At 44.8% G+C, this 72,089-nt stretch overlaps 1 protein-coding gene across 1 annotated transcript; it reads left to right on the top strand.

The window, feature by feature from the left end:
* The first annotated feature begins 27,460 nt into the window (after nt 1-27,460).
* LG05H7orf78 (linkage group 05 C7orf78 homolog) lies at nt 27,461-71,820 on the top strand. The gene is made up of 6 exons (XM_073632652.1): nt 27,461-27,664; nt 39,915-40,371; nt 52,745-52,829; nt 65,998-66,140; nt 67,658-67,735; nt 71,220-71,820. The coding sequence occupies exons 2-6, from the start codon at nt 39,925-39,927 to the stop codon at nt 71,271-71,273; spliced, it is 807 nt and encodes a 268-aa protein (XP_073488753.1). The 5' UTR covers nt 27,461-27,664; nt 39,915-39,924; the 3' UTR covers nt 71,274-71,820.
* The last annotated feature ends 269 nt before the right edge of the window (nt 71,821-72,089 follow it).

Below are 72,089 nucleotides of genomic sequence, written 5' to 3'. Positions count from 1 at the left end.
GTCCGTCTTTCTTTCACCTTGCAGGGGTGCCCTAAAATGCTTGTAAACCTCAGACATGAAATATGAACAAAGCATATCCCTATATAGTGTGTACTTGTCTCAATGCAGAGCACTACGTGTCATTTTAGTCTGCTGCCTCATTATTCTTCTATCAGCATGAATCACTTCTGATGCATTTTCCTTACACCAAGAGAAAAATGGCGACAGGGGAGAGCACAACCTGTGATTGAGAGCCTCAGTCCTCTTCTTGTGAGCTGTGTTGAGGGGGTGTGTTCCTTCCCTCCAATCAGCTTTCAGAGGTCTGCTCACTGATGCAACTCCAGCTCCGCATCCCCTGCTTTTTAGAGCTGAGAGATCCTGTGTAAATTCAGTATTTTGCATGGCTGTGGAGAAGAGAAAGCTGCAGATAAACAGGTACAATGTATGTAGGAGGATTTGTTTAATCTCTGTGTATCACCTGGGTCCAGTCACTTCACTGAGTATATGTAGGGGTTTACAACCACTTTTAATCACTGTCAAAGCGAAGTATTTATGAGAGCTGGTTTACCTAAGGGAAATTCCAAAAACAAGGCCTGCTGGGGGTACTTTAAGACTGTGGTTGGGAACCACTGCACTGGAGGATGAGAAGCAGGGTCTGGCAGAAGCCATTGCTATTATCCTTAATAGATTAAATAGATTAAAGCCTATCTCTGGGTTAAACAAAAAAACTCCCCTTTCAGTGGGACTCCCTCCACACTGCAAGGGTTAAATGCTTGTTAACCGGTTCCCGACCGGCGCACGCCGATGTACGTTGGCAGAATGGCACGGCTGGGCAAAATGGCGTACCCGTACGTCCCTTTTGTATTTGCTGCCGTGCCATTGCGTGCGCACGCCGGCCTGGAACTCCGTGAGTCGGGTCGCGGGTCCTGCAGACTCAATCGCCGCAGGGATACCCGCGATCGCCTCACGGAGAGGACGAACGGGGAGATGCTAATGTAAACAGCATCTCCCCGTTCTGCCTAGTGACAGTGTCACTGATCTCTGTTCCCTGCCATCGGGAGCAGAGATCAGTGACGTGTCACAGCTAGCCCATCCCCCCTACAGTTAGAATCACTCCCTTGTACTGACTTAACCCCTCCCCGCCCCCTAGTGGTTAACTCCTTTACTGCCAGTGTCATTTACACAGGAATCAGTGCATTTTTATAGCACTGATCGCTGTATAAATGACAATGGTCCCAAAAATGTGTCAAAAATGTCCGATGTGTCCCCCATAATGTCGCAGTCACAATAAAAAATCGCCGCCATTACTAGTAAAAAAAATAATAATAAAAATGCCATAAAACTATCCTCTATTTTGTAAATGCTATAACTTTTGCGCAAACCAATCAATAAACACTTATTGCAATTTTTTTTTTTACCAAAAATATGTAGAAGAATACGTATCCGCCTAAACTGAGGAAAAAAATGTTTTTTTAAATATTTTTTGGGGATATTTATTATAGCAAAAAGTAAAAATAATGCGTTTTTTTTTCAAAATTGTCGCAATTTTTATGTTTATAGCGCAAAAAATAAAAACCGCAGAGGTGATCAAATACCACCAAAAGAAAGCTCTAATTATGGGGAAAAAAAGGATGTCAATTTTGTTTAGGAGCCACGTCGCACGACCGCGCAATTGTCAGTTAAACAACGCAGTGCCGAATTGCAAAAAACGCACTGGTCAGGAAGAGGGTAAATTCTTCCGGGGCTGAAGTGGTTAATGTCTAGGGCAGTGATGGCGAACCTTGGCACCCCAGATGTTTTGGAACTACATTTCCCATGCTGCTCAACTACACTGAAGAGTGCATGAGCATCATGGGAAATGTAGTTCCAAAACATCTGGGGTGCCAAGGTTCGCCATCACTGGTCTAGGTAAACAGGTAAAAGCATATGTTTACCTGTTCCCTGACTCCAGCAGAAGGTGGTGCTCAAATCTTCCCCAATATGCTCCGTTCTGTGTGCAATCCCTCGGCATCCCATGAATATTGGCCTTGCACTGTACTGTTTTTTTTGTATATATCCTGAATCCGGCTTTGATAAAGCTTTTTGAAGATAAAAATCATTTGACGGAAGTGTGGCTACTGTATTTGCATTTGGATTGTCTATGCTGGTGGAGGATGGATCCAGTTTGGTTGTGGCACCCACAAGTGGTGGAGGTGAGGCATACGGTCACCTAGAACGACATCATGCACACCAAGGTTTAAATTAGCTTTTGCAACCCTGTTCTGTAGTGTCATGGAGGTCAATGAGTGGAACCACTGTGTACAGTGGGGGACACAGGAGAAGGAGATGCGCTGCACAAACTGTTGGTGCTATATAAATCCTGTATGTAGCACCCTGATGTTTAGGCAGGGTTGCTAGTAAATTAATTTTTCAAGTGATAGTTGCTTTGGCCAATTGCAAGGAGATCAATTGACTTTGCCCTAATTCTGGAATTGCTGCACTTCTCTCTTTTGTCACTAGGTGGCCGGGCATCTGGTGACATAAGATAAGGGCATTACAAGGACAGATTAAGAGTGAATGGGGTAGCTCAGCCAATGGGCAGGGATTTTCCTGGGTCCCTTGGCCTGCTGGGAGAACCTATTAATTTGGGTGGAGTCAGGTGATCGCCATTCTGTGCCACCTGGACGGCTGTCTGGGTGGATGTGTGTCGTGTTGCCCTGGGCTGCTAGGCCAGAGACCTAAGGCCTATCCCGGGGACATCTGGCTCCTAGGCTGTCTGAGGGCCTATCCAGAAGCAGGAGAGCAACGCAGGGTTGGGATTACGGCTTGCAGTCCAACCATAAGTGACGGTTCTGCCGGCTGGAGGACCTGTCGTGGTGGAAGGTAGAGGGGAAGCTGTTGTCACTAAGGGACCAACCACCTTGTTACCGGGGGCCACTGTGAGTAGCTGAAGCAAGTACTAGAGCAGTGTTCTCACAACCGGAGATGGTAAAGAATTGGGAAACTTCAGCAAGTGCCAAGCCAGGCCCCCAGCCAGTTGAGGTGACGCTTGCAGAGCATTATTGTGTGCCAAGCCAGGGACCAAGCAGGCCAGCGGGATGACACTTGAGGAATATCTGTGAGTGCCAAGCTAGGGACCCAGCAGGGATGCTGGGGTGATGCTTGAGGAAGACATTAAGTGAGAAGATTGGAAGAGCTCAGGGGATCCAGTGGCAGTGGATCAGCAAGTCTAGGGAAAGACTGGAAGCTCAGTTGAGTTAAGTTCTACAATAGGAGATTGTAGAGAAGAAGTGGAGGAGTTTGTTGCAACCTTTGTTAGAAACTGTTACAAGATTGTTGCCATAGGAGACAGCGGTCCTACTCATGCAGATGTGGTGTCTAGCTGGATGCCTTTCCCTGCGTGGATGTCTACCTATAGAAGTCTCGGAGTCTGCCAATTAAAATTGCAACTACTAAAGGATGTCCTGCTGGCCCCAACCCTCTCTCCCACAGTTCTGTTTAAGAGAAAATAAATCTCTTTGCATTCAAGAAGTGTCTGGCGCCCATCAATCTACCTTGCATTACACCCACCATGCCTTTTAACCCATTCTACACAGAAGGATGTCAGCTGTCCCTAACTCTGGAGGTCACCATTAGTCCTCTGGGGGCCCGGGACCTCGCTACATGTATAATAATAATAATAATAATACACATGACTTGTTATTCTTTATGTACATAGGGGAAGCCATATTTAGTCAATGCACAAGTAATCTATTCTTCCTCTTGATCCTCTTGTCTTACTGTTGAAGAACAATAGAATCTCTCGATTCCTTAATAATTAAAAACATTCATATTGTACCTGGTAGCCAGTGACTAAGCCATCATTGCTTGGGCCAGCCATTCTCAACCAGGATTTTGTGGAACCCTAGGGTCTCTCCAGAGGTTGCTGAAGGTTCCTTGAGCTGTGACGAATTAACTGATTATCTGAAGGACCTGCATAATTCTAGGGCCAACATTTGGCAGAACCAATGGCATGGCACCAATGAGTTTTTTCAGTTGACAGGTAGCATTGTGACCACCAATGTAACATTGGCATTCTTCCCTCTGACTACCTATGTACAGTATGTGGAATATTTGTCACTTACCCCCCGACTCATTTGTTGTACTTGGGGTTAGGTTATCCCAGACCATAAAAATATTGCAAGGGTTCCTTTGGAGATATAGGGTTGAGAAAGGCTGGCTTAGGTTGTAAGTGGCTTACTGGAGCTCAGGAGCAGACTCCAAAATATGATATTACTTGGTGATGCCGACACCGGCTTGTAGACGCATTGGTGTGATCTTTAGAAACAGGCTCACTTTTCCTTTATGCCATCCATCAGCCAGACAAGGGACATTGTATTACAACTTATTAGTGCTCCATACAATATCTGCCACTTGGGAGGTTTCTTGGTTATATTAATTTCCTGCACAGTAGACATAGTTCTCCTGGGTTTCCTGTTCTACAATGAAACTGATAGTATCTGTGGTGCCCTGTGACTCTGACAGGAAGGAGATCACGGAATATTAGATACATCCAGGTTGTTAAACCCAGACGGCCAATGCCTTTAAATGAGAGCCACCACTGGGAACTAAGAAGTTTTCTAAAAATTGTTGCTATCTCAATCAAACACTTTTTGCCGACAGAATTGGACAGGAAAAAAACTTGCAAATCATAAAAATGTGTTCCATTTTTTAGTAAAATCCAACTCTACATTAAAATTATATTAATTTAAATTGAATGACTTTTTACCGCTTGACGCCCAACCACCGCAGTTATACTCTGCAGGTTGGCTCGGCTGCGTGAATCGCGTAGGTGTACGTACGCGGCTTTCTGTGCAGATTGGCCAGCAGGGGGGGTTACCAGTGGGTCCGGCAGACTTTACATCACTATTCGCCGGCACTGCACCGACACTCCCACATTTACAGCCTGCCACCTCAGGGGGGTGCAGCTCATCACCTGCGGATGTGTGTGCGGTGGTTGCGGCCTGTTACCTTTGGGGGGGGGGTGGTCATAGCTCCCAGCTGTCCCTGATTTCGAGGGACTGTCCCTGATTTGGAGCAATGTCCATCTGTCCCTCTTTCCTCCTCATTTGTCCCTCATTTTGGTCTGATCTATAAAGATGTATATAAAATGCACTTTTTATATATCAAAAAGTGTTTTCCAGCGCTAAACCTTTCATCCAATTTCTAAATTGCTATATTTGTAAATTCCAAAAGCCAATATAAAGGAATAGTAGTGGTAAAAAAGCACTTGTCGGTTTAACCAATCTTGTTTTTTTGTACAATTATCCTTTAAGGGGGCATGGCAGGGGGTGTGCCCTATGTCTGCATACTTTTGCATACTTTTGCTGATAGGTGTCCCTCATTCACATCTCAAAAAGTTGGGAGGTATGGTGGTGGTGCAGCCTGGATTTCACTAGTGCTATGAGATTCCGTTCCCGGCCCGGCTCTCCTCCCTCCCCTTCTTCTTCTTCTTCTTCTTCATGACCACAGAGAGAGGGAAGGGAGTAGAGGTGCCAGGATAAGGGGAGCAGGCTCCCTCTGGTGGTTGGTGGGTGACATTGCAGGTTGTGCCAACTTGCTCTGCCTGCCGCCAACCCCCCGCTGCTCCTAGCAGGCCACGAACTGGCACCGGTCCGTGCCCCGGGGGTTGGGGACCCCTGAACTACCCCATTTGCTGCCACTGTACCGAGGCACATGTCTGTACTAACTGCAACAGCAACAACGTACAATCCCCTTTTCTGACGCTAAACCTAAGTGCACTACTTCCACCTTCATCCCATTCAACAAGCTGGGACACCTTTGCCACATATATATATAAAAGGCAATTGACAATAAATATTTGCTTCGATTTTCTCCACTTAAAACAGAACTCCAGGAAAACAGCCAAGTACGCAGATCAAATACTTATATCTAAACTATTTTAAAAAACTTCAGCTGAACCAGAACTTTTTCAGAAGGTCATCTCTAGCTGAAATAAAGCAGACCCCATACTTTCCTCAATAACACATTTAAACAATATCTAGATATAATAGAATATATTTATGATACCAGGGGTAGAGGTTCAGAAAAGCCACCATTGAGGGCTGACTACAACCTGCCCCAACTGCTTGCCACCTTTCCATTGAACTTCATAGATTTCTTATGGGGGCTTCTCTGAGAATAAATTCCCACCTACTAAGTAGGCTTCAAGGATTACTATGGCTGCATGGAATTTCTTTATAAGGGAACTGTACAGTTCACAGCCTGAAAGGTTAGGAGTCCAGATCTTATTTGTTTGCCTGTCTCCTCCAAACACTCTACTGGTTTCCAATGAGATGTTTATCATTCTCATTCTTATGTTTTTTGTTGCTTTTCCATTGGTTTACTATGCTCCAGTGAAGTTCCTTCTTTTTGCTAATTGCTAACTCATGCTCGGTTGTGGAAAAGTTAACGGCATCACTTCACTAAACTCTGAGATATTTTATTGTGGTTGATATTTTATCAGACTATACTTCATCAGTGATCACATCTGCAAAGGCACCTTCAAATTTCATGCAACCATTATTCATTGTTCCTTCCCACGAGACTGAGGTTTATTGTTTTTAGGAGGCCAATCATATGTACTGCAGTGCTCATGTGCTAACAAGGAGCATACTGATAGGAGAAGAGAGCATAGTGACAGAGAGATGAGTTTATCAGTCTGCTGCTTCTCCTTTCACTGTCCAGTCACAGTCTCAGCGAGGGACAAGCAGGGTCGCTGATAAGAGAGGTAGCACCTGTCCTCCTGTACAGGGCCCTGGCCCCATAAGTTTACCAGGGGGCCCCAGATAGACATGTCCGGTTCGTTTAGTTCCGGATCGAAACGGATACACTTTTTGTTATTTGGAAACTCAGATGTATCCGAATTTCCAAATGGCAATAGTAATGAATTTAAAGTGGGGTTCCACCCAAAAAAAAACTACATAAAAAATTCTAAAAAAAAATACAAAAAAAAATTTGGATATATATTTTTTTTTTACTCACCTCTAAATGCCTGTTGCTAGGGGGTTCCTCGTAGTCTGCCTCTTCCAGTGCCTGGGCTGGTGACATCACTTCCCCCTCGGCACAGGAAGGGCTCAGCTCTGCTCCCTCCCTCCTGTCAATCATCTGGGACCCATTACAGGTCCCAGGTGACTGAGCGGCCAATCACGGCGCTCGGCGCCGCTTGCGCATGCGCAGTGGGTGCCAGGCTGTGAAGCCACAGCCCGGCGCCCACAGTTGCAATGCCGGTGCCGCCGAACGGAGGGGGAGATGAGCGGGGCTTCGATCCCCCGCATCGCTGGACCCAGGGACAGGTAAGTGTCCAATTAAAAGTCAGCAGCTGCAGTATTTGTAGCTGCTGACTTTTAATTTTTTTTTTTTTTGACTGGAACTCCTCTTTAAATGAATCTGAAATAATGAAATGGAATGGGCTTTATAACCAGTTCCCTACTGGGCCAATTCTGGCATTCCTCTCCTTCCTTCCTGTAAAAATCATAATTTTTTTACTTAGAAACCCCAAACATTATATGTAATTTTTTTAGCAGAGTTATAGCATCAAAAGTTATAGCATCTACAAAATAGAGGATAGACTTATGGCATTTTTATTATTATTTTTTTTTAATTAGTATTGGCGCTGATCTGCGATTTTTATCGTGACTGCGACATTATGGCGGACAGATCAGACACTTTTGACACTATCTTGGAACCCTTGGCATTTATACAGCGATCAGTGCTATAAAAAATGCACTGATGACTGTGTAAATGTCACTGGCAGGGAAGGGGTTAAACACTAGGGGGCGATCAAGGGGTTAACTGTGTTCCCTCAGTGTGTTCTAACTATAGGGGGGATGGGCTCACTAGAACATGACAGAGATCACTGTTCCCGAAACAGTCCCTATGATGGCTTTACATTGCAGGGGATCGCAGGCTGAAAAAAAAAAAAAGAATCCTGGATGATGCCTGCAGCTGTAGGTATCTTCACTCAAAGTCCAGGACCTCATATAATGACCTATGGGAGGTTAATGATTAATGGCACCTCAAATGCGGTGCATTTTTGCCACGATTCTTGTGCGATTTATCGCAGCAAACCGCATTGCTCAATAGACTTGTGCACAACGGGAAATTTCGTTTAGTTTCAGTTCATTGTCATTCGTAAAATACATAATTTTGTTCGTTATGTTGCGTTAATTCGTCTTCGGATAATTTGTTATTATTCGTAGAGTGTCGATATTCGTTATACTGAATCTCAAATCATGTCGAATTCATTCATTATATCCGCTATAATTTCTTTCATATTAGTTGAAATTCGATATTTATGTATGTATATATATTCGTGATAATGATTCGTAGTTTGGAAAGTTGTTTGTTTATTGAATCCATTAACACACACAATGACAATATCTCTTCTCCTCTGCTCAAATACAATACAACACCCTTCTCACTCAGTTCTCAGGAATGCACTTTGCCAGTAATCCAACCTCCAGCACAAAATGAATCAGCTGATTGGACTGTATGATTTACTTTGAGTTGACCTTTTGTTCCATTAGATCTTTAATGAATTACCGAATCATGTCTAATTCATTCGTTATATTCGCTATAATTTCTTTCTTATTAGTTGAAATTCGTTATTTTTTTATTCGGACATTTGGATGCATCCGACAGTCCGAAAGATGCAAAATTCGGCTGAATTTCGATTTGTTACAAAACTGATTGCACATGTCTATTGCGCAAAGCTTGTTGCACAAAAAGGAACGGGAGCAATAAAAATGAATGGCACCCAAACGTGTGTGGTGCGCTTAACCAGAATTGCAGTGTGATTCTGCCAGCGATCCCAAATCACCAGATTTGAACAGGGCCTAAGTGTTACTGAACTTCAGCAGTTCAGGCCTCCTGCCCTTCTAGCAGAGCTGTGCTATGTGGCAGAGCAGTGTAAATCTCAGGACTGGATAGACAGAAATGCAAATCCTTTGGCAGGTAAAACAGCTTCCATATGCGTATTTTATCAGGTTGCTTAGCTGTATGCCCGGAGTTCAACTATAACATTAGCTAATAACAGTACATTGGACGTAACTCACAATGCAGATTTTAAAGTGCTCTGGTTACACTTATTGGCCGAGGATCCTCACAACTCCAATGAGACTGAAATCCTCTTATGCTTTGTTTTACATGGATGACATCCAGATGTAAGTTATGTTTCCCAAACTGCTCTCCGCGTGAATTTAAATAAAATCCATACAGGTGTAGGCAGTCTGCATGCAGTCCCGATTCCCACAGCTATCCAATGTATTAAAAAACATCGTCTATATAACTTCCACAATGTGGAGACTGGCTGGAGCTGTGCTGTGCGCTGATCAGGCGGGGAGGGCCGTATATTCTGCTCTCCAGAGTCAGATTCAAATTAAACAAAGAATAGACAAACAGCCACAGCTAGTACATGTTCAGTACGGTTTAGCCCGTTGAATTAAGGTTGCGATTATGTCAATGTTTAATCAAAAAACTCCAGAATATTGCCGTCATGTTGCCTAAAACTGAAGTTGAAGGTCACTGCTCTTATGTATTCTCCTTAATTTTACTGGAGAGATATTAATAACAGTTATTTATTTATGGTTTTATATTTATACATTGAACATTTATTCTTTTTATTAGTAGCAATTAGAACTGTTTTTTTTTGTAAAGCCCAACCAAAACTTCAGTTGAATGCTCCATTCACATCGAAGCATTTGGTAAATGCGCACAAAATCCGATTTTGATGCCTTTTTGCCACCATTTTCTTTATTATGCTTTTTTTTGTGGAAAATTTGTTGTTAGGGAAGATTAAAAAAACACAAAACGCAAATCATGGCAAAATTACGGCAAAACTATAGTAAAAACACGCTACATGCTTTTCTGCAGCTTCTCCAATGATGTCTATTGAACCAAAAAAAAGCAAAAAAAAAAGCACAATTTTGCATTAAAAAAAGTCCCTGACCTTTTCCAAAAAACGCAGAGGCACAAAAATGCATTGATGTGAACGTGTTGTCTATTGAACCAAAAAAAAGCAAAAAAAAAAGCACAATTTTGCATTAAAAAAAGTCCCTGACCTTTTCCAAAAAACGCAGAGGCACAAAAATGCATTGATGTGAACGTGTTCCATAGGGAACCCATGTTAAAAATAAGGTTCTGCGTTTCTGCAAAAAGCATGAAAAAATGCATTGGTGTGTAATGGAGCCTAAATCAGCTAAATACATTTCAGGTGCATCAAAACAGAAGGCATGTAAAGTCCTGCAGTTTTTTTCCTCTAATGATTAACTACAGCCTGAGTAGAAAAGCCTGTCCCCTGCCACCATGCTGCAGTGTGGGATCCTTGATCTCTCTAAAGAAGCAGTGGTCACTCTGCAGAGGTCCGGCACCCTCTAAGGCTGTGGCAGCCTTAAAAAAAAAAAATGAACTGTTCAATGTTACACACCATTTGTTTTGATGCACCTAGAATATATTTAGCTGGTTTAATCTGAAGGTTCCATTGGGCTTTAAAAAGCTCAAATGGTAAATGGATATTTTATCAACTGGGCAAAACCTTGCTAGATGTGTTGGCCAACCCTGATGATATTGGATATTAAAAACATACCTAAACCCCAAAGCAAAAAAGTATTATATGGCATCTTACCAGTTGCTCTGTCACACCTATATGTACTTTTTTCCTGTTTTATTGATTGAGCTGTTTCAGGTTATTATTCTTCTGATGTATGTTGACATCTAGTGGTGCTTTTAGGCCACTACAACGTGCTTACTTATGCTAATTGGTATCACTCTCTGTCCTCCCCGCCTGCTTACTGCTAGTTAGTTCAGACCTTCCAGTTTCTTCTATGCTCTTGGCTTAGGAAAGTTATTGTTCTACTATATTTCTAAATACTTGGAAAACCATCCTTTGTACAGCACTTATCTGAAGTAAAATTTTGCTGGATATAAATTTTGTGTCTCTTTTTTTTAATTCTTTTTATTATCAATTTTTAGACATAGTAAAAAAAAAAATAACATTGGCGAAGGGGCTAAAATTGGCAGTCCACAAACATCTTCCAATATAGTGCAGGCTACAGAACATACCAAAAAAAAAAAGTTTAAACAACAAATCAAGCTACCGCTACTCATGTGTTTGTGTGTGTGTGTGTCTCATAGAACATTTTTAAGGAGATAATCTAGATAACATAGCGTCCCCAGAGCCGAGGCCGAGGGTAAGCCAAACCCCCCCACTGTACCAATGACATGACACCAGAAACTTTATCACTCAATTTAAAGGCCACCTACATATGAACGGGTGCCTCAAAGGGGCAGCAGCCCCTAAGGCAGGGAACCTCCCCAACAGGGCAAGAACAGGACTGCTCCATTATTTAAGTTCCCCCTGAACATAAATATTCCTTTTCTTTCTGCATAGAATAAAATTTCCCCTGAAGAAGACCACAATTATAAGGGTCGAAACGCGTATGGTTTTTATGTGGAAGATTATATACAATTTATATACAATTACATACAATTTTTTGCAGTAAAATGCAATTAAATGCAAAATACTATACGTAGTTCCATCTTGATCGGTGGTTTTGTTATTTTTATGTGAATGCCAGAGCTCAAATTTTTTACAACTCTCATGTAATTGTCAAATTGCTTTTTGATACAATAAAGAATTTTGATCAATGACGTTTGAATAATTTCTTGGCTGCTAAAACACCCCATGAGGGAATTTTTCTATTATATAAATGTTTCGGGGTGTGCAGCACTACTAGCTCACACATATGTGTTTTTCTATTCTACATATTAATCGTGTACACACACACAGAGCAAACAGCATTAATGACTTATGGGGTCAAGGCAGGGGCCTGGAGCTACAGCTGCAATAGACCCTATATTAATCCGGCCCTGCCAATGATAATACCCAGCATCCTATACTAGGAGCGTGCTACATCTATAAACCCTCAACATCACCTTTAAGCCTGAAAAATTAAAACTAATGCAGCTACCACATCTAAGGACTGGTAAGCTACAATATATCAAATCATTGCTCTTGGCTTTAGATGAACAAGTTGACAAAACCAAGCAGTAATGCCACTGCAATAGAAGAGCTCTTCCTCTCTGATAGTCCATGTCTCCTACCTTACTTCTGTTCCACATTTCAGCATCCATAAGGCACTTCAGCATTCAACACTTCAGAATTTTCCTAATCCACACTTAATGGTTCCATCCTCTGACCCCTGCGTCACTGCAGAGTCTTGTATTTATGTAAGGGTACCATGATAGAACCACAGTGAATGGTGGACCATGGAGGGGACATGCATTTGACACTCCTGGAAACGTTCAAGTACCGAAGAGGCTTTTATAGGCTGCAGAGCTGAAATTTAGGGAAGACAAGAGACATGGGATGCCAGAGGGCTGAGTATAAAAGCTTTTCTTTTTGATTTTTTTTTCAACCTAACAGGTTGCTTTATCCAAAACAACCACAAACGACCCTCCAATTACTACTTCATAGATGGACAACTTATTAAAATTATTTCACAATGGCTTGTTCCAGACAGATCCAACTCGGCTTGGGCCACTGAGGCTGCGGTATTGGGATCAGCAGAGGCGTTGTCAAATATCCTTTTACGGGGCCCCAAAGCCCCATACGACCTAACCCCTTCCATGCGTACTACCCTTAGGGCCTGGAGGGAAGGTCTGATCTGTGAAAAATATCCTCTGACCGGTGTATCACCTGAATGCTCCGCTCTGGAACAACCCCAACCTGCAGCATTTTCTTGAGTTCCCTGACCCTGTGATATGGACCAGGTATCACATCAAGGTTCTCTCAGACATCACATCAGACCTAACATTATTCTCCTTTGATCACTTAATGTCTCATCACAACGCCCCACTCTAGCACAAATTCAGATACCTACAGTTGTTCCATGCTTTTAGGGCTCAGTTCCCGCCAGGTGAAAGGCAGATGGTGCAATCTGACCTGGAGCAGATTTTGCTTGTACTGAAAAACCCACCTCAGTGCTATATGCTCACCTCCTTCTGGTCTCTTCTCCTGAGCTATCCAGACTCCGTCAGCAATGGGGCCTGGATGTTCCGGAGTTGGACTCTGAGGACTGGGAGGATGTGTGGGACTTCCCATTTAAAATACTGGTTTCCTTGAGAGATCGTCTTGTTCAATACAAGATTGTCCATAGGGCATATCTTACTCCCGCTCGGGTGCACAAGATGAGGTCTTCTCTCTCACCGGAGTGTTGGCGGTGTGATCATGCCCCTGCGGACTATATCCACATTTTCTGGTCCTGCCCGGTAATTACAGGTTTCTGGTCACAAATTCTTTCAGAGGTGAACGAGCTGCTAGGTATCACTATTGATCCCTCTCCAAAAATATGTCTGCTGGGGCTGGTGGAGGACTTGGTGCCAAGAGTGGCAGAGAGAACCCTGTTGGGTCTCCTGCTGTTCTATGCTAGGAAGTCCATTGTCCTAGACTGGAAGCGAAAGACTCCTCCCTCTATAGGATCATGGAAATCACTTGTTAACATGGTGATAGCCCTTTACAGGGACACTTATACACACAGAGGGTGTCCGAAAAGCATGACAGAGTCTGGAGTAAGTGGTTAGCGGAGCCCTCCACTGCTGTAACAAACTAAGGGGCCTCACTGTTATATAACAGCTTTTCCTAATGTCCTAATAGACTAATCAGAGTTGTGAGAGCTATTCTGGGTGTGCCAGCTATATGTTAGCCCTCCCTTGGAGCAGGAGCCATGACAACTTGTTGCTGTTGGACAGAGCTTTGAACGAGAGAATCTGGATGCCGCACACCGGATAAAGTTGAAAAAATGCCTTTATCATAAAAACTGGATCACCAAAAATACAGGACAATCTGGCAGGATATACATGCTCAGCTGACGCGTTTCGCACTCATGATGAGCGCTTACTCATAGCTACATTAAAACTTGTTGCTGTTGTTACGTCTATGGTAGTCATAGATGACTTGATCTTCCTGGATAATGTATACAACACTTTATGACCCCTGCATGGGTCTATTCCATTCTGAAGGCCTGGTGTGGGCTAAGCTGCTGTACGTATGTATTGTTTTGTGTTTGTCAAGAACATAAAAAAGTTTAAAAAAAAAAAACATTATTTCACAACAAATAGGCTTTTTTTGTGGGCAGCAGAAGGTATGAACGGCCTTCACCCAGCTTTATCCATTATATTTTTATTTTATACCTTGGAAAATTATTATTTCATTGCATATACTTTTCATCATACTCATAATAATAAAGTAGCATGTGTTTCTTTTTTTACAATTTATATAATCAAAGTTGGATGTTACAGAGAAACAACCACATCAATAACTGTCCCAGCAATGCTTACAGTCTAATATCTCCATAATCATACAGACTCGTATATACCCTCTAGGGATAATTTGGGTGGAAGCTGATTAACTTGCTGGTATATTTTTGGATTTTTCCCAGAGGAAACCCACACAAACACAAGAACAGATGGTGGTCGATCATGCTGTAAAAAGAATTGGTAATGTGAAAATTTGGGGGGCAAAAGAAATGTCCTGATGCTTTATCTATTCCTAGAAAGAACAAAAGTATCTCTTGTAGCAAACTTTTTTTTTTATGACAACACCAACTATCACCAACAGGTGGCACTGCAGGGCTTAATCCACTTTGCCTCTCACACCTCTTCACCCTCTATGGACCAGAGCAATTTTTACATTTCTGCTATGGACCTGTTTATTTGCCAAAACCTTTGTCATTACTAAAGATAACAAGGTAACACATATATTGTAGGACAAACAAGGCTTTCTTTTCATGATATTGTCTTGCAAGAAGGATTTTTGTAATCCTTAGACAATACAACACAACAAAACTAAACAAAATGCACTTTTTTGAGTAGTGTTAGTTTAAAAATAAATAGTTACTGCATATAAAATGTGTGCATTTTATTCTGTAAGTTGTCCTGTTTAACCTCCTCCCGCCCGCCCTATAGCCGAACGACAGCTAAAGCAGGGGCCTTAATTGCCGGGAGGCTGTCACATGACGTCCTCCTGTGCATGAGCTGCCTGCGCGCCCCCTGTGATCACCAAGTCTATGAGATCCCGGCTCCTTACCACGTGATTAGCTGTCAGCTAATGACAGCTGATCACGTGATGTAAACAGAAGATCGGTAATCGCAGAAGCCGATCACCGGCTTCTGTCAGAGGGACATCGGTTCCTCACACAGAAAGCCGTGGCTGCCTCATCTGTGCCCAGCAGGGCCACCTGCCTGTGCCACCTATCAGTACCCACCAGTGCCACTTACCAGTGCACACAGTGCCACCTACCTTTGCCCAACAGTGCCACCTATCAATGCCCACCAGTGCTGCCCATCAGTGCCTCATCATCAGTGCCACCAACCAGTGCTGTCTATCAGTGTCACCTTCAAGTGCCTACCAGTGCCCATCAGTGCCACCCATCGGCGATCATCAGTGCCCATACGTGCCACCTATCAGTGCCACCCATAAGTGCCCTTCAGTACCACCCATTCGTACCAACCATCAGTGCCACTCATCAGTGCCACCTATCAGTGCCCATCAGTGCTGCCTCATCAGTGCCCATCAGTGCTGCCTATCAGTTCAGCCTATCAGTGCCCATCAGTGCAGCCTCATCAGCACACATCAATGAAGAAGAAAAATTACCTGTTTTCAAAATTTTATAACAAACTATGTTTTTTTTTCAGATTTTTCAGTCTTTTTTTTTTTTTGCAAAAAAATAAGAAACCAAACAGTGATTAAATACCACCAAAAGAAAGCTCTATTTGTGTGAAAAAAATGATAAAAATATAATTTGGGTTACAGCGTTACATGACTGCACAATTATCATTCAAAGTGTGACAGCGCTGAAATCTGAAAATTGGTCTGGGCAGGAAGGGGGTTTAAGTGCCCGGTAAGCAAGTGGTTAAAATTACACAAAAAATATAATCCTGATGCAAAGCATTTCAAAGTTATTTACAAATGGAATAAAGTGTTTTTTTTTTTTTTTACATTTACACTTTTTAAAATGCGATGCATACTAGCACATTATGCCTTTACATTGCAGGTCAGCAAAAGGGGGGGGGGGGAGGAGAGTTTCCTTCCTCCTTAACAGACAAAAACAAAAAAAGGTTTAAATATTAATAGTCAATAAAACAGAAACAAACAAAAGGCAGGAAAATAATAGTTGAAGAGAAAAGGAGACTAAGGAGTTAATTAGGACAGATTAAACATTTTATTAACATTAAAAATAAATAATTAAAAATGTTTTCTTTTTTTTTTTTTACTTGTCAGGTTGCTTTAACTGATAACATCTACAGTACTAAGTTCATCCCTTAGATCTGCAGGTGAATGAACAGAAAGATACAAAACTAACAATTTGTAACATTGTATCTTTGTATATTTGTAGTCTGGAGCTGTGTTGTTTACAAACACAGTCAGACCACTTTTTTTGAAAGCTACAACTGCCAACTTCTTCTCTGAGTATATTGTAATGCTGGCTTTGATTACTCACAGCCGGCAATCACTGCATACTGGGGGGGGGGGGCAGAGAGGTTAGACATGCTACACACATCCTGTGTACAATGTTGACTTTTTTTGGGGTGTGTGTAGCACCCAAAGTCTGAAACTGGTTTAAAAGGACTGTCAAAATATGATCAGGCCATTGTAAACATTGCTCTGTGTACAATCAGTCTGTTTCTGCACGATAACTGCAGACCAAGACTGAGAACAAGAAAACATTTGTTTCATAAGGCCATTTGTTTCAATATGATTTAATATTTTCAGGGCCTGTTTTAAAAAAAATATAATTTAGTTTTTTTGCAATGGTACATCTTTCCCTAGCTCTCTATGCTCTTTTTTTAACAATAGCTTGCCTATTAGTAGTGAAAATGGGCAGAAAAAATAAGATTTGCCTCATATAGACTTCAGTGGGGTTCGGTGCTAAGTTTGGGATTTGTGGAATTTACACTGACTTCGCCAAGCCTCCTGTCTGTGAACAAAACCCAGCCAGGTTTGCCCATCTCTAAAAAAAAAAAAAAAAAAAAGAAGATACAGTATCTGGGATTCTTCTAGGCTTGATGGATTAGGTAGAGATGTTCCACAAACGTTGTCCAGCAGCTACAGCTGTCGAAGTGGTCTGTAGGGTGACCTCAAAACTTTCTTCATGGGATAAATATGTATGGCACACAAAAAAGGCACAATGCAAATAATCATGTTTAGCGATCTGGTGGTGGGCATAAATCAGCCTTTCTCAACCTTTTTTTTACCCCAGAGGGAACCTTAAAATAATTCTCTGGTCTCAGGGGGACCCCTACTAAAACCAATTCATTAGGGGTCAATTGGAGAAATTCCCACCACACTCTCCACCCTTAAATTGGTGGCCAGTGGGAAATATTCCCCCGTTACAGTTGTGGTCAGAATTCCACCCTTAGAGAAAGCTATATGGATCATTGGTGTCATGCTGCCTGCTCTGCCAAGTGGCATTGCCCCCAGAACTATGCAGGCACCATCAGACGGGAGGTCAATCATCTATAGTTCAAGGAACCCTTAGCAACCTCTGGAGGAGCCCTAAGGTTCCACAGAACCCTGGTTGAGAATGGCTTGTGTAGATGCCTGAAGACAGCCCAATAATTCTTGTATATTTGGCCACCCTCTATTGCAGGTGGCAGTCTTTAATTACTCTTCTGGCTCCAACATTTGTCATTATTGTGGGAAATAAGTCAATTGTAAGAAAGCAGGATAATTATCTCTCAAGGGGAGAATGACAAAAGAAAGCTTCCTTAGCCATCAATAAAATGTAAAGAATTTTAAACAGTTCCTTTCTCTTTCTCTTGCATACATGAAGGATGTATTGGATCTGCGTTATACAACAACACAACATCTGAGCACCCCTCTACTTCCTCGATAGGTACCCCCACCTTGGATAAGCCACAGCAGGTCCACACGCACATAAAAAGAAATGGAGTTTAGCGAAGGAACTTAGATCTGACACATATATATTTTTTTAAATATCTGTTACTAGAGACAGATGTGTCTTCAAAGGGTTCACCTAACACCGCTTTGGCATCGGTACAACCTTGGAGTCGGGGGCCTCTGTGGGTGTGTCTGGATACATGTATTGGGTGATAACGTGTTATTGGCTCAGCTGAAAAGAGATTGAATATTAATGTAACAGTACACACTTGTTTAGTGCCTGTGACTTTAAGGGCTTGGAGATTTGTCTATGGAACTTTATTCGGCTAAGACCTAGTATATCAACTCACATCTAACACAACTGTAATGTTATCTAAAAAAAACAATATATGTAAGTGTAGTGCTACAATAAATGCACCTTCCTCCTTCCTCACACATTACTATTTGTGCAAAATATTTAAAACCATGTGGGTAAATCAATCCATAAAACTAAAATCGAAATTTATCCATTCCATCTTTCCAATATCTTAAAGGGCCATAGAATGGATTAAGGTGAAAAACCTCCTGTCATGCAGCAGCCCCCCCGAGCCCCCCTTTTACTTAGCTGAGCCCCGTAATTCCCGCAACGGGATTGAGCACACCAGCTCCGGCCAGTGTCTCGTGTCCTGATTGGATAGATTGATAGCAGCACAGCCATTGGCTCCTGCTGCTGTCAATCAAATCCAATGATGGGGGCGCCGCGTGGCGGAGCTGAGCCCTGCTGCCTGTGTCAATAGACACAGCAGTAGGACTCGGGAGTGCGCCCGCATGGGTGACCCGAATATAATAAGGCTTACCTATAGACAGGGCTGGTGCTACCACTAGGCAAACTAGGCAGCCGCCCAGGGCGCACTGCTGCCTAGGGTGCCCGGCTACTGGTGTTCCTACTCTCTTCTCTGTGCAGCAAGCAACTAAGTCTCAGCATCAGCAGGTAGCTGCCGCTCCATTTACACATAGGGGTTGATTTACTAAAGGCAAAAAGACTGTACACTTTGGAAAGTGCAGTTGCACACGGCAAGAGCAGTTGCTCCAGAGTTTAGTAAATGAGCAGAAGCTCTGCTGACTTTCATCAACCAATCATGTGCAAGCAAAAAGGCTGTTTTTTTTTTATTTTCCTTGCATGTGATTGGGTATTCTTTGCAAAGAGAAGCTTTACCTCATTTACTAAGCTCTGGAGCAACTGCACTTGCAGAGTGCAATTGAACTTTCCAAGGTGCACAGTCTTTTAGCCTTTGGTAAATCAACCCCATAGTGTCAGAGGCACAGCGGCGATGGAGGACTGTGTCTGTGTCCCGACTCCCGAATGAATGGAAGCAAGCAAACATTCATTGATGGGCATTGGTAGGCAGCATTGATGGGCGCTGGTAGGCTGCATTGATGCGCGCTGGTGAGGCTGTATTTTATGGGCACTGGTAGGCTCCATTGATGGGCACTGGTAGGCTGCATTGATGGGCGCTGGTGAGGCTGTATTTGATGGGCGCTGGTGAGGCTGCATTGATGGGCGCTGGTGAGGCTGCATTGATGGGCACTGGTAGGCAGCATTGATGGGCACTGGTGAGGCTGCATTGATGGGCATTGGTAGGCTGCATTGATGGGCACTGGTGAGGCTGTATTTGATGGGCGCTGGTAAGGCTGCATTGATGGGCGCTGGTGAGGCTGCATTGATGGGCACTGGTAGGCAGCATTGATGGGCACTGGTGAGGCTGCATTGATGGGCATTGGTAGGCTGCATTGATGGGCACTGGTGAGGCTGTATTTGTTGGGCGCTGGTGAGGCTGCACTGATGGGCGCTGGTAGGCTGCATTGATGGGCACTGGTGAGGCTGCATTTGATGGGTGCTGGTGAGGCTGTATTTAAAGGGGTGCTGGTGAGGCTGCATTTGATGGGCGCTTCATTAAGTGGAGTATACATGGGCAGGGCAAAGGGGGTAGAGTCCGGGGTGGAGCCAAGGGGGAGGGGTGACAAAATGAGGTTTCGCCTAGGTTGTCAAAAATCCTTGCGCCAGCCCTGCCTATAGGTACTGTAAATATGTTCTAAATGTGCACTGTTGAGGATATATTTACTGTAGATGCAGCCGGTGATGTCACCGGAGCTTGCTCTCTGAAGGAAAGGTCACCCCTTTCCAGCCAGAGTCATTAGTACAGTGACAGTGAATATTTTTAGCACTGATCACTGTATTAGTGTCACTGGTCCCCAAAAAGTGTCAAAAGTGTCAGTTAGCGTCCGCCGCAATATTGCAGTCCCGCTATAAGTTGCTGATCGCCGCCATTACTCGTAAAAAATAAATAAATAAAAGTATCCCATAGTTTGTAGACACGATAACTTTTGTGCAAACCAATCAATATACGCTTATTGGGAATTCTTTTACCAAAAATATGTAGCAGAATACATGTTGGCCCGAATTAATGATGAAATTTGATTTATTTTCAAATTTTTTATTGGATATGTTTTATAGCAGAAAGTAAAAAATATATATTTTTTCAAAATTTACAATATTTTTTTTTTTTGTTGTTTATAGTGCAAAAAATAAACACAGGTGATCAAATACCACCAAAAGAAAGCTCTACAGTATTTTTTTTTTGGGTACAGCGTCGCACGACCGCGCAATTGTCAGTTAAAGTAATGCAGTGCCGTATCGCAAAAAATGGCCTGGTCATGAAGGGGGCAAATCTTCCGGAGGTCAAGTGGTCAAGGGGGCATGGCAGGTGGGTGTGTCCTATTCTTTCATACTTTTGCTACTAGGTGTCCCTCGTTCCCATCTCAAAAAGTTGGATGGCATGTACGTTAATGTGCGTTGACTTAAGGCAGTCCATTAAAGAATGGAATGACAATGCACAAAAAATGGTGCAAATACCATTTCTGGCAGCACACCACACCCCACTGCACTGCAATAGTGCGTTGCTGTGCTTAATGCTGCAAGGCATGTCCATTGGCAAGGTGTATTGGGGTGCCATTCAGAAGGAATGGCATGGCATTGCACCAATGCATGTAACGTGCTTTGCTGTGAGTTGTGGTAACATGCAGATTACTGCAATGCAGTAAGAGTGTCCTCACACCTGTATTGCAGAGATGGGAGGAGGGAGGAGGACTTTGCATGCACCGAATCCCTTTGCAAACCCAGATATTACCTTGTGAAGTAGCTGTGACATCATCACTGTGCTGTACATGTGCAGAGATCAGACCTGCGGGAGGGGCCCAGCAGCTCCACTCACTACAGGTTGCCTGCAGAAAACTATAGGAAGGGGCGTAGACAAGGCCAGCCACCCTGCACAAGTAGAGAGAGCAGCAGTGACAGGTGGGAGGGTCCCAGCAGCTCCACCCACTACAGGTTGCCTGCAGAAAACTACAGGAGGGGGCGGAGACAAGGCCAGCCACTCTGCACAAGGAGAGAGAGCAGCAGTGACAGGTGGGAGGGGCCCAGCAGCTCCACCCACTACAGGTTGCCTGCAGAAAACTACAGGAGGGGGTGAAGACAAGACCAGTCACCCTGCACAAGGAGAGAGAGGAGCAGTGATTGGTCTTTATTACAGGAAGCTCCTACACAGAGGGAAAGTCTCACACTGGATTACTACACAGATCTGGAAGAAATACACAAAACGCACCGAGATTCAAGAAAGAATACACATGATGAATGGATTTAGGTCTGGTTCTCACCATAGAAATGCAGTCTGGGTTTCTGCATGCACGTTTCTAATGTGTTTTGCTGTGTTCCGGAGCGTTTTTGATGCGTTTTCAATGTGTTTTCCCCCTCTTTTTCTTTACCAAGTTTCCTGTTTTTTTTTTTTCTGTAATGCATTTTAAATGTATTTATATACCTTCTGGTGCATTTCCTGATGCACTTTCAATGTTTTCCTGGGCTTTTTTTTTTCTTTGTGCTGTCATGCGTTTTTTTTCCATTAAAATGCGTTCCAGTACATTTTTGATGCATTTTGCCTCATTCCAGTACAGGTCTGTGCAGAAAAAAAATGCAGCATGTTCTATTTTTTTTTTTTTTGTCTACACTGGAACGCACTGCAACTGAACACACTGGTGTAAACTAGGCCATTGGAACCCATATAATCTACTGTCCATGCGTTTTTGACGCAGAAAAAACAGCACTGGACTGCATCTGGAGTGAATCAGCCCCCTAGGCTCTTTTCACCCTTCTGTGACTTCTGATCCGACTTGTGAGACCCCCCAAGTCACAGGCAGGATTGCCTACCTCCCGCTGCATTTTTTTACTGACAAAACATGGAAGATTTACTGACAATGCACTTTTTTTTTTTTTTACTGACAACCTTAAAAAAATGACAGAACCCAGAAAAGGTTCCTGCACTACTTTGGTCCGACTTTTGATGAAACTTTAGTCCAGAGAATGTAAAGTCAGATCAAAGTTGCACCAAAAGTTGCATCAACGTTGCTCTCCAAAGTTGCAGTGGGAATTGCGTGACTTTGGAGACACAGTAATGTGAAAGGAGCTCAAAGTCGCGTACAGACGATCGAATTTTCCAACGGGAAATGTTGTTGGATTTTCCGCAAGACAAATGTTGGATGGCAGGTTTTAAAATTTTCCGCGGACAAATGTCTGTTGTTGGATTTTCCGAGCGTGTGTACACAAGTCCGTCGGACAAAAGTCCAAAGTACAAACACGCAGGCTCGGAAGCAAGGATGACCCGGAAGCGGTTGGTCTTGTAAACTAGCGTTCGTAATGGAGATATAACATTCGTGACGCGGCAAATTAGGAAATCTCCAAATGCAGCGCACAATTCTCTTCTTCTTTAATGGGATAATAATGAAGCTGCTTTGCTGGTGATACTGATGGAGTTATTGCAAACAAATTTTTAAAGGCTTTTTTTTTTCTAGTGATATCAAGAATAATATTATTATGTTTTTTGTTTTTTTAATTTTGGGCAAGTTACCACAACACCATTATCTCGTAGTTTTTGAAGATCAAAGATACAACTATGTTGGTGTCCCTTGTCAATTTTACATTGTATTTTTTAAAATGTAACTGCCGACTCCCAAACTGTCATTTGAAGTAAAACACATAGCCAAGTATTATTCTACACAATTTTTTTATTGTGCATTAAAAAAGAAAACAAATAAAATTAGACATGTTATCTGCCAATAGAACTTAACCAAAAAGTGCATTCTATGCATCCAAAAATATAGAAAATATACCAAATCAAATCATTATTATTCAACCAAAAAAATAATGTCAAAGCGATAACTCCAAGGCCAATAATAAATAACACGTTATCTCCTCCGATTCCGCAACATGTCTGGTTGACGAACGGCCGTTCAGAAATGAACTGAAAAGCACGTAATGAAAACCGCAAAATGAAAAGAGCGAATCAACATTTACCAAACTTCTACTAACACGAAATTAGCAGAAGGAGCCCAAAGGGTGGCGCTAAAGAGCTGAAAAAACACGTAGTACGTCACTTCGTTCGTGATTGTTGGCCAACAATCGTGTGCTGTGTGTATGCAAGACAAGTTTGGGCCAACAACCTTCAGACAAAAGTCCACGGTTTTGTTGGCCAACAATCCGATTGTGTGTACGAGGCTTTAGACCACATTTGCTAATCCCAGAGTTCATTGTTTAAATTGCTTTAGTCGAATTGTACATTACCATTTCATTGTTGGCATTAGTCTGCCATCTGGTGGCCATTTCCAGCAATCACAGGCGTAATTCCTGCAACTGCTCAGCACTGACAGTAATCCTCCTATGGAGAGCTGAGCGTTTCCAGACACACATTGTAAACATTAGATACATTGAGAAATATATTAAAGGGTTGTTTGTTGGGTGGGGGGGGCTGGTCCTGATCGATGGACAGCGGGTCGCTCTGATTACAAACATGGCCGGAAAGCCAATGAAAGGCTTTTCTGCTATTTTATCCATTGACCCGCCATGGGTTAGACACGCGTTTCACAATCCTGGGGAAGATTACAGACATCAGTTCATAGACCATTCTCTTTGCAGATGGTGCATAGAGCTGGGGGTGCAGCTGGGAGCATGCTGCAAGTGTTTATACAACCTTCCCCATATGGTGCTGTCATATATACAGAGTTCACAGGACACACAACATACGTCTTCTATACCGAACTATCCCAACACAGATTTATTGAACACGAAGCGGAACTACAGCAGGGCTGAAAAATTAAAGCGGATGTAAAGCTCAGACATGAAATATGAACAAAGCATATCCCACTATAGTGTGTACTTCTCTCAGTCCAGAGAACTAAGTGTAATTTCTATCTGCTGCTTAATTGTTTTGCTATCAGCGTGAGTCGTGTTTCACATGTTTTCCTGACACCAAGAGAAAAATGGTGACAGGGAGGGATCTCCAGCATACAGCCTGTGATTGACAGCCTCAGTTCTGTTCCTGTGTGGAGGATGGTGTGTCCTTTCCCTCCAATCAGCTCTCAGAGCTCTCCTCACTGAGCTCTGCAGAGTGTAACTTCTGATCTCCGCCCCCTTTTTTCTGAATGCTTAGACAAGCCTATAAATTCAGCACTTTGAACAGATGTTTAGAAGACTGCAGATAAACAGGTACAACTTATGTAGGAGGAGTTGTGTATCACCTGAGGATGGTCCCTTCACTGGCTATTTTTAAAGTGTTACTAAATTCAGGAGCCTGAATTCACTATATCTGATCTTCCACGGTACATAGAAATGTAATTATTTTAGAAAATATAAACTGCTAAATACCTTTTCTCATCAGCGGTATATAGCAGTCTTGTGACTTCTATCAGTGTCTGGCTAGAGCTTGTAGAAGGAGTTTTCATTCTCCTCTGCCTGTCCTATGATGCCGCATGACCCCTGGCCCCAGTGGCGACCCGTTCATTAGAGGCTCACGGGCGCTGCCCCCCTATCCACGTGACGCCACCCCTTATATGTATAATGGATAGATTCATGCATAGCATGAATCTATCCAAGGCCGCCTTTCAAATACCTTTCCAAACCCAGATATTACCTTGTGAAAGAGCCGTGACATAATCACTATGCTGTGCATGTGCATATGCAGAGAGCAGAGATGTTGGAGGAGCCCAGAAGGCTTCCCCCCCCACTACAGGCTGCCTGCAGAAAATGACAGGAGGGGACGGAGACAAGACCAGTCCCCCTGCACAAGGAGAGAGAGCAGCAGTGATTGGTCTTTATTACTGGAAGCTCCTGCACAGAGGGAAAGTCTCACACTGGATTACAGATCTGGAAGAAATACACAAAGCACACTGAGATTCAAGAAAAATACACAGAAAAAATAAATTAATTTAGACAATGTTTACTTATCCTGGCGTACAGTTTTAACTGCTCCCTGAACCCCCCCCCGGAGGCACGCAGTGTTCAGTGGTGCTTTGTGTCCCTTGGACATAGCGCATCACGGATCACGGTAAAGGCCAGTGATGGTGAACCTTGGCACCCCAGTTGTTTCCGAACTACATTTCCCATGATGCTCATGCACTCTGCAGTGTAGTTGAGCAGCATGGGAAATGTAGTTCCAAAACATCTGGGGTGCCAAGGTTCACCATCGCTGGCCTATGACATAGGCTCTTTACCATGTAATAAGCTGTGGCCAATCACAGCTGATCACAGAGTATACAGGAAATGTCTGGTTATTGGCATTCCTCTCCGCACACTGGCAGCGATGATGATCAGTGCAGCCCCTTCGCAGGGCTGGTGCAAGGAGTTTTGACACCCTAGGCGAAACCTCATTTTGGCACCTCCCCCTTGGCTCCACCCCTGACTCCACCCCCTTTGCCCTGCCCATGTATACCCCAGCTTTTTAATGAAGTGCCCATCAAATGCAACCTCACCAGCGCCCATCAAATGCAGCCTCACCAGCGCCTATCAAATGCAGCCTCACCAGCACCCATCAATGCAGCCTACCAGTGACCATCAAATGCAGCCTCACCAGTGACCATCAAATGCAGCCTCACCAGTGACCATCAAATGCAGCCTCACCAGTGACCATCAAATGCAGCCTCACCAGCGCCGATCAATGCAGCTTACCAGTGCCCATCAAATGCAGCCTCACCAGCGCCCATCAAATGCAACCTCACCAGCACTGATCAATGCAGCCTCACCAGTGCCCATCAATGAATGTTTGCTTGCTTCCATTCATTGGGGAGTCGGGACACAGACACTGTCTTCTGCTGCCGCTGTGCTTCTGACACTATGTGTGGCTGCCCGCTGATGCTGAGACTTAGTTGCTTGCTGCAGAGAGAAGAGAGCAGGAACACCAGTTCCGGGGCGCCCTAGGCAGCAGTGCGCCCTAGGCGGCTGCCTAGTTTGCCTAGTGGTAGCACCGGCCCTGCCCTTCAGTTCCCACCAGTGCTGCCAATTGGTGCCCATCAGTGCTGTCTATCCATGCCGTCTATCAGTGCCCATAGATGCTGCCTATTAGTGTCCATCAGTGCTGCATATTAGTGCCTCCTCATCAGTGCCCATCAGTGTCGCCTCATCAGGGTCGGAGGTTCACCTTCCAGCGGGACAACGACCCTAAACATACAGCCAGAGCTACAATGGAATGGTTTAGATCAAAGCATATTCATGTGTTAGAATGGTCCAGTCAAAGTCCAGACCTAAATCCAATTGAGAATCTGTGGCAAGACTTGAAAATTGCTGTTCACAGACGTTCTCCATCCAATCTGACAGAGCTTGAGATATTTTGCAAAGAAGAATGGGCAAAAATGTCCCTCTCTAGATGTGCAAAGCTGGTAGAGACATCCATAGCTCCCAACTGTCCCTGATTTTTGAGCAATGTCCCTCTGTCCCTCATTCCTCCTCATTTGTCCCTCATTTTGGCCTGATCTATATAGATGTATATAAAATGCACTTATTATCTTTCAAAAAAGTGTTTCCCAGTTCTGAATCTTTCATCTGATTTCTAAATTGCTGCATTTGTAAATGGCAAAAGCCAATATAAAGGAATAGTAGTAGTAAAAATAGCACCCGCGAGTTTAACTTATTTTGTATATTTCTCCTTTAAGGGGGCGTGGCAGGGGGTGTGTCCTATGCCTACATACTTTTGCTAATTCCCATCTCAAAATTTGGGAGATAGAGACATCCCCAAAAGACTTGCAGCTGTAATTGCAGTGAAAGGGGTTCTACAAAGTATTGACTCAGGGGGGCTGAATACAAATGTACCCCCCACACTTTTCACATATTTATTTGTAAAAAATTCTGAAAACCATTTATCATTTTCCTTCCACTTCACAATTATGTGCCACTTTGTGTTGGTCTATCACATAAAATCCGAATAAAATACATTTACGTTTTTGGTTGTAACATGACAAAATGTGGAAAATTTCAAGGGGTATGAATACTTTTTCAAGGCGCTGTATATCTTTACATCCTGCAGCCATTTTCCAGCAGCTTTGCCTTCTGTACATAGAGGTGGCCTTTTATGGTAGATTATATAGAAGGTTCCTCCAGTCCTGTCCGGACATGCTGATCCTGATCAGGCACTTCACATTCTATCTAGAACAATAGTAGTTACATAGTTGCTAAGTGCCGGTCAATGCTCTTTTCACAAGTCACCCAGCAATGGCTCTTCCAGTTTTTTGTCAATGAAGGAAGGGAGAAGTTCTTATTATTCCGTCTCCTGGTAACTCAAGTTTGGTGCAGAGCTCCGGTGGTGTCTCCGGGGCGGCTGACAGCAGATCAGAATTCTATGTGTACCTGACTGCAGCTGCTCTGGAGCCTAAATGAAGCCCAGATACCGATAAATAATTCATTTACCCCGGGAGGTAAGAGATTTCTCCACTTATTTACTATGATGTGAATAGCAAACGGGTTGAACTCAATACATTTCACACTAAGACTGTAACAGAATTCAGTAATGAAATGAACAATCCTAAAATATAATACATTTAATTTTCATGAGATGAACTGAATTGATCAAACATTTGAAGGATTATTTAAGCGTTATTAAACCCAAAAGCGAACCAATTCCTAGATGTGATGTCTGCTTTAGTTTTCTTTATTTAGCTCTCAGTCACATTAGAACGATTTTACAGGTCAAATCGCATGACAAGTTGCACCCTTTTGCCGGCAATCGGTGTGACGCCAACTTTGCGGCGTCGCACCGATTTGAAAAAGTAGTTCCTGCATTACTTTTTGCCGATTTCAGGTGCGACTTGCATAGACATTTGTGCATGAAGCTGCACGGATATACGGCTTTGAAATGGTGCAATTTCAGATGAAGTCGCTCGACTCCAAAGCCGCATTCAATGTAAACGACGAGTTAGTCTGTCTTTCCCTTTTTTTTCAACCTGGTGATCCAGCCAATAGGGTCTGTTTTTTTTTTTTTAAACAGAATAAGCTCTCTTGCAGATGTAGCAGTTAAAGGGATGAGACAAACCATTTACCACTGACAGGGGTGCTTACAATGATCGGTATTTATTTATTTATATCTGTCTGTTGTTTTTCAAAAGCACACGCTCTCCAGCAGAATGTATCAGTTTTCATGGATGAGACAAACCATTCAACCAGGGGCGTAACTACCACCATAGCGACCCATGCGGGCGCTATGGGGCCCGCAGCTGAGTGGGGCCCAGTGAGGATAAGACTACCGCCGGCACAGTCTCCCAGCCAGGGGAAGAGAGAGGAAAGGAAGAGGCGAGCTGTCCGTATCAGCAGAGAGCTGAATTGCCCGATGTAATAGCTTTCATTAGAACTTCCAGTGTTCCCGGGGCTCACGTCACATAGCTCCACCTGTTGGCTTGGTGCCTTTGATAGACAGAACGCCAAACCAATGCGGGACATGTGACATCATCAAAGGCGTCGGGCCAAGAGGTGGGGCTATGTGACGATGAGCCCCGGGAAGACAGGAAATTCAAATGAAAGCTATTACAGCGGGCAATCCCGCTCTCTGCTGATCCGGGTGGCTTGCCTCTTCCTCTGCATAGGTGGGGCTGTATGGGGCACAGGCAGACTAGGCTGTATTGGGCACAGGCCACGCTGTATTGGGCACAGGTCACGCTGTATGTGGCACAAGTCACACTGCATTGACACTAGGGCAGCTGTGGGGGGGGCTGTTTGCAGGGGGGCCCCATACAACATTTTGCTATGGGGCCCTGCTATTTCTAGTTACGCCCCTGCATTCAATGCTGACAGGGGTGCTTACAATGATCATCTTTTATTTAAACATGTATAAAACTGCTGCAACTCCCTCTAAAGTGTGAGCTAGTTTGGCTACAACCTGTTAGTGTATCTAAATTTGCTAGTCCATCTAACACCCCCCCATCATTACTGCCCATTAATGCCCATCAATGACCCCGCCCCCCTCTGACGCACGGGGACTTCCCAATGGCTTCCCCGTGGCATCAGAGGGGGGCGGGGCCACCTGTTTACGATGTAAACGGGTGGTCCCGCCCCCCTCTGACGCCGCAGAGAAGCCATTGGGAAGTCCCCGTGCATCAGAGGGGGCGGGGTCACCCGGGTACGTCACCATGTGGCCCAGCCCTCAGTTATAAAAGAACTGTCACCTGAGAGGACGGTCATTACGGCGGCTACCTCCCATGGAGGCGGATCGGTGGCGGCGCACGGGGGGTTTTTTTCGGTCCGGCGGAGCGAGAGAAGATGAATGGACTTCGTGGGACATTTTTATTTTTTTATTTTTTAATAAAGGACTTGTCCCAAGATGTGTCTTGTGGTTTTTTAACATTCTGACACTTTTTTTGTGAAATGGTAGGGGTACAATGTACTCGTTACCACTTCAAACAGGGGGGGCGGGATCTGGGGTCCCGTTGTTAAAGGGGGCTTCCAGATTCCGATAAGCCCCCCAACCACAGACCCCCACAACCACCGGGCAAGGGTTGTGGGGATGAGGCCCTTGTCTTCATCAACATGGGGACAAGGTGCTTTGGGGGGCTACCCTCCCCAAGTTGAGGGCATGTGGCCTGGTACAGTTCAGGAGGGGGGCGCCCCCCCCCCCCTTTTCCTGCGGCCTTCTAGGTTGCGTGCTCGGATAAGGGTCTGGAATGGATTTTTGGGGGGACCCCCACGCCATTTTTTTTTATTTTGGCGCGGGGTTCCCCTTAAAATCCATACCAGACCTGAAGGGCCTGGTATGGAATTTGGGGGGACCCCATGCAATTTTCTTTTTAATTTTGGGTCGGGGTTCCCCTTAATATTCATACCAGACCCAAAGGGCCTAGTATGGATTTCTGGGGGGACCCCCATGCCGTTTTTTTCAATGACTTTTATCTGTATTGCCAAGAACTGACAATTCATTATAGCCGCAAGTAGTTTTAAATGACTTTTTTCCTTTAGAAATGTCATTTTGTGCAGGGACTGTTCTAAACACGGGAAAAAGGCACCACTTTACAGGCATTCTATAGACACCCCCAGGTACAAAATTTAAAGGAATATTTCACTTTTATTGTTTCACTTTAAGCATGATTAAAATAACTGCTCCCGAAAAAATGGCTGTTTTTAAAACTTTTTTTTGCATTGATACATGTCTCCTGGGGCAGGACCCGGCTCCCCAAACCCTTTTTATGAAAATAACTTGCATATTAACCCTTAAAATGAGCACTTTTGATTTTTGATGTTCATGTCCCATAGACTTTAACGGTGTTCGCGTGTTCAAACAAATTATTTGCCTGTTCGCATGTTCTGCTGCGAACCGAACCGGGGGGTGTTCGGCTCATCCCTACCCCTCATCAGTGCCCATAAGTGCTGCCTCATCAGTGCCCATCAGTGCAGCCTATTAGTGTCCATCAGTGCCACCTCATCAGTGTACACCAAAGAAGGAGAAAAATTACTTACCTGTATTTACAAAATTTACTTACAGAAAAACTTTTTTTTTTTTCAACATTTTCGGGCTTTTTTTTTTTTTTGTAAAAAATAAAAAACCCAGCAGTGATTAAATACCACCAAAAGAAATCTCTATTTGTGTGGAGAAAATGATAAAAATTTCACATGGTTACAGTGTAGCATGACCGCGCAATTGTCATTCAAAGTGTGACAGCACTGAAAGCTGAAAATTGGCCTGGGCAGTAGGGATGAGCCGAACACCCCCCGGTTCGGTTCGCACCAGAACCCGCGAACGGACCGAAAGTTTGCACGAACGTTAGAACCCCATTGACGTCTATGGGACTCGAACGTTCGAAATCAAAAGTGCTCATTTTAAAGGCTAATTTGCATGGTATCCTACCCCAGGGGACATGTATCAATGCAAAAAAAACTTTTAAAAACGGCCGTTTTTTCGGGAGCAGTGATTTTAATGATGCTTAAAGTAAAAAAAAAAAAGTGAAATATTCCTTTAAATATCGTACCTGGGGGGTGTCTATAGTATGCCTGTAAAGTGACGCGTGTTTCCCATGTTTAGAACAGTCCCTGCACCAAATGTCATTTTTAAAGGAAAAAATCTCATTTAAAACTGCTTGCGGGTTTAATGTAATGTCAGGTCCTGGCAATATGGATGAAAATCAGTGAGACAAACGGCATGGGTACCCCCCAGTCCATTACCAGGCCCTTTGGGTCTTGTATGGATATTAAGGGGAACCCCGCACCCAAATTAAAATAAGGAAAGGTGTGGGGCCACCAGGCCCTATATACTCTGAACAGCAGTATACAGGCGGTGCAAACAAGACAGGGACTGTAGGTTTGTTGTTAAGTAGAATCTGTTTGTAATTTTGAACATTTTTAACGTGTTTAGCTCCAGCCAAAAAATCTTTTCTAAGCTTTTTGGAAAACATAGGGAAGGGTTATCACCCCTGTGACATTTGTTTTGCTGTCTTTCCTCCTCTTCAGAAGATTTCACCTCACTTTTTTGTCCCAATGAAAAATGTTTTTTGAAAATTTGGGTTTTTTTGTGGAACAAGGTTTGGAAAGCATCAGTGGAAAGGAGAAATTGTTTTCCCATATTAACTCTTACAGGAGAGAATTTCCCTTCCTAGGGGTAAATTTCATCTCACTTCCTGTTGTCTCCTTCCGTTTGCAAATAGGAGTCGTTTGTAAGTTAGATGTTTGAAAGTAGGGTCCTGCCCTATATACTCAGCAGAAATTTGGGCCTTAGGTGTTGCTGTGGCCACAACACTGTAAGCCCTCACAGGGCCCTGCTGTGAAATATTAGATCAAGAATTGTAATTACATGCCCCTGTTGAACAGGAGCTGAAAAATTAGGCCTTAGGCACTGGTGCTGGTGCCACAACACTGCAACCCCTCACAGACACTCTAGTTGGAACGCAGGAACGAGCCCTGCTGCAAATTATTGCTTCAAAAATTGTAATTACACGCCCCTGTTAGACAGGGGCAGAAAAATTGGGCCTTAGGCACTGGTGCTGGTGCCACAACACTGCAACCCCTCACAGACACTCTAGTTGGAACGCAGGAAGGAGCCCTGCTGCAAAGTATTGCATCAAAAATTGTAATTACACGCCCCTGTTAGACAGGGGCAGAAAAATTGGGCCTTAGGCACTGGTGCTGGTGCCACAACACTGCAACCCCTCACAGACACTCCAGTTGGAACGCAGGAACGAGCCCTGCTGCAAAGTATTACATCAAAAATTGTAATTACACGCCCCTGTTAAACAGGGGCTGAAAAATTGTGCCTTAGGCACTGGTGGTGGCGCCCAGAACCAAAAATGTTCTTACAAGCTATCAGCGTGATGATTGAGGAGGAAGAGGATAATTACTCAGGGATAGTCACTCAGCATCAGCATAGGCAGTCTTTGAAGGGATCTGAGATTTCAAAAAAAATTATTCGGTTACATCAGCATCAGGTGCTTGGTAGCTGGTGGTGATCCAAGACTCATTCATTTTTATGAAGGTCAGCCGATCGACCGAGTCGGTGGACAGACGCACCCTGTGATCGGTTACCACGCCTCCAGCAGCACTGAATGTGCGTTCCGAAAGAACGCTGGATGCAGGACAGGCCAGTAGCTCAATTGCATACTGTGCAAGCTCTGGCCAGTGATCCATCCTCAAGACCCAGTAACCCAGAGGATTTTCGGTGGGAAAGGTGTCCAAGTCTGATCTTGCCCCTAGGTATTCCTGCACCATGTAAAACAGACGCTGGCGATGGTTGCTGGAACCGATCATACCTTGGGGCTGCGGACCAAAAAATTGTCTGAACGCATCGGTCAGACGGCCACCTTCTCCACCACTCCTTCTTTGACTGACCGAAGCCTCAGCAACACGTTGTCCAGAAACAGGAGTTTGTAACCTCCCAGTCTCTGGGAACGCGTTGCACAGACCTTTCTGCAAGGCCTCCCGAAGATGTTTCATCCTCTGCTCCCTCTGCGATGGCAAGATAAGGTCCGCAACCTTACCCTTGTAACGTGGATCAAGGAGGGTTGCCAGCCAGTATTGGTCCTTCTCCTTGATACCACGAATACGAGGATCCTTACGCAGGCTTTGCAGGATCAGGGAGGCCATGCAGCGTAGGTTTGCTGAGGCATTCGGTCCGGAGTCCTCTGGGTCACTAAGAACGACATGGTCCGCAGCCACCTCCTCCCAGCCACGTACAAGTCCATGTGTTTCTTGGGACTGATCCCTTAAAGACTGCTGCTGATGCTGAGTGCCAGGCTCCACCTCCATACTGACACAATCTTCCTCCTCCTCCTCTTCCTCCTCGTCCTCTTCCTGTGTGATCGGCGGGCACGCAGGAACACTGTCTGGATAAAGGGGGCCTTGAGAGCTAAGGAAGTCCTCCTCTTCCTGCCTCTGTTCTGCCTCAAGTGCCCTGTCCATTATTCCACGCAGCGTGTGCTCCAACAGGTGGACAAGGGGGACAGTGTCACTGATGCATGCACTGTCACTGCTCACCATCCTCGTGGCCTCCTCGAATGGTGACAGGATAGTGCATGCATCCCTGATCATGGCCCACTGGCGTGGGGAAAAAAACCAAGCTCCCCTGACCCTGTCCTGGTGCCATAGTCGCACAGGTACTCATTGATGGCCCTCTGCTGCGTGTGCAGCCGCTGCAGCATGGCCAACGTTGAGTTCCACCTGGTGGGCATGTCACAGATTAGGCGGTTCTTGGGCAGGTTAAACTCCTTTTGGAGGTCCGTCAGCCGAGCACTGGCATTATATGACCGGCGGAAATGCACACAGACTTTCCTGGCCTGCCTCAGGACATCCTGTAAGCCCAGGTACCTGCCCAAGAACCGCTGCACCACCAAGTTAAGGACGTGAGCCAAACAAGGCACATGGGTCATTTGTCCCTGTCGGAGGGCAGAGAGGAGGTTGGTGCCATTGTCGCAAACCACCATTCCTGCCTTAAGTTGGCGTGGCGTCAACCACCTCTGAACCTGCCCCTGCAGAGCTGACAGAACCTCTGCCCCAGTGTGGCTCCTGTCCCCCAAGCACACCAGCTCAAGCACCGCATGGCATCTTTTGGCCTGCGTACTTGCGTAGCCCCTTGAACGCCTACGGAGCACCGCTGGTTCCGAGGAAGAGGCCATGGAGGAAGAAGAAGAGGAGGGGGTGGAGGAGAGAGGTGTGTCACAATCATTAGCATTTTGGAGGCGTGGTGGCGGAACAACCTCCAACACTACTGCACCTTGTCCTGCATCCTTCCCAGCTGCCAGCAGAGTCACCCAATGCGCCGTGAAACTTAGGTAACGTCCCTGTCCATGCCTGCTGGACCATGAGTCAGCGGTAATATGCACCTTACCGCTGACCGCCCTGTCCAGCGAGGCATGGACATTGCCTTCCACATGCCGGTAGAGAGCCGGAATCGCCTTCCGTGAGAAAAAGTGGCGTTTGGGTACCTGCCACTGAGGAACCGCACATTCCACAAACTCACGGAAGGGGGCAGAGTCTACCAACTGAAAAGGCAGCAGTTGAAGTGCTAGCAATTTTGCCAAGCTAGCATTCAACCGCTGGGCATGTGGATGGCTGGGAGCAAACTTCTTTCGGCGGTGCAGCAGCTGGGGCAGGGAAATTTGCCTGGTACAATCTGACGTCGGTGTACCAAAAGCAGATTGCCCACAAGTACTTGGCTGTGACACACCTAATTCTACACCTTCATTCCTCTCACTGCAGGTCTCAGAGAGGACTGAAGGTCTAGTGGGGTTGGAAATCTCAGCTGATGAGGAACAAGGAGAGATCCTCTTTGTTCTTTGGTGTGGGTCTTTTAGATACGCTTGCCAACGAACTGCATGGCAGGTCAACATATGTCTGGTCAAGCATGTGGTACCCAAGCGGGAGATGTTTTGGCCACGCGAGATACGCTTGAGACATATGTTGCAAATAGCAGCGGTGCGATCTGATGCACTCGTCTCAAAAAAGGCCCACACCAAAGAACTTTTTGAATAACGCGCAGAGACTGCAGCGCCCTGCACATGTGGAGCTTTGGGGTGTGATGCAGTCAATGTGCTGCCCTTAGGCTGGCCCCTGGAGGGCATCCTGCCTCGTTGGTGATGTGCCGCTGCCTCCTCCTCCTCCTCCTCCTCCTCTCTCCTATCAGGCACCCACGTTGAGTCAGTGACCTCATCATCCCCTCCCTCCTCATCACTGGAGCAAACCTGGCAGTATGCTGCAGCAGGGGGAGCATGACTGCCAGATTGCTGTCCTTCTTGGGCACCCCCTCTGTCCATGCTCATGTTACTGCCTTCATCGAGCTCAGTATCGTCATCAGAGCCTTCCAAACGCTGGGCATCCTCCTGGAGCATGTACCCAACACTGTGGTCAAACAGTTCGAGGGAATCCTCATGAGGACATGGTGGAGCTAGGGAAGGAGTCACTGATGACATTGAGCTGAGGGAAGAGGCCGCTGCTTTGCCAGACAAAGCACCCTGGGCATGGGTGAGAGAGGATGAGGAGGATGAGGACGGCTTGGTCATCCACTCGACCAAGTCTTCCGCATGTTGCGGCTCAACACGGCCAGCTGCCGAAAAAAAGGCCAAGCGTGTCCCATGGCCACGTGCTGATGAGGATGCACCGTCTCCACGACCAGCACTAGACACAGAGCCTGCTTGCCCTCTCTTATTGGCTTGTGACTGTCTGCCTCTCCTTCTTGGCCTTCCAGACATACTAATGGCCTGTAGCTGCACTAAGCTGGGATAGAACACCTGTAATTTTCTTCAAGTAGCTTTATATACTGTAACCAGACAAGCCTGCCTGTCAGTAGGAAGATAACAGGAACGGATCTAGCTGAACACTGTGAGCAGGATGCACTGCACTAAATGTAAATAGCAGGAACGGATCTAGCTGAACACTGTGAGCAGGACGCACTGCACTAAATGTAAATAGTCTAGAAGATAACAGGAACGGCTCTAGCTGAACACTGTGAGCAGGACGCACTGCACTAAATGTAAATAGCAGGAACGGCTCTAGCTGAACACTGTGAGCAGGACGCACTGCACTAAATGTAAATAGCAGGAACGGATCTAGCTGAACACTGTGAGCAGGACGCACTGCACTAAATGTAAATAGTCTAGAAGATAACAGGAACGGATCTAGCTGAACACTGTGAGCAGGACGCACTGTACTAAATGTAAATAGCAGGAACGGATCTAGCTGAACACTGTGAGCAGGACGCACTGCACTAAATGTAAATAGCAGGAACGGATCTAGCTGAACACTGTGAGCAGGACGCACTGCACTAAATGTAAATAACAGGAACGGATCTAGCTGAACACTGTGAGCAGGACGCACTGCACTAAATGTAAATAGCAGGAACGGATCTAGCTGAACACTGTGAGCAGGACGCACTGCACTAAATGTAAATTGCAGGAATGGATCTAGCTGAACACTGTGAGCAGGACGCACTGCACTAAATGTAAATAGTCTAGAAGCTAACAGGAACGGATCTAGCTGAACACTGTGAGCAGGACGCACTGCACTAAATGTAAATAGCAGGAACGGATCTAGCTGAACACTGTGAGCAGGACGCACTGCATTAAATGTAAATAGTCTAGATAGAAGATAACAGGAACGGATCTAGCTAAACTGAATACAGTGTATATATATATATATGCAACACCTGGGATGCATATATATACACAATACACTGTAAGTGCAGCTAACTGACTGACTGTTCTGCCTAATCTATCTAACTCAAATCAAATGACACTGTCTGTGTCTCTCTCTCTCTATCTCTCAGCACACCGGAACACACACTACACAGGGCCGCCGTGCAGGCGGCCTTATATAGTGTGGGGTGTGTACTAAATCCCCTGAGCCATAATTGGCCAAAGCCACCCTGGCTTTGGCCAATTACAGCTCTCTCTACTGACGGCGCTGTGATTGGCCAAGCATGCGGGTCATAGTGCATGCTTGGCCAATCATCAGCCAGCAATGCACTGCGATGCCGCAGTGAATTATGGGCCGTGACGCGCCACACGAATTTAGCGCGAACGGCCCATAACGTTCGCAATTCGGCGAACGATCGAACAGCCGATGTTCGACTCGAACACGAAGCTCATCCCTACTGGGCAGGAAGGGGATGAAAGTGCCCTGTAGGCAAGTGGTTAATCCAGAGTGGAGGCATTCTAATACAAGAAGTGTGCTACTGGCCAGATCACCAGGGGGAAAAAGCCTAAAAAAGAAATAAAACAAATGCAGCCATCACATCTAATGACTGGTAAGCTTCAATATATTACATTTTTTAGTTATGGGTTTAATACCGCTTTAAATAATTGGAGCTGATGGCAGGCGTCCACTGGGAATGGTGTGCTGTTCTCTCCACATGGATTTTTATTGCAATAAAAAATATTCCTAATAAAAATTTGTACAGTCATATCCCTGATGTGGATTGGTTTAGGATTGGGTTCATGGCCACCCTGTGGCATCCTTGGCACTGTCGTAAGGCTTTTTGCACTAGGAGCTTTATCATTTCTGATGTACTGGCACAGTGTGCTGTAATGGAAGCCACTCACGCCTTCTACTGATCTTAAGTCCCTGTTCACATTTGGGCAATTAGGAACCATGAGCAGAACCAGTGCGATTCCAAATCGTGGCAATACCTGCATTTTGGCTGCCATTCATCCTAAACGGCACCCCAAACATGGTGCATTTTAGCCACAATTGTGTCTTGGTAAAACGCGTGAGAAATGCAGCACAACGTGCATATAAAAGCGAGTCTGGCTCATGGACAAAATTTGGTCCCTGAACTTCTTTTGGGTGACAAAAGCGCATAGGGCCGCCCATTTAAGTGAATGGGTGGCCCTATGCATGACACATGGAATCGCATGAGAAACTCCCAAACAAAATCATGAGTGGGAACGTGAGTCCCCACTATGCGCAGTGTGAACAGGAGCTTAATCCAGTTGCTCGGTCTTTGTGCTCACAGCACAGACATTGGCTGCCCACTAACACATATATGAGTTGTGTGGGCACTGAAGCCCACCTTTTTGCCACTGCACATACAGTGGGGAAAATAATTATTTGATCCCCTGCAGATTTTGTAAGTTTGCCCACTTACAAAGAAATGAAGGGTCTATCATTTTTATCATCGGTCTATTTTAAATGATAGAGACAGAATATCAACCACAACTACAGAAAAAAACACGATACAAATGTTATAAACTGGTTTGCAGTTCAGTGAGTAAAATAAGTATTTGATCCCCTACCAACCAACAATAATTCTGGCTCCCACAGACTGGCTACAATATGTTCTCATGTGGTACACAGATTAGTCCTGTCAATTTAAGAAGAAGCTCCTAACGACAACTCATTATGTGTATAAAAGACACCTGTCCACAGAATCTCTTTCTTCCATTCAAACCTCACCATCCATGGGCAAAACCAAAGAGCTGTCGAAGGACATCAGGAACAAGACTGTAGACCTGCAGAAGGCTGGAATGAGCTACAAGACCATCAGCAAGAAGCTTGGTGAGAAGGAGACAAATGTTGGAGCGATTATTCGCAAATGGAAAAAATAAAAAATAACCATCAATCGACCTCGGTCTGGAGCTCCATACAACATTTTGCCTCATGGGGTAAGGATGATCATGAGAAAAGTGAGGGATCAGTCCAGAACTACACGGAAGGAGCTTGTGAATGATCTCAAGACAGTTGGGACCACAGTCACCAAACAAACCATTGGTAACAAAATACGCTGCCATTAATTGAAATCCTGCAGCACCCGCAAGGTCCCCCTCCTCAAAAAGGCACATGTACAGGCCCATCTGAAATCTGCCAATGAACATTTAAATGATTCAGAGAAGGATTGGGAGAAAGTGCTGTGGTCAGATGAGACCAAAATTGAACTCTTTGGCATTAACTCGATTTGCCGTGTTTGGAGGAAGAAAAATGCCTTCTATGACATTCATCATAACATTATTATTTGGGGCTGTTTCTCTGCTAAAGGTACAGGCCGACTTTGCCATATTGAGGGGCCAATGGACAGGGCCACATATTGTAAAATATTGGATAAGAACCTTCTTCCCTCAGCCAGAACACTGAAGCTAGATCGAGTCTTCCAGCATGACAATCACCCAAAACATGCCGTTAAGGCAACAAAGGAGTGACTCAAGAAGAAGCACATTAAGGTCATGGAGTGGCCAACCAGTCTCCAGACATTAATCCTATAAAAAAATGTATGGAGGAGCTGAAACTTCGAGTTGCCAAGCGACAGTCAAGTAACCTTAAGGATTTAGAGAAGATCTGTAAAGAAGAGTGGACCAAAATCCCTCCTGAGATGTGTGCAAACCTGGTCACCAACTACAAGAAACGTCCTAACTCTGTGCTTGCCAAGAGTTTCTTTACCAAGTACTAAGTCATATTTTGCTTGGGGATGAAATACTTATTTTACTCTCTGAACTGCAACTCAATTTATCACATTTGTATCATGTGTTTTTTTGGTTGATATTCTGTCTCTATCATTTAAAATCCTTTGATAAAAATTATAGACCCTTAATTTCTTTGAAAGTGGGCAAACTTACAAAATCTGCAGGGGATTAAATAATTATTTTCCCCACTGCATGTTTTAGGCAGTTGTAAAGGGGTTGAGATTAATTTATAAGCAACACAAAATCTTATATGATAATTGGGAAATAATATTTTTGGTGTTTTCTTTTTGTTTTATAACTATTTGTTTAGGGGATCATCCATGATGTCTGCCAAGATGAGACCTCCATCTGAACTTGACCATCGTTATTTCTTTACCAGACAAGTGAAATTTAGCGCCAATAGAAGACTAGCAGTGGAAAGAAGTGAACATGTCACAAATCCAAAACCGATCCCAGAATATAATATCTGGATGAGGAAACCTCCCGACTTCAGCGTCAAGCTGTACAAGTCACTGGCATTGCCAAGGAGGTCCGAGGACTTTGATACTGAAGAGAAGAAAAATGTGACCAAGGACACCAAGCAGTGGAATAAGCTGGAAGTGATTTCAGGTCCCCTGAACCCCATACAGCGCCCTACAAAACCACTTACAAAGTTCTTAACAAAGTTTAGACATATTGGTCCCTTCGAGGCCAGCCTCATGTGTGTTAAAGAAGGCTGTTACCCGAAGGATAAATACCAAGATCCAAAGCCACATGACTTTAGACAGGTAAGTCAATTTAGTTACAAAGACAATAAACATAATGAGAAGTATAAACTGAGTAGGAGGTTGAAACATCACCAGCACTCTGGTGTGAATAGTAAACATTTTTATTGGTGCAAAGCTTACATACACCATGTTTAACCACAGTTTTGGGGCCACACAGGGTCCCTTCCATAATGACATCAGTATATCACTTTGGGGAAAGGGTCCTACATGGTCTGAAACATTGGCTACACATGAGGCATATAAGTGTATATTATATGCTGGTGATGTTTTAGCTGGACTAAACTGTATCTGAGCACTACAAACTGAAAACACTATTTCATTCATTTTTATTATTCAAAGCAAACTCACCCATCCCTCCATGTCTCCATGCTTTGTTGAGAAATCATTTTGAAAAACACCTCTTAGCATTTCTAGCTGTGGCCATCTTGAGTAAGGGCAGACGATTCTTGTAGCATTTATCTTCTGGAATCCATCTACCCTTAGCTCAGGCGTGCAGGCATATAGGCAGGTTTGCCTACTATGTTTACTTAGTTACTCGGCTGCTTAGGTCAGGGTGAAGAGGCTAATATTTCTTTTAGCCTTCCCTGATCATGTCTGCAGGCTTTTTGGGGTCCGGTCTCCATTCCTGTTATATATAAAAGGGAAAAAGTCCAGAGCCAGACACATGGATTCCAATGGTTTTTTTTTTTTTTTTTTAGAAGCACATGATTAGAGCCTGAGGCTCTAGTTGGCTTCAAAAAAGGGTGGGCTCAGGGCGCAGAGCACTGCGCCCTGAGCCCACCCAGTTGTGTGACAATAGTGAATTAATATTCACTATTGTCTTCCTGATTCTCCTCCCAGCCAATAAGGAAATGGGTCCTGAGACACCGCAGTCAGCAGAGGTGGAGGAGGAAGGAGATTCAGGGTGAAGCTGCCACCCAGAGGAAGCTCTGTCACGACCTAGATGGGGTAAGTGTGAGGCTGGTGACTGACCGACCCATTGGGGGGGGTGTGGCGACGGGTGGATTGTTTGCCGCTCTCCCCCAAAAATGATACCACCAGCCGCCCGCCACTGTACGCTGGACTGGTGGAGTGGGTCAGGGCATACCTCAGTTACAAGTGTGTAGTTACTTGAGATGAAACATCTTACAGGGAAACTCTGCACATTATTGCACAGGGATTGCCTTAATGTTTGATTCTTCATATGACCGCAGCCTCCGCCTGGTCCCAGACATTGATGTGCACGCCTTAGGGCGAGGTGTTACCCCACATGTATGGGTGCAGCAGACCCCACCCACAAACAGGTGGGTGTACTTAGCTGGGAAAGCCCCTCCTCCCCTCCTAAAGACTCATGGCATGTGTGGCATCATTTTAGCCCAATCCAGGAACCAGGAAGCAACCAATGAAATGTGAAAAAAAAAAGTTTAAAACAAGTAAATAAAATATACTGTACCTTCCTATCTATTTACTAATGCTAGCAGCATAAGGATTAAAAATAGTTCATGTTGCTTGAAAGAGTTTAGTTCTGCTTTAACTTTCCACTGTGCTCTGCATCCCACCATTCGCTGGTGTCAATGCAACATAGTTGGCAACAGTCCCCATTTGCCCGGGACATTCACGGAAATCAGACTGATGTCCTGGTCTGGACCTGTGGGCCTGTCACGGGCAAAATCCTGAAAAATAGGCTTTGTCACAGGCGTCACCATGGGGGTGTGGACCGCACTCGGGTGACACCAATGGCGTAGCTGTAGAGGTCCCGTGCGCCCCCCCCCCCCCGGTCACACTGACTCACTCCCACCACTCACGCTCCTTTCAGTATGCAGTCTTGTCCCAGATCAGCTTGTGATTGGTGGGATCGGCTGTGGAGAGGCTGGGTGTCTGCTGTGCCTCATGAAGCTGCAGGGCCGCCCCCTTCTGCTTGGCTTATCTTGCGCTTATTAAATAGGGGCGCAGTGGTGAACAGGGAGAGACACCTGAGGCAGGTACTGGTGCCTGCTATCAGAAAAGCTACAGCTGGGGTGGGTCCACTGACTGTCCTATGCAGCAACTTTGGTGCAACTTTTGTGTGCCTGTCTTCCCACCATCCTTTCACAGTGTCTTCCCTCCCAGCAGCCCGAAACAGCCCAGCTCTGATCATAACCCGCCCTTCACCGACCCTTTTCACCCCCCCTCTTCTCCACCCACCCCCCAACTCTGCTCACCCCCCTCTTCTCCATCCCCCTCCATCTCTGCTCAGGCCCCCAACTCTGCTCACCACCCTCTTCTCCATCCCCCCACCAACTCTACTCACGCCCCCAACTCTGCTCACCACCCTCTTCTCCATCCCCCCTCCAACTCTGCTCACGCCCCCAACTCGCATCTCTACTCATCACCCCTCTTCTCCATCCCCCCTCCAACTCTGCTCACGCCCCCAACTCCCATCTCTGCTCATCCCCCCTCTTCTCCATCCCCACCCCACCTCTGCTCACCACCCCACCCCCCACCCCCTCCTTCTTCTCCAGCCCTCCCCAACCTCCTGCCCTACCTACACTCCCTATATATTACCACAATTTTCACTATGTAAGTCACCCCAGACTCTATTTAACCACACCGTCTTTAAGCCATTTTGCGTAATTTAAAGTAAGTCCATTTTTCGCGCTACATTTTTTTTACTTCTGCTAGACCATGCCTATAAATGAATGCCCCACCTCTAATTAAAATAATACTCCATCTACAGAAAAAAAAAAGTGTCCACAAAAAGTTTTTTCAAAATGTTGGCAACTATGCTACAAGCACCCATCTGCTGCCAAAGTCGAACAGTGCAAGGAGTGCAGGCCATTCCTAGATTTTTACCAGAAATTGAGCGCTGACCTTTTTTTTTTTTAATGTACTTATCCAGCAAAACCTTTTTTGTTTTTAGTTTTAGATAGGGTGGGGAAGGATTAGAAACTCTCTCGGGTTTTTATTACAATCCAGGGCTCTGTTAGAGAGACTACTTCCTGTCCTGCAGACGATGTTTTACCAGACAGGAAGTAATTATGGGAATATCACCTGTGTGAGACTTTTTTACTTTTTGGAATGATTCTGTGCTTGACGTTGTGCACCCTGTGTATCACACAAATCAACCAATTGTATTGAAACCAATGTAGTGTAATGGTCGCCTCTGTATGAGGGGTCAGGGATATAGCTTAGTGTAGCGTCGCCTATAACAGTCCCAGTTCTTGAAAACCAAGCAAGCCAAGCCTTCTGGAATGTGGCCGTCATATTCACTGACCAGGAAGTACAGGGGGGCTAAAGAAAGGAAGAACAAAAGAGTTCCAATGGTTCCAGGAGTGCAATTATTATACGAGATTTATATAGCGCCAACAGTTTACGCAGCGCTTTACAATGTATAAGGGGGACAACACAATTACAGTACAGTTCAATACAAAAGGTACAGGAGGGCCCTGCTTGTAGAGCTTACATTCTAAAGGGAGGGGGTGGTGGTACAAAAGGTAATAGCTGCAAAGAATGATTTGATGGGGGGTGGCTCCGGGACAGTTATGTGGGTGTGGGATAGGCTTCCCTGAATAAATGAGTTTTCAGGGATCTCCTAAAGGTGGACAGGGTAGGGGCTGATCAGTGCAATTGTCCACAGGAGATGGCTGAGACTCGTGTCTTGCAGAAACATAGTCCATTGGATGTGCAGATGAGTCAGTTTGACATGGTCAGCTAACAGACAAAGGATTTTTCCAGGCAGCAGGCAGAAATGTGGTCAATAAACAGGGTTAGTACAGGAGGAAGGCAGAGGCAACACTACACTGGTGTAGCAACGATCAGGAACACTGTTGCTGGCCTAGACTGGTCTGGTGACACTGGGACTGGAGTGGCAGTGATTAGGGACTATATGATTGGCGTGGTGGTGACTGGGGACACTGTAACTGGTGTGGCGATGATCAGGGACACTGTAACTCAGACATCCCAAGTCTCCCACGAGCCGCGGGAGTCTCCCGCATTTGGCTGCGGGCTCCCGGACACCCGCGAGTGTGATTTCCCAGCTGGGTCTGTCACTCAGCCACAGACAGAGAGAGCAGCCCGAGTGGCCGAATGGAGTACGGCCGCTCTGTCTGTGGCTGAGTGACAGGCAAATGTAAGACGCAGTGAGCTGAGGCGGGGGGGGCGACGACAGCCTATACTGCTGTCCCAAGCCTGCTTTGGCTGCTGCATGGGTCCGGTCAATTCAGCAGGGAAGGGGTGGGGTGGTGGTGGACAGAGGCAGAGAGAAGACTGGGAGCCGTGATCTGAAAGCTGTAGCATTTAGAAGGGAAAAAAACTTTCCCCAGTCAAGTGGATTCTTTCTCCACTTTCGGGTGCCGCCACGCAGTAATCTCCTGTGCGGCAAGTACATGACAGTCCTGGTCTCTTACTATAACAATCTGCTGGGCAGACTGGGACTGTCATGTACTTGTCACACAGGGGATTACTGTGCGGCAGCACCCGAAAGTGGAGAAAGAATCCGCTTTACTGGGGAAAGTTTTTTTTTTCTTCCAATTGCTACAGCCTGCAGATCACAGCACCCAGTCTTCTCTCTGCCTCCGCCCACCACCCTTCCTTCTGGGGAATTCTCTGACTTGGATGGCTCACCAGCCCCATTGCAGTCAGACCCCAGGCCCCAGCAGCCAAACCCCAGGAACAGCAGCCCAGCTCCAGCAGCCGGACTCTTGGCCCCAGCAGCCAGACCCCAGGACCAGCTGCCGGACCCTTGGCCCCAGCAGCCAGACCCCAGGATCAGCAACCCAGCTCCAGCAGCCAGACCCTTGGCCCCCCTAGCAGCCAGACCCCAGGTTCCAGCAGCCAGATCCTGGGACCAGAAGCCCAGCCCCAGCAGCTGTGTGATCAGGTAAGGGCTGCATCTCATGGGCACTGGTATATCTGCATTTAATTGGCACTGATCAGGCTGCATTTAATTGACACTGGTAAAGCTGCATTTTATTGGGGGGGGGGGGGAGTTGGCGGCGGCGTTAAGCGCCGACTCCCTGAAATTAGTTTAAAACCTCCCTGAAATTAGTTTTTGCAGGTTGGGATGTCTGGTAACTGGTGTGGCAATGATCAAGGACACTGTGGCTGGTGTGACAGTGATCAGGGACAATATGACTGGTGTGACGTTAATCAGGGACACTGTGACTAGCATGGCAGTGATCAAAGACAATATGACTGATGTGGTGGTGATCAGTGATAATATGACTAGTGTGGTGGTGATCAGGGATAATATGACTGATGTGGTGGTGATCAGTGATAATATGACTGATGTGGTGGTGATCAGGGATAATATGACTGGTGTGGTGGTGATCAGAGATAATATGACTGATGTGGTGGTGGTCAGAGATAATATGACTGATGTTGTGGTGATCAGGGATAATATGACTGATGTGGTGATCAGAGATAATATGACTGATGTGGTGATCAGAGATAATATGACTGATGTGGTGATCAGGGATAATATGACTGATGTGGTGATCAGAGATAATATGACTGATGTGGTGGTGATCAGAGATAATATGACTGATGTGGTGGTGATCAGAGATAATATGACTGATGTGGTGATCAGAGATAATATGACTGATGTGGTGATCAGAGATAATATGACTGATGTGGTGATCAGGGATAATATGACTGATGTGGTGATCAGAGATAATATGACTGATGTGGTGGTGATCAGGGATAATATGACTGATGTGGTGGTGATCAGAGATAATATGACTGATGTGGTGGTGATCAGAGATAATATGACTGATGTGGTGATCAGGGATAATATGACTGATGTGGTGATCAGAGATAATATGACTGATGTGGTGATCAGAGATAATATGACTGATGTGGTGGTGATCAGGGATAATATGACTGATGTGGTGGTGATCAGAGATAATATGACTGATGTGGTGGTGATCAGAGATAATATGACTGATGTGGTGATCAGGGATAATATGACTGATGTGGTGATCAGAGATAATATGACTGATGTGGTGGTGGTCAGGGATAATATGACTGATGTGGTGATCAGAGATAATATGACTGATGTGGTGATCAGAGATAATATGACTGATGTGGTGGTGATCAGAGATAATATGACTGGTGTTGTGGTGATCAGGGATAATATGACTGATGTGGTGATCAGAGATAATATGACTGATGTGGTGATCAGAGATAATATGACTGATGTGGTGGTGATCAGAAATAATATGACTGATGTGGTGGTGATCAGAGATAATATGACTGATGTGGTGGTGATGGACTGATGTGGTGGTCAGGGATAATATGACTGATGTGGTGATCAGAGATAATATGACTGATGTGGTGATCAGAGATAATATGACTGATGTGGTGATCATAGATAATATGACTGATGTGGTGATCAGAGATAATATGACTGATGTGGTGATCAGAGATAATATGACTGATGTGGTGATCATAGATAATATGACTGATGTGGTGGTGATCAGAGATAATATGACTGATGTGGTGATCAGGGATAATATGACTGATGTGGTGATCAGAGATAATATGACTGATGTGGTGATCAGAGATAATATGACTGATGTGGTGATCAGGGATAATATGACTGATGTGGTGATCAGAGATAATATGACTGATGTGGTGATCAGAGATAATATGACTGATGTGGTGATCATAGATAATATGACTGATGTGGTGATCAGAGATAATATGACTGATGTGGTGATCAGAGATAATATGACTGATGTGGTGGTGATCATAGATAATATGACTGATGTGGTGGTGATCAGAGATAATATGACTGATGTGGTGATCAGGGATAATATGACTGATGTGGTGATCAGAGATAATATGACTGATGTGGTGGTGATCAGAGATAATATGACTGATGTGGTGGTGATCAGAGATAATATGACTGATGTGGTGATCAGAGACAATATGACTGATGTGGTGGTGATCAGAGATAATATGACTGATGTGGTGATCAGAGATAATATGACTGGTGTTGTGGTGATCAGAGATAATATGACTGATGTGGTGGTGATCAGAGACAATATGACTGATGTGGTGATCAGAGATAATATGACTGGTGTTGTGGTGATCAGAGACAATATGACTGATGTGGTGATCAGAGACAATATGACTGATGTGGTGGTGATCAGAGATAATATGACTGATGTGGTGGTGATCAGAGATAATATGACTGATGTGGTGATCAGAGATAATATGACTGATGTGGTGATCAGGGATAATATGACTGATGTGGTGGTGATCAGGGATAATATGACTGATGTGGTGATCAGGGATAATATGACTGATGTGGCAATGAGGGAGACTGTGACTGGTGCGGCGGTGATCAGAGACAGTATGACTGGTGCGGCGGTGATCAGAGACAGTATGACTGGTGTGGCAGTGATAAAGGACACTGTAACTGGTGTGATGATCAGGGACACTGTGATAGGTGCGACGATGATGAACAAAAAAAGTAACAGGTTTTTAATTTTTTTTTTTTTTTACACACTGTCACCAGAGCAATGCAGTGTCACCATGTGACACTGGTAACACTGTACTGCTCTGGAGGGGGAGGTCTCACTATGATTACTTATTTCAATGATGATCACTGTATAGGCAATCATTTTTATCTGTGTTTGGCCTCCGTACAATGGTGTCCCCAGTGTTGAGAAATACAGGCAGATACTTATCCATCATGCCATACCATCATGAAGGCGTGTGATTGGCTCCAAATTTATTCTGCACTGCCTGCCTAAAACTTTTGCACAATACTGTATATTATGATTATAATATTAATATTATATTATTAATTATAGATCTCTGAATATCTTGGAATGTAACAAAAGCTCAGTATTGAGGTTTACATTGTAGCTGGTAGTAAACATCATATATTTTTTATTGATGTCCTGAAAACGTGACATTCCTGAAGACAACATGTGAAACATAAACCTCAAAAATGTGCTTATATAGATTCCTTGTAGCGGTTTCTTTCATGTTACCTTTCACCTCTTCATATACACTATATGCAGCTTATCTGATATAGATAATGTATACTAGAGTTTTACTGCATGTCTCTCCCTCTTTGTCTTTCTCTTTCACTTTTTCTCTCTCTTCCTCTCTCAAGTCGAAAAAGCTTTTTTGGCAGAAACAAATACATGTTAGCATTGCCAAAGCGATGAAAAGTTTGTATGGGCCTGAGAGGATGGGTGGGGGGGATGTAGGAATTGCTCCTACGATACATTTTTGGGGGTAAGGGATATTATAAAGTGGGTAGGGGGTGTATCCAATACAAAAATGTTTTAAAAAACGGCGTGGGGTTCCCGTCCCCCCCAATCCATACTGGGCCCTTTGGGTTTGGTATGGATTTTAAGGGGAACCCATGCCAAATAAAAAAAAAAAAAAACACGTGGGGTCCCTCCAAAATCCATACCAGACCCATATCTGAGCATGCAGCCTGGCAGGTCAGGAAAGGGAGGGGGTCAAGCAAGCGCCCCCCCCCCCTCCTGAACCATACCAGGCCACATACCCTCAACATGGGAAGGGTGCTTTGGAAAGGGCCCCCCCCACTCCAAAGCACCTTGTCAAGGGGGGGTCAAGGGCCTCTTTCCAACAACCCTGGGCTTTGGTTGTGGGGGTCTGCGGACAGGGGGCTTATCGGAATCTAGAAGCCCCCTTTAACAAGGGGGCCCCCAGATCCCAGCCCCCCCATGTGAATGAGTATGGAGTACAAATATGTATGGGGTCAAAATTTCAAGTCCTGAGCTATTAGCCAGGCCTCAAGGGTTACTTGCCACCAGTTGCCCCACCCAACACCTAGCCTGCCCCGCCCTAATTCTGCCCCTAAACACGCCCTCATAAATTATCTCATGAAATGACACTTAAATGTTTTATGCAGAATTAAGTTACAAAAATAAATATTAACAACAACTTTATCATTCCCCCTCAGCACAGCCTCACCTGTGCCCATCATTGCAGCGTGACCTATGCCCATCATGCAGCGTGACCTGTGCCCATCATTGCAGCCTCACTGTGCCCACCATTGCAGCCTCTCTGTGCCCACCATTACAGCCTAACTGTGCTCCCATTGCAGCCTCACTGTGCCCCCATTGCAGCCTCACTGTGCCCCCATTGCAGCCTCACTGTGCCTATTGCAGCCCCACTGTGCCTCCATTGCAGCCTCTCTGTGCCCACCATTGCAGCCTCACTGTGTTCCCATTGCAGCCTCACCGTGCCCCCATTGCAGCCTCACCGTGCCCCCATTGCAGCCTCACCGTGCCCCCATTGCAGCCTCACCGTGGCCCCATTGCAGCCTCACCGTGGCCCCATTGCAGCCTCACCGTGCCCCCATTGCAGCCTCACTGTGCTCCCATTGCAGCCTCACTGTGCCCATTGCAGCCTCACTGTGCCCCCATTACAGCCTCACTGTGCCCCCATTGCAGCCTCACCATGCCCAAAACTGCAGCTTCGCCAGGGTGGAGGAAGAGAGAGGGCGGCCAGTTCATGACTGGAGGAAGAGTAAAGCTGCGGGATCACAGAGCGGATAGCACGCTGTTACACCTTACATTACAATTGCCTCCGCTCTGCTCGCTGTCACACACAGCCCCACCTCCTCCTAACCCCGCGCCTGTCATAGACAGAACACATCCCAGCATTGGACCGGCGCTCACAGGGGCGACAGCTGGGAGAATGGCTCCCGATCAACCCCGCCCACCGGGGGTGCTCGCCCCCCCCCCCCCCCCACTCCCAGGCAGCCTAGCTCCTCGCCAGCCCTCATTTTCCACTCCAAAAAATGTGAGTAGGCGAGAGGAAAATTTGAAGGCTGGGTACATAATACCCCGACCCATTCACCAAAAAAGTTTTAAAAAAGAAAAAAAACAAACACAGTTTTTGACAATTCTTTATATTAAAAATAATGATGCAGATCCATCGTCAATCACAACGCCCGCCGCCACCGTCTGAAAGACCCCTGATGTTTCACTTTTGAGACAGAGAAAAGAATTGAGGACACAGATTCTTCCATTCCTTTCTCTGCAGCCTCAGTTGCACTGAAGATGAATAAATAAGGAGTGCTATACAGAGGCTCCTGTTCATTCATAAACTGAAGCATAGTAAACACAGTTTACTATGCTTCAGATGTGAATGAACACAGAAAAAGAAGGGGCCGGGATGGCATATTTACAGGCCTCTTCACCCTGCTCTCCATTCTGAAGATTTTCCACAGCAGCCAGTTGGAGAGTACTGAAGGAAAGACGGCAGTGCTGCAGGGGGTGGGGGGCACACAGGAGGAGAAGCGGCTTTCAGCTGCTGCATGGAGAGCCATTCAGGGCATTGATACTTGTAAATCCCCCCCCCCCCCTCCACACTGATTACCCCCTCCTGTCCATGGATTCCCCCTGCTGCGGGTGCTCCCTGTGTTTACCTGCAGAGTGGTGCAGAAAAATGCAACATACCTGCAATTTTCCACACCATTCTAGAACCTAAAGTGGCAGGGAGGCCACACGGAGCATGGGCCGGGTGGCAATTACGACCCCTGATGTTACGGCAGTGCTTGGGACCCCATAGTGGGAAGTGGTCCTTATCCTCCAGGGCCCAATGTTCACATCTCTGGCACAGTCTACCCTCCTTGGGTTTGTAGGTCTGTCTGTGTCTTCCTGACTTGATTTCCAGGTTGTATGCACTCAGTCTGTACAGGTTCAGGGTCTGTCTTTGGGGTCCTGTAGCGCCTCCAGGTATGGGGGCAGTTTTTTTGTCTCTCTATAGTGACTGGTAAGCAGTTTTGGTAACTCTTCCTCACTCTTTTTGAATCTGGATATTTACATTAACACTCCAGTACTTTTTATTACAATCGATTTTAACATGCAATCAGTTTGAAATTATTTATAATTAAAAAAGGAAACATATTAACCACTTGCCAACCGCTGCACGCCTATATACGTCGGCACAATGGCAGCGGTGGGCAAATGGGCGTACCTGTACGTCCCCTTTAATTAGCGGGGCTAGCAGGCGCGCGCGCCTCCCTGCGTGCAGCGTGGCCGTGCCTGCGGGACCCGCGGACTCGATGTCCGCCGGTGTCCTGGCGATCGTATCACGGAACCGCAGAACGGGGAAGTGCCTACATAAACAAGGCATTTCCCCTTTCTGCCTAGTGACATGACAGAGATCACTGCTCCTTGTCATCAGGAGTAATGGTCGCTGTCATGAGAAGAAGCCCCTCCCCCCCTACAGTTAGAATCACTCCCCAGGACACACTTAACCCCTTGATCGCCCCCTAGTGTTTAACTCCTTCCCTGCCAGTGACATTTGCACAGTAATTAGTGCATTTTTATAGCACTGAAAATGACAATGGTCCCAAAACAGTGTCAAAAGTGTCCAATTTGCAGTGTTAGTTTTGGCAGCAAATTTCGATATAGTTTTAGTCTTAGTCTTAGGACTAAAATGGCATTTTAGTTTTAGTCCTGTTTTAGTCTTCTGCAATTGTTTTAGTTTTAGTCGTATTTAGTCGACTAAATCTCCAGTACATTTTAGTCAACTAAAACTAATTTTAGTCGTCTAAAATCTAATGGGTGTAATTAATTGTGATGCATTAGTGAACATTTCTCTACAATTTCCAAACTCATTATATACTGCTGGAGTGAAAAATCTAATATGTTATTTATTATGGTATTGAGGTATGAACATGCACTACAGACCAGTGTTAATTTTTAAGTCAAATTTCAATTTAGTTTTAGTCTTAGTCTTTTGACTAAAATTGCATTTTAGTTTTAGTCCCATTTTAGTCATCTCAATTGTTTTAGTTTTAGTCGTATTTTAGTCGACTAAAATAATATTCATTTAGAGTAAAATGTTTTAGTCGACGAAATTAACACTGCCAATTTGTCTGCCATAATGTCGCAGTAAGGATAAAAATCACAGATCGCCGCCATTACTAATAAAAAATAATAATAACAATAATAATAAAAATGCCATAAAACTATCCCCTATTTTGTAGATGCTATAACTTTTGCGTAAACCAATCAATATACGCTTATTGCGATTTTTTACCAAAAATATGTAGAAGAATACATATCGGCCTAAACTGAGGAAAAAATTTGTTTTTTTATATATTTTTGGAGGATATTTATTATAGCAAAAAAGTAAAAAATATTGTTTTTTTTCAAAATTGTTCCTATTTACTTTTTTGTTTATTGCGCAAAAAATAAAAAACACAGAGGTGATCAAATACCACCAAATGAAAGCTCTATTTGTGGGAAAAAGAGGACATCAATTTTGTATGGGTGCAACGTCGCACAACCCCGCAATTGCAGGTTCAAAGGACGCAGTGCCGTATCGCAAAAAATGCTCTGGTCAGGAAGGGGGTAAAATGTTCCGGGGCTGAAGTGGTTAATTGTGTGTGTGTTTTTCTCCTCCGCAGTATGAAACAGGAATCCTTGATTTTGCTACCAACTATCCCCGGGATCCGTTCAACCTGAAGTTCAAATTGCAAGGCTTAAGCTCCTGTAAGTATCTCTAGGTATAAATTACAGTTTGAATGATGTGGAGCTCCTGAAACCATCACTTACAATCCAATTGAGCTTTCAATTTAAATTAGCCACGTGCACGAAAAAGCTGTGTAAAGTCTTGCAGTTCATTTTTTTTTAGAAAGAAGCTAAAGCCTGAGTAGAAAAGCCTGTCACTTGTCAGCAGGCTGCAGGGTGGGACCCTTGCTCTTTGTGTTGAGAGAGCTAGAGCTCTCCAATCAGCAGGAAACATGGGTTCTTCTATATAGAGTGCTCTAGCTCTGACTCACCAAGGTGTGAGTCTGACCCAGTGGCGGCCCGTCCATTAGGGGAGCACAGGCTCCGCCCCCCTATCAATGCGTCCGGCTCCCTGATCTACATGCAGGGCGCTGGACCAGTTTTTTTTTTTTTGAAGCATGTGATTAGAGGCTTTAATAGGCTTCAAATAAGGGTGGGCTCGGGGCGCAGAGCGCTGCGCTCCAAACCCACCCAGTTGTGTGACAACAGCGAATGAATATTCGCTATTGCCACACTGATCCTCCTCCCGGTCAATCAGGAAGACCCCCTCCCCCGACTGGATGAAAGGACGCCTAGGAGGAGGAGGGAGGAGATGCACTGCGGAAGCCGCCGTGATGCAGAGGAGAGGAGACGCGATAGAAGCCGCTGCCTGCCACCCGTAGGAGCACTGCCCGCCCGCAACCTAGATGAGGTAAGTGTGGGGCTGGATGACCAACTGACCGGGGGGGGGTGGTTGTTTGCCACACCCCCCCCCAAAAAAAACCACCAGCCGCCACTGGCCTGGCCTCTGCAGGGAGAACACTGCTTCCACACACTGAGGGTGAGGGTCCCACTGTGCAGCATGCTGGCAGGAGTCAGACTTTTCTACTCAGACTATGGCTGACTTAATAAAAACAACTGTAAGTGTTTGCACAACTGGAATGCATTTAGCTGACTTAAATTGGTTATAAAAGCAGAAGTTTTTTTTTTTTTCACCATATTGCAATCTCTGCATTAAGGTAAAAAAATCTCCCATGATCAGCTCCCCTTCCCCCTTAAATATTTACCTGGCTCCAGTTTCGATCCAATGTGTCCATCTGCAGCAGCGCAGCTCTCTCTCCCTCTTCTCACAGGACACAGAGGCAGCAGCGGGATCCGTCAGCTCCTGCTGCTGTCCATCAGATTCTGTGAGGTGGGAGCGGGCTGTCTATGGAGGCATATAGCCCAGCTGGGGAGTGGGACTGTATGTGTGCCCCCTATAGCAAGCAGCAGGGGGACCCCTGAAGAGGAGGATCGGGGATACTTTGTGCAATGCCATTGCACAGAGCAGGTAAGTAGAACATGCTTATTTATAACTGCTTTAAACTAAAGTTTCAATTAGGCCTTAACCAGTTCCGGACCAGCCCCGGCAGTTGTACTGCGGCAGGTTGGCTCGGCTGGGCGAAGAGACGTTACTGTGTACTTCGGCCGCGACGATAGGATTCACTTCAGAACCGATCAGTCTCCAGGCCCAGGCCAATGATTTCTGGCCTGGACCTGGTGATCGGTTCTGGCGAATGAAATCCTTCCCCTGCCTGTAAGTATAAACACAGGCAGGGGAAGTGATGTCATCTCCCCTCATGGAACTCTTTTCCGTTCCAGAGAGAGGAGAGAGGACATCTCACAGTAAGTTGCACCAACACTACATTAACACCAGTAGACGTAGGCACACTTGTCACCCCCCGATCACCCCCCCGATCGCCCCCCCCCCCCAGTTAACCCCTTCACCCCCTGTCACAGTGTCACCCAGTGCAGTTTTCATATTTTTCTTTGATCACTGTACTGGTGTCATTTGTGGCTATAATCAGTGATGGGGTACTTAGTAGTAGGCCCAGATAGGTCTAGGGACCCCCCCTAAATCCCCATAATAAATGTTTAACCCTTTGATCACCCCCTGTCACCAGTGGTTACTGTATTAGTGTCACGGGTGACGCACATTAGTTAGTTATTTTTTGTGTCAGGGCACCCGCCGTTTATTACCTAATAAAGGTTTAACCCCCTGATCCCCCGGCGGGTGATATTAGTTAGGTTTTAGCGCCAGTCAGGGTCTGCGTCGCCCCAGGCAGCGTCAGATTAGTGCCAGTAGCGCTAACACCCACGTACGCACACACCATACCATCTCCCTTAGTAGTATAGTGTCTGAACTGATCGATATCTTTGATCTGATCAGAACTATATTGGCGTCCCCAGTAGTTTAGGGTTCACAAAAAGGCAGCATTAGCGGGATCAGCCCAGATACCTGCTAGCACCTGCGTTTAGCCCCTCCGCCCAGCCCAGCCCAGCCCACCCAAGTGCAGTATCAATCGATCGCTGTCACTTACAAAACACTAAACACATAACTGCAGCATTCACAGTCAGGCCTGATCCCTGCAAATGTTAACAGTTTTTTGGTATCGTTTGAAGCAGTCGCTGACAGTCAGGTGCTCTTTTTTCCTGTGAGTCTCACTAGTTGTACCAGTAAATTTAGAGGCCAAAATGTCCTATCGAAGGTACACTAGTGAAGAAGCCTACACGTTTCTGAGCATGACAGATGATAGTGAAGAGGAAGTCACCCATCAGATTCAGGCTCACAATACAAACCAGTAGAGAACAGTGGCACCCTGACAGATAGCTCTGACGATGGAGTAGTGGTCCCTGCCAAGGTCAGCGTACCTGACCCCGTTCTTCTGCTGTTGATGAGGTGCAAGAACCGCAGGGCTCTTATTTGGAGTAGAGACCCAGTACTAGTGCCGCTCATCCTTCTGATGAACTGGCAAGCACCAGCAGCCTAGTACACCCTGGTCGTACATCCAGCACTGCTATAACACTTGGTGACGTGGTGAGTCCCATAAGTGCAGTTCAAGCTGGTGAGGTGGCGAGCACAAGTAGTGTCCCGCTGCCACCAAGAAGACGAACACAGGCCCGTCGAGCCCATAGTGCCCTTCCTGCTGCATTTGCCAATCCAAATTGGAAGCCCACCACTTCTGCAGCACCCGTACTTCCCCCATTCACTGGCCAACCCGGAATTCAGGTGGAAACAGTTGATTTTACGTCACTTGATTTTTATTCGCTGTTTTTCAGGAAAGATCTCTATAAATCTGTTGTGAGCCAAAGCAATTTGTATGCTGGTCAATTCATCGCCGCTAATCCCCAGTTGGACCTTGCCAGAGATTGGAGACCTATTATGGTCTCTGAATTTAAGACCTTACTGGGCCTATCCCTCCTCATGGGCATAGTTTAAAAAAGGGAGTTGCGCCGCGGTCATATTGATCCACTGACCCAATTCACCATATTCCCGTGTGCACTGCCTCCATGACCAGGACACGATGCGAGCAGATCTTGCGGTTCATGCATTTCAATGACAATGAACTTTGTCGTCCTCGGGGTGACCCTGGATACGATCGGCTTCACAAAATTTGGCCCTTGGAAACCACTTTAACCCACAGTTTGCAGCCTTGTTTATTCTCCATCAAGTTGTCTGCGTAGATGAGTCCCTGATTAAGTTTTCTGGTTGCTTGTCTATCAAACAGTATCTTCCCAGCAAGCGTGCCAGATATGGGGTCAAGATTTATAGCTCTGTGACAGGGCAACAGGCTATACATATAGTTTTATGGTTTACGAGGGAAGAGATAGTCACATGGAGCCAGAGAACTGCCCAGACTACATAGGGAGCGCTGGTAAGATTGTGTGGGACTTGGTGTCACCCTTATTCGGAAAGGGGTACCACTTGTACGTGGACAATTGTTACACAAGCGTGCCACTTTTTAGTCACCTTTTTGATTGTGGAATTGGCGCATGTGGCAACGTGCGATCTAATTGCCGGGGCTTCCCCCAATGGCTTGTAGATTCCCGACTTAGACGGGGGAGAGAGCCTGCTTGAAATGTAATAATTTGCTCGTAGTGAAGTGGAGGGATAATCTGAATGTTTTAGTTCTGTCCTCTCTTCACAAAGATACGTCTGTGCAAATTCCTACGGCGACTGGTGTTGTGGAGAAACCCCTCTGTGTCCACGAATATAACCTTAACATGGGAGGGGTGGACCTCAACAACCAGTTGTTGGCTTCATACCTAATTGCCCGTAAGGCCAGACGCTGGTACAAAAAAGTGTCTGTATATTTATTCCAATTGGCTCTGCTAAATGCTTATGTGCTATACAAAGCTTCAGGATGAACTGGATCCTTCCTAAATTCCAGGAAGAGATCATCACAGACCTTCTGTTTCCAGATGGTGCTGTGGCTCACCTTCCCAATGCAAATGCAGTAAGCCGGCTGCATGAGAGGCATTTTCTGTATGTCCTCCCTGGTACCCCTCTCCAAAGAAATTCCCAAAGAAGATGTCGTGTCTGCAGAAAACGCGGATTTAGGTGTGACACTGCTTTTATTGTCCCTCCTGTCCTGACCAACCTGGTCTCTGCATCGGTGGCGGTTTCAAACGTTAACACACACTAGTGGAGTATTAGCGTAGGGTATAGCATTGCAAAGTCCTAGGGCACACTTACACAGGGTCTCGAAAGATGAGATGGCCATCATATTTTAAGACCCTAATCTGGAATGTTTACAGTTAACAATTTATATAAAAGTGCAAAAAAAAACCCACAAAAAAACAAAAAAATAAAAAAGCCAAAAATAGTTGTGGTTTTATTTTTTTTCTCTCTCTATTGTTCTCTCTCTTATGTTCGCTCTCTATTGTCCGCTCTATTGTTCGCTCTCTATTGTTCTATATCTATTGTTCTCCCTCTATTGTTACTGTATTTTAGAACTGTAATGTTTTATTTTTACTATGTTTTATTGGATTTGCTTTGCAGGTACAGTATGTCTTACTGTTATACTGTAATGTTACTTTGTTTTATTGTTAACCATCATTTGCTTAGCGGGTACGCCATTCAGCTGCAGCACAGGTTTATTTATTCTGACAGCAACAGTGTTTGCTCACACGATACATAAAGCTGTGACTCCAGCGCTGTAAGAGGTAATTTCACCACCACAGTTAAAAAAAAAAGAGCATATATGCCAAAGCATGGGGGCAGGGGTGGAGGATCGATTTGCTCCTAACATTAGGGGCAGATTGCCCCCATGCTTCGGCATATATTTTTTAGGCACAGATTGCATTAAAAAATCAAGTTGTTTTATTAAGTTAATGTTTTATCGTTACCATTGTTTGCTTTTCAGGTACGCCATTCAGCTGCAGCACTGATTTATTTATCTTGACAGCAACAGCATTTGCTCTCACGATACGTAAATCAGCAACTCCAGCGATGTAGGAGGTGATTTCACCACCATAAAAAAATGGTGCATGTATGCCCATCATTAGAAGTGGGTGGATGAAGGGCGGTATTCTAATGGTGGGCATACCAACCGATCAATCTCTTTTTTTCGTTCAGCCCACAGCACAGGCTGCATGAAAAAAAGAACATTACAATATATGCCCAACAAGGACCAGCAACGTACTGGTATGTTGCTGGACTTTGAATGGTTATACCAGAATGATGCCTGCAGGTTTAGTTATCATCTTGGTATCATTCTTTTCAGCCAGTGGTCAGCTTTCATGTAAAAGCAGTCCTAGCAGCTAATTAACTTCTAGACTGCTTTTACGAGCAGGGGAAATGACACCCCCCACTGTCTTCCATGTTTTTCTCTGGCTATCTGGTCATTGAGGGGCCAATTCTTTCAGGACTGAAATGGTTAAGGACCAACTCCAGTCATATTGACTTTATGATTTGGAAAGATTTGGGTGATTTAGGCCCCTTTCACATGAGGCGGACTCCGTTTCTTCGGAGCCCGCCTCGGTCCGCCGGCTCAGCGGGAGATCAGTCCGTTGATCTCCGCTGAGCCGGCGGATGACAGGTCCCTCTCTGCTCCATTTTCGTCAGATCTCACCCGATCCGATCCGATCCGATAGCGACGGATCTGGATGTAGAGCCATCCGTCTGCTTTTAGCGGATCGGACGGGGTCGGATGTCAGCGGACATGTCTCCGCTGACATCCGACGCTCCATAGGCTAACATGGATCGCCCGTTCAGGTCCGCCGTCAAAACTGACAGGCGGACCTGAACGGTCCGATCGTGTGAAAGGGGCCTAAAACTGCTGACATGTGCATATACTGTATATATATATATATATATATATATATATATATATATATATATATATTTCAATGTCATAAATAAATCCTATTTACTAATGTAGTGGTAACCCCGTAGGGGCTGCTGTTAGTTGTTGTCCACCCCTTACCCTGCACAGCCCGGCACACAAATCTTCAGACACTCAGTAGTCAAGAAGCAATCCTTGTACTTTGTTTTTTTCATTTTATTTTATTTAGGGGATTGTAACTTTGATAGGAATAGGGTGGATATGGGATGCCCATTTGATTGTAAAAGCAATTGGGATTTAGAACTATATACACCTCCGGTATACACAACTTCCTCTCCTCTACCTCCAGCACAAACTCCCAGGTCCAGCTAGCACTCAACTGCAGGCCTGACATTGGCTCAGCCAGGCCCAATGCAAAAATGATCTTTGCAGGCAGGGACCGCGGACACCTATGGTGTAGCAAAAATGGCAGTCCTAGTGCTAGCTGTCCCATGTGGCTACGGATCCCAGTACCACCTCTTCAGGCCCTGCCAGCCCTCCTGGCTGCAGCTGCCTCTTTCCACTGCCCGTGCCACCACAGTCCTCTCTACTGGCTCTGCACCCATCCCAGACTGCAATCTCCCAGTCCTCTCAGGCGTGCCTCCCCAGTCCTTCCCGACTGTGTGTCACTCACCAGCCCTCTTGGCTGCAACCTGTTGTTCCTCCTTGAGACTTGCCTGGCAGTGTTCTCCTTCTGTCCCCTCCTTGCTCTTGTACCTTCTGTCCAGGCCACCTCCGTTGGTTGTAGGAAGGTCCCGTCCGCACCCAAGACCAGGTCCAAGGACACCTTTTTTGACTGGGGAGCTCCCTCAAAGGCCACTCCATCTCCAGCTTCCACCCTGACAACAACCTCTCCAGCTGGGCTGACCCAGAGTATTTGAGGAGGCCTGCCCCCTGCCAATCCAAGTTGGGGATTGGTCAGGGCCCTCAGAATACTCCAGACAGCTCTACCTCACCTCTCCTCCTATCTTTCCAGAAGGTTCCAGCACCTTCTGGAAATAAGTGGGAGGTCTCAGTGATGCTGCCTGTAAGTCATCCAGCTCTCCCTGGATTTCTGCCAACCCAGGAAACAAACAAGCAGGTCTGGCTGCCAACTCTCACACCTAGAGGGTGCTACACTTAAAATAATAATAATAATTAAAATATGTATATATCATATTGCATCTATTCTGCACATATTCTGCAAGTGCATGGCAACTAGCAGCTTGCAGTTAAAACAGTTATAATTTTTAAGATTTTTATAATCTTCTATAGAAGGCTGGAATCATAAAACAATTTTTCATTAACAGTTTATAACATGATTATTGAATGGAATTTAAACTATTCACATCTCCACCAATTTTTTTATGACTGGGTTATTTATTTAATCCTTTGGGCTAGCCTTGAAGATCTTTTGAAATGGGAAACGTGCAGCAAACAGCTTTAAAGGGGTTGTAAAGGTATAAATTTTTTCACCTTAATGCATTCTATGCATTAAGGTGAAAAAACTTTTGATAATACCGCCGCCCCCAGCCCCCCCGTTTTACTTACCTTAACAGCTAAACAGCTTTATACTTGGTGGATTATAATCAATGGCAGCCCGTCTATTAGGGGCGCCATCCTCCTATCCATGCATCTAGCCCCCTGATCTACATGCAAGGGTGTCAGACGCATGGATTCCAAGGGGGGGGGCAGAGGCTCTAATAGGCTTCAAAAAAGGGTGGGTTTGGGGCGCAGAGCACTAAGCCCGAAGCCCACCCAGTTGTGTGACAATAGCGAATTCATTTTTGATATTGTAACACTGATTCTCTTCCTGGAAAATCAGGAAGCGGGTCATGAGACCCGTCACCCGATTGGATCTCCTTTTGGCCAATCTGATTGACCGCCAGGAGGAGGAGGGGGGAGAAGATGCAGGGGAACCGAGACAGCAGCCGCCCACAGCCCGGAGAGAAGCCTCCCGGAGCGCTGCCCGCGAGATGGGGTAAGTGCAGGGCCCTTACTGACTGACTGACCGATGAGGGTAGGCTGCCGACCTGTGCCGGGTCACGGGGGGGGCTTCTGTGCTGTCCGTGACCCTACCGGGGGGGGTTGTTGGGTGGCGACTCAGGTGGATTGTTTGCCGCCACCCCCAAAAAAATCCACCAGCTGCCATTGATTATAATCATATTAGTTTAGCAGCAAAATAGAAGAGAACATTTTATTAAAATCAGGATCCATTTGAAAAATTACAAATTAAAACATCACCTTCCATAAAGTAAGTGCAGTAGGAGAAAAGCTCGTCTAGCCCGCTTTATGAGGTACTGGATGTTCCTGTGTAAATCCCCTCTATACAATAAGTGGCACGGCTGAACCTAGATTTCCCCAAAATGACATTCTAAAGAGGAGAGCTGATTGCTTGCAGGATCTTAAAGGGGCAGTCTACCCAAAACTGATATTTCCATTTTTTGGTATATGCTACAGAGTCAGCCTGTTTCTGTTTAACTGGAAATAGTATTATTGTATGGTTGTTACTATTGTAACATTTTAAACTGATAATCTATCTAACTATGTATTTTTTGTAAGAAATCTTTATTTTACGAACATTTAATTACTTAAAGTGGACCTTCAGCCATTTTTTCAACTTTTCATCTATTAAATCTTCTGCTCATGTAGTTTTAACAGTCAATAAATACCTTATACAGCCCACTTCCTGTTTCTTGTCTGGTCATTAGACATGTGTGATTAGTTTCGTAGGAATTTCTGGAAATTAGTGCATTCGTGAGGATCCGAAATACGAATTTTTATGCATACTAATTTTGTACGGAATACGATAAATTTATCATAACGAACTTTCGTTATTGTTACGAAAAGTTAACGAACCTAAAAGTTAAAAACCCAGGAAGTCGGCACAGCACGGGGATGGTGGGAGCCCCTCATAATGATTAATTTATCATAACGAACTTTCGTTATTGTTACGAAAAGTTTACGAACCTAACGAAAATTCATATTTCGTACGAATCCGAATTGAATTTCGGACACGAATTACGAATTAATTTTAATACGAAATGTAACGAAACATAACGAAACAAATTTATTGACGGCGCACATGTCTACTGGTCATTAGCCTAGGCTTATGACAACATGCACAGCTTTCTCTCTCACTCTCATGAGAGTTTGCCGTGGGGGGGGGGGTGAGTCATAAGAGGGCAATGAGAGCTGCAGGGATGCAGAGCTGGAGGTGTGCCTCTGTGTGTCTGTGTAAATCCAGGAAGTGAACAGGCAGCAGCTTCAGCTGCCCACAATTAAAATGGATGCAGCCAGACTCAGTGGAGGGAGATTTCTGCAGCATATTTGGCAAGTACAGAATCGCAGTGGTTGGAGGGAAGCTTCAGAATGGCAAAGATGTTTTATTACAAATTATGTGAGCAGACTGCAGTTTCTCTTTAACCCTCAGGCCAATTCTGACATTTCTGTCATACATGTAAAAATCTGATTTTTTTTTTTTGATTGTAAATCACCGTATTTATCGGCATATAACAGGCACCCCAATTTAAGAGGGAAGTTTCAGGAAAAAAAACTTAAAAAAATAAAATAAACTACTTTGAAGCAAAATAATGGTCAGTGTGCATCAATGCAGCCTGATTAGTGCCCATCTGCAGCTTTAGTGCAGCCTGATCTGTGCCCATCTGCAGTCTAATCAGTGCCCATCTGCAGTCTAATCAGTGCCCACCTGCAGCATTGCTCAGTGTCCATCTGCAGCCTTGCCAAAATATAGGCTGCCACCAAGGGGAAGGAGGGGACGATCGCTGCCGAAATAGAGCCGGTGTCCTATCGTATTCTGTCCGCTATCGGATAATGTCCGCTCTCTACTGCGCAAGCGCAGCTGGCCCATCGCATAGTGTCCGCTCTCTACTGCGCAAGCGCAGCGGGACACTCCAAAAATAGCCGAAATTAAACAGCTGAGCTGGGCACAGCTTAGCGCATGCGCACTTTAAACCATATTATGTCACATGCCCCCGCACCGCACGCTCACGAGGCCGTTGCGTGCTTAAAAAAAGTGCATGTTTAAGGGCGCTTACATTAATGTTTACGGGCGGATACTTCTATAATAAGGCCGCTAATAAGGGTGGATACTTGTATAATAAGGGCATGTTTAAGAGCGGATACTTGTATAATAAGGGCATGTTTAAGGGCGGATACTTGTATAATAAGGGCATCGGGAGCGTGCGGGAGCCTGTGACTGAATGTAACGGGCATTGCGCAGGCGCCGTTTAGACTTGTTCCTCAGCTGTTCTTCTTCGGAGACTTTCGGCGTCTCCTTTGTCCTCCTTACTGCGCAAGCGCGGCGCCTGCGCAGTACGGAGCGGACACTATTTGATGGGGGGACAGTTTTCGTCAGAACACCGGATCTCCTGTGTACTCGGCTCAGCATCACGCCCAGTCCCGCCCCTTGGCCGGGATCCTATGATGGACATAACACCGGTACTTAAAATTCCCAAGCATTATATATATATATTTTTAAGCAGAGACCCTGGAGAAGAAAAATTGTAACACGATAGCTGCCTAGCGTTTTTTTTAGGGGAAAAAATACACTTTAATTAATTTTAGTACAAACAAACAGAATATAATACCCATTTTTTGGTATAACATAAAAAATTATGTTAGGCCAAGTAAAAAGGTACCAAACAAGTCTTGCTTTAAAATTGTGCACACTCGTAGAACAATGACAAACTACGGTACATTGAATGATCTCTCAGAGAAGGAGGAACAATGTCAGTGCACAGAATACTGCTGGTCAGACTGGTCCTGGGCACTCCGATCAGACGGAGCCCAAGAAATGCAACGGGAGGGGGACCCTATTCCACCACCTGTAAAAGTGATCCATCAGCTGTATAGCCACTCAGATTGCTTTTACTAAAACGAGAAATGTCTGATGTAGCCTCAACCAGGCCATAGATAAGGGGGTACCACCTGTCCTCCTGTATGGGACCCAGGCCAGCAGGGGGGCCCAGGCTGAAGGGTGAATCGGATGTGGGCAGGGAGGGTGATTGATGTGGTGGGAACAATTAGTGGACCCTATCCCCTGTATGTTTCTCTCTGCAGCAGCTGAAAGCTGGCTTCTTCTCCTCTCCCTCCCGTTGCCTTTCAGTTACTACAAAGAGAGCCATACAAAAGATCAGTTCCAGTAATTGTCCCCCTCCCACACCGATCACCCTCCGTGTGCACCATATGTTTCCCCCTGCTGCCCAGGTCCCCCTGTGTGCCCCCCTTACATGTGCAGTGCTGCCGGGTTCCCTCCCCCTTCCCACCGGCAACTACAAGCACACAATAGGATCCTTCAAGATTGAGAGTGGGGAAAGGGTCCGGTAAATATGTCATATCTACCAGCCCCTTCCTTTCCTGAATGAACTCAATTAGTGATCGGTACATAACTGAAGCATTGGCTGTATGGGGCCCTGTGCCAGGTTGTCTGTATGGGGCCCTGTGCCAGGTTGTCTGTATGGGGCCCCGTGTCAGGTTGTCTGTTTCTAACAGCAGCCCTGGCCTCAACCATGATCCTGGTATAACCACCCCAATACAAGGCTATATATATATACACACGTACAGAGGTATTGAGGTAGTTAATAAAGAGTCATTGACTCTTTACTAAAAAAGAAAAAACAATCCTAATTTTTTTTCCTTTTTTTAAAGTTTCTTTTGTAAGTGTTCCTCTTTTTTTTCTATTTCTTTGCTGTGTACTTTCTTACTTATTTTCTGTAAAATGAAAAATAAAAAAATAGGAGGGGATTTTTTTGGGCGGAAAAGAACAAGTCCAGGATTTACAGTATAGACCCTTAGGAGCCATTTAAAGCCCATTGCACCCTTAAATCCATCCTCATTTCAGCTTTCCCATATCTAACAGATTTGACCTAAATGATAAAATTTTGCCAAAATTTCCTCATTTTCACCAAAATTTTAGGGAAAGAAAAAAGAAACAATATTACTCCTCCACAATCATTAGTTTTCCATTTTGGTCTTCAGACTGGATGGTGCTCTGAGTAATGTCTTCCCTGTTAATTGTCCCAACCACTCATTGGGCTCTTTGGAATCAGGCCATTATTTGAAGTATAGGTTGGTCATCATTTCATGGAAATCTCAGATTCAGATTCACAATACTTTAATAATCCCAAGGGAAATTAGGATACAGTTACTGTACTTTCAAAGAAGACACAAAATTACAATGACAAATGGAATAAAGACATAATAACAAACAATAAAATCTTGTACTATCCCAAGCAATACCCATATAGAAGTGGTGATTTGGGTCCTGCTAAGGGAGGCACTCCTTGGAGTTTCCCTGGGGGGTTGGCAGGGTGGCTTTTCGAGACAGCAATGATTTTGGCTGTGTTTACTATGATCACTTGGGTCTCTTACAGATTCTCATTCCCCTGAGGAAGAAATATAGTCTATTTGAAACGCGTTGGGAATGAAGAGAATTGTATCCAACATGCTCTGAACATTATTATGGCCTGATATATTGTTTTTAATTTCATCTATGATTTTTTTTCCATGTTTCCAATAAATGACATTTTATAGATTTACATGTGTGTATAAGCAGAATGCCTAAAAAGTTCCATTGAAACATACACTATATTGTTAAAAGTATTGGGACGCCTGCCTTTACATGCAAATGAACTTTAATGGCATCCCAGTCTTAGTCCGTAGGGTTCAATATTGAGTTGCCTGACCTCACAAATGCACTTCTGGAAGAATGGTCAAACATTCCTATAGACACACTAATAAACCTTGTGGACGGCCTTCCCAGAAGAGTTGAAGCTGTTATAGCCGCAAACGGTGGGCCAACTCAATATCGAACCCTATGGACTAAGACTGGGATGCTATTAAACTTTATGTACATGTAAAGGCAGGCGTCACAATACTTTTGACAATATAGTGTAGTAAGGTATATTCGTAGTAGTTACTGTAGAGAGGCATTGTAAGTAGCTAAAGCTTTACTTTACTATGCATTGTAGTTTTTCTTTTGCTTTTTTCCATGCTTACATACAATATTGCTGTCCTTATTCTAGCATATGAGCTTCCACCGTTAGAAGAAAGAAAGAAGAGAGGCAAAGTGAAGCATTTTGAGTTACATAAGCCTGCAGAGCCTTCATGGGATTCACAACTCATTTTACCGAAACGTCCCTGGCCACCAAAATCTGCCTCCTATACGGTTAGTGTATATTATTTTTATTTGTATTATTATTTTATTTCCAGGCATGAAGAAGGAGTCTCGGCCATTCAGGATTTCATCCATCCTGCGCTGTGGACATGAACTGTACTGCTTACTGGTCTGTACCTGGAGGTGCTGCGTGGCAGGGGTTCCCTGGATTACACGGCTGTGTGAACAAAATCACAAATATTAACATATTAACATCAAATGAAACAAGCGAAACTCTTTTTTGTTATCGACAGATTCATGTACTGTACATGTACCTTTGCTGAGCATCTTGAGTGCCTCTTGAATCCTAAATCTCAGGAAAGCTGTATTTTACACAGTTTAAAATTTTGCTAGCCTGGCCCCTCTCACCTCCTACAAGTTCATGGCCATTCACAGCCAGCAGCAGATACAGACCAGACAGGGGGCATTCTGACATCAATTAGTCGTCACCCTTCCCATGGAAGTGCTATAAGTAGGAGGTATGCATAGTTCACTTTAAAGTGGTTGTAAACCTCAGGCATGAAATATGAACAAAGCATATACTTCTATAGTGTGCATTTGTCTCATTCCAGAGCACTAAGTGTCATTTCTGTCTGCTGCCTCCTTCCTCTTCTATCAGCGAGAATCACTTCTGACAAAGTTTTCCTGACACCAAGAGAAAAAAGGTGACTGGGGAGAGACCTCCAGCTGATTGATAGCCTCAGCTCTGTTCCTGTGTGCTGTGTGAAAGGGGGTGTGTCCCTTCCATCCAATCAGCTCTCAGAGCTTTCCTCATTGAGCTCAGTAGAGTGTAACTTCAGCTCTCCACCCCCTTTTTTTTCTGGCAGCTCAGGCAAGCTATATAAATTCTGAACTTTGAAGGGATGGAGAGAAGAAAAGACTGCGGATAAACAGGTACAACTTAAAAAGGAGGATTTGTTTAATCTCTGTGTATCACCTGAGGCCAGTCACTTCACTGGGTATATGTAATGCCGCGTACACACGAGCGGAATTTCTGACAGAAAGAGTCCGATGGGAGCTTCTCATCGTATATTCCGACACCGTGTGTATCCCCCATCGGATTTTTCTGACGAAAATTCAGACGGACTCAGACGCACCAAAAACTACGCATGCTCTGAAGCAAGTACGAGACGGAAGCTATTGGCTACTGGCTATTGAACTTCCTTTTTATAGTCCCGTCGTACGTGTGGTACGTCACCGCGTTCTGGACGATTGGAATTTGGCGTGACCGTGTGTATGCAAGACAGCTTGAGCGGAGTTCCGTCTGAACTTCCGTCGTAAAAACCTTCAGAGTTTATTCTGACGGCAAAACCGGTTGTGTGTACAGGGCATAAGGGTTTTCAACCACTTTAAGAAGAAATTGCTGCATAATGCTCCTCTGCAATGGTGGCTTTTGATGAAGTCTCAATAACCAATAAGAAGCAATTGGAGGCTGAAAGGGGTTGGCCAGCTCTCGATTTTCTTATAAAGGTAGATTTACCTATTGAATGCAGCAGATCTTTAATGTCCTAATAATATGTTGTGTTTAGAGACATAGACGACAGCGGGGTGTCTATAGCGCATTTATGGATCGAGTTGAAGAAAAGTTCACTGCCAGTAACCAGGAGGTAAGTGGTCTACATTATATCTATAGGGAGACAGCTGATGAGGGAGCAAGGGGTTGTTCTAAGCATCCCCCCTATAAAGGTCCAGGGCTGCTGAAGAAAATAAAGTTCTAGAATGATCTGGCAGGCCAGGCAAAAAAAAGGCATTTCATAACCCTTTACCATCTCAGCACTAGAGGTAAAAAAAAAGAAGATGTTCCTAAGCCAAAAAATTCCATTTTCTGCACCACCGGGACTTACAGGAGCATGCCTTTGGTAGACACGAGTTGGATAGTAAATTTGCTCTCACTTTTTCTCTCACTTTTTCTCTCACTCATGGTTAGTGTTTGGCTGAAGTAATTTATTATCAATCAACTGTCTTTATTCTTTTTAGACCATAATTGCAACAGAAACTACCCAAATGACCCTGATCAAAAGTTTACATACCCTGGTGATTTTGGCCTGATAACACGCACACAAGTTGACACAAAGGGGTTTGAAGGGTTATTAAAGGTAACCATCCTCACCTGTGATCTGTTTGCTTGTAATTGGTGTGTGTATAAAAGATAAAGGAGTCAGGAGTTTGTGGACTCCTGACAGACCCTTACATCCTTCATCCAGTGCTACACTGACGTTTCTGGATTCAGAATCATGGGGAAAGCAAAAGAATTGTCAAAGGATCTGCGGGAAAAGGTAGTTGAACTGTATAAAACAAAAAAGAGATATAAAAAGATATCCAAGGAATTGAGAATGCCAATCAGCAGTGTTCAAACTAATTAGGAAGTGGAAAATGAGGGGTTCTTTTGAAACCAAACCACGGTCAGGTAGCCTAACTAAAATTTCAGCCACAGCTGCCAGGAAAATTGTTCATGATGCAAAGAAAAACCCTCAATCAACTTCAAGTGAAATGCAGGACTCTCTGAAAACATGTGGTGTGGTTTCAAGATGTACAATAAGGAGGCACTTGAAGAAAGATGGGCTGCATGGTCGAGCCCCCAGGAGAAAACCATTACTATATAAATGCCACAAAGTATCCCACTTATAATACGCCAAACAGCACAGAGACAAGCCTCAAACCTTCTGACACAAAGTCATTTGGAGTGATGAGACCAAAATTGAGCTTTTTGGCCACAACCATAAACGCTACATTTGGAGAAGAGTCAACAAGCCCTATGATGAAGGGTACACCATTCCTACTGTGAAACACGGAGGTGGATCACTGATATTTTGGGAATGTGTGGGCTACAAAGGGTACAGGAAATTTGGTCAAAATTGATGGCAAGATGAATGCCGTATGTTATCAAAAAATACTGGAGGAACATTTGCATTCATCAGCCAGGAAGCTGCGCATGGGACGTACTTGGACATTCCAACATGACAATGATCCAAAACACAAGGCCAAGTTGACCTGTTTTTGGCTACAGCAGAATAAAGTGAAGGTTCTGGAGTGGCCATCTCAGTCTCCTGACCTCAATATCATTGAGCCACTCTGGGGAGATCTCAAACTTGCAGTTCATGCAAGAAAGCGAAAGATAAAGCGCCTCATCCACAAATACCACAAAAGACTTCACGCTGTCATTGATGTTAAAGGGGGCAATACACGGTATTAAGAACTGGGGTATGTAAACTTTTGATCAGTGTCATTTGGGTAGTTTCTGTTGCTATTATGATTTTAAAAGAGTAAACACACTTAATTGATAATAAATGGCTTCAGCCAAACACTAACTATGAGTGAAAGAAAAGTTTTTGTGTTATCATTCATATTCTCTGAAAAATGGCCAAGAAATCATCAATTCTGTCAGGGTATATAAACTTATGAGCACAACTGTAATTGCATTATTTACCCTCCTGTGTGAATATTTATTTTCATTCAGTCGTAATAGTAAACTAGAAAAAAGGTGGTATCAAAGCACTTTGCCATTCACTTTGGAAAACAGGCTCTTAATCGAAGACTATCATTTCTACCCAACAAACCCTAGCTCACAATAAACCAAGGACAGATTTACTGCAAAATGTTACTATGTGACAAATTATACCAGTCATCTCTAGCCTTTGATTTGCCTTTTCACCAGGATGTTCTTAAAAAAGCAGTAACACATCAATTCATTTATGTGTACAAAATCAAATGTCCCCAGTCTTGAAGGAGCAGTGGTTGCATTGTGAACCTCAAACACAACATGAATAGACTACATCCAAAAACATTTTTTGAGTGGCCTGAAGCAGAGTTCAAGGTCTTCACTGGCTTTTCAGCTGGACTACTGTACTTGTCACTGCCATTGGAATAATATATACTCACAGTCTGGTGACACAAGCAGTTCAACTGGAATCCAGTGAACACCAGGCAGGTGTTTAAACTAGCCCAACCAAGAAATCAATTTAGGGGATTTCTTCAGAACTTTTCTAGGGAGTTCACATACACAAAGTCAGCTCCATAAAGGCAGATTTTGATGAGTTTGCTGTGGAAGAACTCCGATATCCTGCAGAAAGCCCTGAATTCAACCCTACGGAATACCTTTAGGATGAATTGGAATGATGATTGTGAGCCAGGCCTTCTCAACCAATATCAGTACCGAGCCTCACAAATGTTCTTTCTGCTGAATGGTCACAAATTTCCATGGAGACACTACAGGTTCTTGTGGAAAACCTTCCCAGAACAGTGGAAGCTGTTGCATCTACAAAGGAGGGGTTTGTAAATTTATACCCGTAGTTTTGGAATCCAGCAAGCAAAAGTGATGGTCAGACATCCACAAAGTTTAGATGCTTAACTTTATCTAAGGAATCCTAGAACTTCCAGATTAGTTTAGATCAGACTTTCTCAGCCTTTTCAATACAGAGGAACCCTTGAATTAGCTTTTCATGCTCAGGGAACTCCTGCTAAAAATGACTATATCTACAACTCATGATAGTTTAGTCTGATGGTCAGTGGGAAGAATGCTCCTTACACTTGTGGTCCTTGGGAAGAATTACCCCTTTACAGATAGCTAAAAAGATCAATGGTGTCAATGTAAACTAAACTGCTCATTGCTCAAGGAACCCCTAGCAACCCCTGGAGGAACTCTGGTTAAGAAACCCTGGTTTAGACAATATAGGACCTTGTTTTTTGTGATTAGTTCATAAGATACATTTTTGTTGTTGCTTATAACACATATTCTCAATGCATGTTGGAGAAATAAAGAGATCAGTACTGAAAAGGGATTCAAAAGTAACCTTGAATATAACCAGCCTATACTTGCATGTGGTGGACATTTGTTGAGCCCAACGGAATAGTATGCCTACTGCAGTGTCCCTCCGTGTTCTGTAACTCAGGACTTTGAGACAAGCAGCCCATATGGATTCATTCAAACCCCATTTCTCATGCCTCTAACCAGGCTTGCCAGATGAGCCATTAAAACGTAAACTTTGGCTGCCACAACCTACACAAAAACGTTCTCTTTTAGATACTGTACTGTTAGATACTCAATGCGTTCCCTACAGCTTTTCAAATTAACAATAACTTTTTTGTTTTCAGAATTTTTCATTAAGCCCAGTGAGAGTTGGTCCAAGACTAAAGGAAGTTTCCTGAAGTGACAGAACATAATACTTCATCTCTGTACAGTCCATGGGTAACGAAGCACTGGATCCATAGAATACAATTTATACAAGGAGATCTTCGATTATATGGATGGACAGGACTTTGGTGCTGGTCCACTTAAATCATTTTTTTGGAACCTTATATTGAAGTGAGAACCCTTTGCCTGATTATGTGTTGGTGGTCAATGACTCAAATGACCTTATAATAAGGATAAGAGAATAGTCCAATGAATTTAGAGCGTAAAATAAAGCTGTGATTACTTAGGATACCCAATTATGTGCAGCAAAACATAAAGTGTAACTGCACCTTTATGTTCACCTGTTTCTGATCCAACAAGACATTGACTGTGTGGCCACACCCTCTAACACTGACCACCTTAATGCACTTTATGGGCTTCCTTAATGCAACGCATGTTACTACACAATAGGGGTTATTCACGAAAGGCAAATCCACTTTGCACTGAAAGTGCACTTGGAACCGCAGTCGCTCTAAATCTAAAGCCCCATACACACTATCAGATTTTCTGCTGATTTTTGTCTTCAGATTTACCAAAACCATGTAGTGCAAGGGCCTGCCTGATTGCATACAAATTGAAACTCCTAAGGTTTGACCTCATATTATATGGTTTTGGTAAATCTGAAGGAAAAATCAGCAGAAAATCTGATAGTGTGTATGGGGCTTTAGGGGTAGATCTGAAATGAGTGGAAGCTCTGCTGATTTTATTATCCAATCATGTGCAAGCTAAAATGCTGTTTTTTATTTTCCTTGCGTGTCCCCCTCGGATCTACAGCGACTTTACTTCCAAGT

The sequence above is a fragment of the Aquarana catesbeiana genome, linkage group LG05, assembly GCF_042186555.1.
Source record: "Aquarana catesbeiana isolate 2022-GZ linkage group LG05, ASM4218655v1, whole genome shotgun sequence".
NCBI classification, from domain to species: Eukaryota; Metazoa; Chordata; class Amphibia; order Anura; family Ranidae; genus Aquarana; species Aquarana catesbeiana.
This window is presented reverse-complemented; position numbering and strand designations above follow the sequence as displayed.

Coding starts and splice junctions, on each gene's coding strand:
- LG05H7orf78 (XM_073632652.1), top strand. CDS start 39,925: ATGATGTCTGCCAAGATGAGACCTCCATCTGAACTTGACCATCGTTAT. Junction 40,372..52,744: donor AGCCACATGACTTTAGACAG/GTAAGTCAATTT, acceptor TCTCCTCCGCAG/TATGAAACAGGAATCCTTGA. Junction 67,736..71,219: donor TCACTGCCAGTAACCAGGAG/GTAAGTGGTCTA, acceptor TTTTGTTTTCAG/AATTTTTCATTAAGCCCAGT.